This window comes from Acomys russatus, chromosome 6 (assembly GCF_903995435.1).
Source record: "Acomys russatus chromosome 6, mAcoRus1.1, whole genome shotgun sequence".
Lineage (NCBI taxonomy): Eukaryota > Metazoa > Chordata > Mammalia > Rodentia > Muridae > Acomys > Acomys russatus.
In genome coordinates, this window is record NC_067142.1 from 43,514,209 (window position 1) to 43,586,297 (window position 72,089).

A 72,089-nucleotide genomic window follows, 5' to 3' on the forward strand; every position below is an offset into this window, starting at 1 on the left:
GAGTCAATGGCAATATATAGTACATGTATCAACCTTGCATGGATTCATTTTCTGCATCATCTTCTCCATATCACTTGTGTTGATGAAGGGCTGATATTGAATGTAAATATTATCTTTTAATTTGGATGAAAATCTTGTTCTTTTTTAAAAAAAGATTTATTTATTTACTATGTATATAGTGTTCTGACTACACATTTGCCTGAACACCAGAATAGGGCCATAGATCACATTATAGATGGTTGTGAGCCACCATCTGGCTGCTGGGAATTGAATTCAGGACCTCTAGAAGATCAGCCAGTGTGTTAACACCTGAGCAATATCCTGGGCCCCCAAAAATTCCTTGTTCTTAAAGGTGAGTTTTTAGAACCTTGCAATAGTCGAGCCATCAGTAATACTGGCTATCAGCAGCAGTGCTTGAACAGGCTGGGTAACTTGTTGGTATTGAAATTTCTAACTCAGGCAGCAAATATTATTATGTATTTAGTGAAAGTTCATGTCATAGAAAGAGTTAGGCCTCTTAAATTCCTTTCTGGATGTTTGCATTATAAAATTAACATCAAAGGATCCAACATGCATAGTTACAGAAAAGAGTTCATTGTACATAGAAAATTTATTTTTTTTAAAACTATAGCTAAATATAGGAAACAGTCTATAGAATTGAATCCAAATAATTTGTCATGGATTAATAACCACAGCCTGGATGATAAATGAGCAAAGAACTTCTTGAAAGGACAAACATAAAGTGAGAATTTAAAAGTGTTATGGAAACAATGAGCCATTTTTAACATTCATCTGACCTACATTTAGAAATGGAATGAGAAAAAATACCTAAATATGTCAAGCACGTGCAGCAGTATCCATGACTTGTATTACTAGTATCCAGAACATTTTATATCCTCAGTAATAGAGGAGATCACAAAGGTCTGTGTAGGATACCATTTATAAAGAATATTAGTGGATACAGAACAAAATGCAGCTGTATGAGATATAAAATTCTTTATGTTCTGAATATAATCAGTATATAATCTAAAGCTGTAATCCTCATGCTAACCTGAAGCATGATGAAGCTGGCTCAGGGTCTCCAAATAGTACAATGGATCTTTTCCTAGTATGCTGGTCTCATAAACAACTATGTTTCATCATATTACTGTCAGGTATGACTTAAAACATACACATATACATGCATGTATACTTCCTAGTTTATTTTCCATCACCATTCTGAGTGTAATTTCTCTATATGTCTTCTTAATAAAGTTAAGACAGTGACCTAGGATAGAAAAAAATAATCATGTCTCAAATGGGTGGACTAGTTAGTAACCAAAGTTGAAACAGGCATATCTGAGTGAGACACATCAAGGTTATTAGGGACTTGCTTCTTCTGGTGAGAGATATGCACAGAAAGGACAAGAATGTTCTGCATAGCACAGACATACAAGATTTTCTAAGAATAGGTACTAGTCTGCACAAACAAACAAGATGTAAATAAAATCTATGTAAACAAGTAAGTAGGGTAAGCTTAACACACAGCTACAGGATATTAAATTTCTCAGAATCTACATAGAACTTGCTAGTAGATATTTTTCTACTTAAAAATGTAGACACAAGTCATACCTTAATATAAGACGGTTGAGAATGAGAGAAGGGAACTCAATACGACACACTGGGCTCTGGGGTCATAGGTGTCCATTGTTTCGCTTGTCACTTTATGTTATTCTGAAACAAGACAGAAGAAAATGAAGTCCCATCTTAGTATCAAAATGACCACATTCCTCACGCTGCTTAGCTGATATATATTAACTGAAGACATTAACTTTGTAATAATGCTAATAAACCAAAGAAGGGAACAAGTCAATGTATTGGAAATGAAGTCAGTGGCAAAGTGTAAATTAAAACCTTTAAAAAGTGATATGTCATGAAGTGAGTAGGAAAATGTGCAGAAGATGGCACAAAGTAACATGCAATTGTAAAATCATCAGCATGTGTTAACACCTTACTGGTGAGATGAAAACAATTTGTATCACTATATTTTAAATGAAACATATTAAAGAAAAAATGAACTGGGTTTGAACATCCTTCGGAAGCACTGGAGAATGATGTGGGAAATTAGTGCCCAGAACATAGTTTAATCTATAAAAATCCAATAATCAAAACAAAAATAATTAAAACACAAAGAAGAAGGAAGTAGTAATTCAAGCTGAATTTTCTCAGCTCTTCTGTGAGTACCAAAGAGACCAGAAGGTAATGGATTTGTCAGCTAATCCTTTGACAACACAAAATATGATGGCATAATGGACCAAAGAAAGGTGTTATTCAATTACCAAAATAGATCATATACTTTGACAAACCTAAAAAGGTTAAAGAAAACAGTGCACTGTTTTCTTTCTTTCTTTCTTTCTTTCTTTCTTTCTTTCTTTCTTTCTTTCTCTCTCTCTCTTTCTTTCTTTCCTTATTTATTTATTTATTTTTTAAACGCAAAACTTACAAAAGCAAAGCAACCACAGGTCAAATGTGACCACCTAGAAGAGAAGGCTGTGGGATAATTTTATGTGAGTTCAGACACAATAGTACCTAAACTTGAATTTTATAGTTTTAATTGAGTAAAGGAAAAATATTAAAGCATTCCAGAACATGTAGAAATTAAACAGCAGGTTGCCAAGAAGAGACTTGATACCCTATGAGAATATACAGGGGGAGGTAATCCCCCTCAGGAACAGTCATAGGGGAGGGGAATAATGGGAAAATGGGGGGGGGAGGAATGGGAGGATACAAGGGATGGGATAAACATTGAGATGTTACAAGAATAAATTAATAAAAAAAAAGTTTACAGAAAGGGAAAATAAAATTGAGTTAAAAAAAAGAAATTAAAACACCAGGAGATTGTTTTTACATACCTTAAAAAGTGGGGTATAATAATACAGTGGCTAAACAAAAAGGATTTTAAAATCTAAGAAATGTGACAAAATAACTTTTGACTAGAAAATAAAGAATTGCTGATGAATCAAAATATGTACTAGCAAGAAAAACAGAAACGTGGATACATGGCTACTTTTCAACTGTGGCTCAGTCAGTAATAGGAGATACTAGAAGCATTTAGTGTTTAAAATTATTCACTTACATGTTTATGTGAGAGACTATGACATGTTAGTGTGGGCATATAGATGCCATGCCATGCTGCACATGACAAACCATGTGTTGGTTCTTTCTTTCTACTTTTACATAAGTTCAGTGATTCAGCTCATGTAATCAGGGTCGAAAGATGAGTGTTTTTTACACTGATAAATCTTGGTGGAGCATAGTTTTAACCATTTTATTCATTTCAGAATATTTCTAAATTTTATGAAAATAAAATATAATTGTATAATTTTTATCTCTTCTTTTTATCCCCCAACTTCTCCCACATACTCCATGCTGATCTCTTTCAAATTAATGACCTAATTAAATTCAAAATATTTGTACATATATGCATGGATAAGTATTTGTGTCACCACTCATCAAATATACATTTCCTTGCAGCAGAAAAGAAACCATTATAGAAAACCACAACTGAACAAAACTGCAAAGAACAACTGACTGTGTCATGGCCAGCTCAATGGATCAATGTACAACTCAACTACTAGAGAGTTTAATTTCAATGATAATAGCAGAAGACATGGAAATATTATAAGTGCCAAAGGAAGAATAAGAGTAAGTTTACTAATTGTATATGCTCCCTTATAATTGGGCACTAGCCCAAAAGGCATGTCCCATGAAGGCCTTCACTTACCAGGATATTGGGACAGATGTGAGGACATCCGAGTGGGACTCTAGGTAAGACAACTATAGGAGATGGGGAAATAGAAGGATCCAGAGGGTCCTAGAAACCTACAAGAAGAACATCGTGATGGGTGGATCGGGACCCAGGAGGGTCTGCTCAACTATTGCACTAACCAAGGATAATACAAGTAATAAACACTGAACCCCTACTCTGATCTAGCCAGTGGACAAGACATTCTCCACAGTTATAAGGAGAGTGGGGACTGAATCTGACATGAACTCTGGTGCTCCATATTTGACCACCTCCTCTTCGTGGGGAGGGCTGATGGCACTCAAAGAAAGAATAAACAGGCTGCCAAGATGAGACTTGATAGCCTATGACCATATAGTGTGAGAGGAGGTCCCCCTTGGTCATAGACTTAGAGCAGAGGAATGGGGGGGAAGCAGGAGGATACAAGTGATAGAGTAACAATTGAGTTGTAATCTGACTAAATTAACAAAATAAAATAAAAAAAGAATAAATTTGCTTTGAGAACTTTTTTTTCTTGATATAATGGTAGAAAAGCAACACACATGAAGTGTCTTCAACATTGGTGCCAAACAAGACCTAAATAAGGATTACACCAATAGATATGCTTCCATGGAAGGTAAAATCTAATGCCACCACAAGCCTCCATAAAGAACTAAAGAATAAAAATGCTGAGAGTGAGAGAGATAAATTCCCTGGGAAGAACCTCAAATTATTTATATAATACCAAGTAGTCTCCTCTAAACACATATACATATAAGTAATGTTTTTATATACTTTGGTATACACACACACACACAGTGTGTGTGTGTGTGTGTGTGTGTGTGTGTGTGAAAACAATTAAAGAATAATTTTAAAAAGACTATATTAGGATGAATATACCTAGATCTTCAAATAATCTCTAAGAGCTTTATATGAAAAAATCCTTACATCTATTTTAATTGAACAACTACGGAATTTAAATGTGTACTTAGAAAATATAACCCAAATCATCTAAGAGTGAAATAAATGTGAATGAAGGAGTGAAGATCAGCAAGTAAATTTACATGAGGAAATTCCCTGAACTTTCAAAACAGAATACAAATCCAATCTTAATTTTATTGCAATAGTTTTATGTAATTAAGAAAGCTTATTAAAGTTTTTATTTCAAAAGATTAAAAACTACAGGGCATTGTACCCTTGAACATCCTGTTTAATATGCGTTGTGTAAATTTTGGAAGATCCTGTGGTACCAATCCTCTGAATACACAATTAGGAGATTCATGAATTTGAAGATAGACTGAGCTACTGACAGGTTGCACAAGGAGAAGCGGGAGAAGACAAGGAGCAGGGGGAGAAACCAAGAAGCAGTAGGTTGGCTTACGAATTTGTATCTCAAATCAAACACCATAAAGTATAATATTATTTTAATAGTATGTTTTACTTTTAATTATATGTGTATATATAAGCATATTAATGGTTATATGCTCATAAGTGCATGTGCACATGGAGTCCAGAAGACAGTATTGGATTTCCAAAAACTACCAAATTTAACCTTGTTCTGATTTCTTTAATTCCTGCCTCTTTAAATCAAAATAACTTTTATATTCTATAGTAGCAGTAACTTTTTCCATAGTTTTGAAATTTTATTAGCACTAAAAATCAAAAGCTATTGTATGAATTCTTTAATGAGAAGAAAATATTAAATAATGAACTAGATAAACATATATTGCTAAAGTTGTGACCAAATCTAATATTTAATAAAATCACAGGCATTTCTTCTATAAGTTTAATTTCACTTATCAGTCATCAAATTATAATTGCATAAGTAACATTTTTATCATGCTGATTTATGTGCACAAAAATCATAATGTCTGATTACAAAATTTAAAATTAGAAGAACAGAAAGTTGAGAGAGATAACTGTGCTCAGTTTAAGTTCATGGATAACAGAGAAGATTTGTAATAGTAAATAGCTTCACCTTATTCAAAATTTACAAGTTGGCCAAAGATATCCTTACCACAAATATTAAGGAATAATTAATACCTTCCTTCATGCACAAATGAAAAACTGTTCTGTGACTTCAGTAGAAAATTCGGCTAGAAAGAAAAAGGAAGAGACAAAATACATAGCCTTTTCATTAAAGATGAAGTTGTATAATGTTTTAAAAGTAAATGATTTTAAAATTAGTATTAATGAAACCATTTATGTTTAGGAAGAAGACAAATCAAATAAAAATGCAACAATTTCCAGTGAGCATAGTGACTTTCCTTGACATCTGGCATGTCAAATACTATCATTGTACAGTACTGCGTTATGTAAAAATTCTGTGACATTAATGGGTTCTTCATCTATGCCAGGTGAAATCAGTGTCATTCTTATCCTTCTAGAGGGATAACTGCTACCTCTTTTCTGATTTTGAACTGATAAAATGAAGCTGACACCTTCTTTTCTTCGTTTACTTGTCAGAGGAATGGACACAGTGAAAATATAGAAGAAAATGTAATGAATAGAAATGGATATCATCCTATAAGATCAGCGTATAACATTAGTTTTAAGTAAAATGCTTTTATAAGTATTTTGTAAGCTACTTTAATACAATCATACCAACAAAAAAATGGGATAGTCAGCAGTCTTAGTGGCTAAGACAGGTCATAGGGAACAAATGATTAAAAATAGAGTATATCTGAAACAGTTACATGGGAGATGATCACAAAAATGACTGGTGCTAATGTGAGGGAGAGGGAAAAGGAGTGGGCTCTAGTAATTGGTAAATGGCCACAGAACTATTATAGAACATCTAATTCATTGTCTTAGAAAGAGAAAGTGCTTTGATATACACTATAACAATTGTCTAATATCAAAGTATAAAGCATTTCATCTTTTATCATAAGTGTAAAATCTTAAAGAACATAAAATTGTGATCATTTCAATAAAGTAATGTTAGTGTAATTTCACATAAGATGCATATGCCATTATCACTAAATAGTATATGTCCCTATACATTCTGATATACTATTTGAAAGTAGTGTTTCCTAACATGTAAAAAAATAAGCTTGAAGTCCAGATTTAAACAGTTTGAAAATTCTACCTCTTCCAGATACTAAGTCTAGAGATGAACTGAATTTTAATAAGAACTATTTTCCATGCTCTTTTCTCATGCTCAATGTTAGGAATAACCTGTACATATCCACTGCTCATACTGGGAAACACTTGAAATACACAGATAAGTTTCCTATTATTACTTTATTCCACTTGTTTATTCCAGCTATAAAGGGAACTATGCCTTACTTTCTCTTTTTTTTTTTTTTTATTCATTCTGACATTTAAAATGTTTTCTTGGACTTTCTTTTTTCTGGTTTTTTGTTTGTTTTTGTTTATTTGTTTTCATCTCCAAGTACAATGATCAAAGGCATTGGAAGACAAATGCAGGCAATATTTGGATGGGTAGCTGACCAGGCATGAGCAGCAAGGAGACTGTCATTTTAAAACATACTGACTAGGTAAGCTGGATGTTAGATGTGAGGTGACCAAGGAAACTACAGATGTGTCTTGACAGTTGGCACTCTGATGGATAAGCACTCATACCTCAGGCCGTGTCAATGTATCTCTGGAGTGTACTGTAGCAACCTTGGCTTTGGTTTCCTAAATAAACTTCTGATTAGATTTTCTGTGACTCTGGTTGGGTTTTTTTCCTTTGGGAAGACAAGATGAAGACATGGTAATAGCACACCATGTCAAAACAGGGGTATCATAGCTGGGAAACAGGAAACTTGATGCTTTGTTTTGATATGAACATTATAAAATTTTTCCTACATCTGATTTGTTTTCATACTTTTGCTTCTTTAGGCAAATCTCACTTTATAGCCTAGACTGGACTGGAACTTGTAATCTTCCTGCCTCACAATATCTAGTTCTGGCAATAAGGATGCACACTACAATGATGGCTTTGCTTGTGCTAGTTGCTAGTGCAGTATGTATTTCTCAAAATTGGAAAGTATACTAGATTAATTCATATATTTTACACTTTTAAAAAATTATAAGGCAGTGCTTTTATACTATTACAGAGATAACTACAGAAAACATTTTATCTCACTGTGATTATACAGTGTACAGAGTAAAGACAGAAGCCGGGCCCTTCAAGTGCAGATCCTTTGTCATAAGACCTGCACTGTTGTTTCTACCTTATTTTCATACTGCCAATAAAATTTCAGAATTATATTATGTCATTCATGTAATTTTCTGCCTGCTTGTTTTGGGATTTCATATTTTTCATCACCTTTGATCTTTGATTTCATACATTATAAGCACCTCATGAGCTGCCATCAAATCTTCATACCACACATTTCCATTGATTTAGATGTTCCAAAGTGAATGCACTATTTGCAGGGTTTGCAAGAAAATATTTCTCTCTTCTGCTTTATTGACCTACTGTCCATGAAGATTATATATTAGCTAACTTTCTTTTCATGAATTCTCTCTTATAAAAATAACTTTTCTTCCCTTCTGTTCAAAACTATTGTAATTGTTTATTCATTTATATTTGCTACCACAGAAGCCCATCTGCAAAAACACTTATTTTCTAGGAGGCAAAGGATAAGTTAGTATTTTCATAACAGCAGAACTCGTAAGTCAGTCCCCTGGCTCCCTTGTGTTTAATGACTTAATGACCTATTCTTGAAGTATTGCCTTAAAACTTGTAATTGCATATATAGAAGTCATTTTGAATATCTGCTTTTTCTGACCATGAGACTTTTAACCTTCTATCTTTTCAGTTTTTTCTTTAGTTTCCTTTTATATAACTCTAACACAAAATTCAATTTATATAATAGATTAGCTATAGTTTTATTCATTTGCATGATGTCCACATTTTTCTCCCACTTTTATACATACAAGAGTTCATGGTTATATTTATTCCTTTAGAAAGCAAATCTTCTCACCTTTCCTTGACAGAAGTACAATCCGAATAACTCTGACTAATCTATAGCTAGACACAGATTTTTCTTTTGGCTTCCAAGAAACACAAGTGCTGTACTTGAAATCAATGGCTGTGAAATTTTAAAGTGCTCTCAATGCTCTCTGGAGACCCTAATCCTAGGTCCTTGGTGAAGAAGGTTCTCCGAAGTTTTACTCCGTTCTCATATATCAAATATTTCTCTGTTTTATATCATGACCATCTTTTCTCATGTAATTTAAAATATAAGATAAAATTGTAAAATGTTAGTAAATGTTTCAGGACTCAAGATCTATATATTCACAATTGAATTCTCATGGTACAGGGGAAACATGTTTTTCTTTATTATCTTTCATTTTTAACATATACACTTATATTATTACATATGAATAAAATAAACTACATACAGAAGGAAGAGCCACAAGACAATCAGGATTATATAAATTTTATATGAATAGTCATTTGGCTAGTTGTATTTGTCAAACTTGAATAAACATCTTTCGAACCTTGTTGGGTCTAAAACTCTGAATGAAAATCACTATTTATTATATCACATCTCTGTTAAGTTAAAACGTTTCTCTTGGTCTAAGTATGTCTTCACCCCTGCCCAACTTAGCTTAATTGTAAGACTAATCTATCTGGTCTTCAACCCCTTCAGAGACTTGAGAAAGAATAAACTTAATTTCTTGAGTGAACCGGAAGTGCAGGTTAGCAGCTTCCAAAATGAAAAGAAAAATATGACTGAAACAGTTTATTGTCTGAACTGTTACCCAACACTCTCTATAAAGTTGGAGCATCATTTTCAGCCTCTAGCCCAATATATCTGACAGACATATTTGTGAGTCATGAACTATTGAGGACCTTCTTACCCTGTCTTGGCAGAGTTTGGCCATCGACTCAGCCTACATTCTAAGCTTGCCAAATTTCAGGCAGAATTATGTCTATGGCAAAAATGAGAACATTTTCCCCAGGGGCTGCTTTGCTATATTGGAAGTCAACTCCTTAAGGGGGTTTGTTGATGCTCATCGCCTTCTTTGAGGCAGGCTGGGTGTTGCCAGGTATTAACCTGACTCATTCTCAAAGAATCTCTAATAAGAAAACATCTTTGAATGCCATATTCTGTAGGTCTCTGAAGCTTTTGAAGATCTTATTTAACTAGGTTGGACTCAGGAATGTCTCTTTTTTCTTTTATCTTTCCCTCATAGGTAAAGAGATAGGATCTGAAAAAAAGAAATGGTGATATAAAAATATAGAGGGAAGATAGAACAAAAAGTAGATTACTGAATTTACTCCTCATCTCAAGGCCTTAATTTTTTTGTATTTTTCTCTTCATCTTTTTTATTAATTTATTCATATTACATCTCAACGGTTATCCCATCCCTTGTATCCTCCCATTCCTCCCTCCCTCCCATTTCCCCTTACTCCCCTCCCCTATGACTGTGACTGAGAGACCTGGTGGCACTCAGAGGAAGGATAGCAGGCTACCAAGAAGAGACTTGATACCCTATGAGGCCTTAATTATTATTCACAAATAAGATTATTTTTAATTCATTGGTATATAATTTTGTATACTGATACAAAAGAAGTGAAATTCTGATAAGTTGGTATAGAATTCAAATCTAAACTATTCTTCACACACACACACATACCACTATACATATATATATATATATATATATAATCTCTAATATGAAATATTATACCCATCCATCTCAATTATAGTACAAGGTTTACTTCTAATATCTTGAAAGAGGTGTTGTATAGCCTATTTAGGCTAATTAAGTAATACAAGCTAATTGTTAGTTGAACAAATCATGGTCATGTCAAATACTAGTCTAATTTTATCACAAGAATATATATCCTATGTCTAACAGATAGATATGATTCTACACATATATAAGGATCCTGTTTTTTAAGGGTATAGCAGCTGCTAGGTTGACGACTTCCAGGAGCTGGTCATGTAGCTAAGAGAACATGAATAGCACAAATTGGACTTCATGGTTTTGATTGGTTTACAAAAAGGAGTTTGGAGAGGCAGAAAGTTGTGTGGATACAGAAGGAAAAGTAGAGGAGTTGAGGAATGGCAATGAATATAATCACACAAAGAACTCAGAGGAAGGACATCAGGTTGCCAAGAAGAGACTTGATACCCTATGAGCATATACAGGGGGAGGTAATCCCCCTCAGGAACAGTCATAGGGGAGGGGAATAATGGGACAAGGGGAGGGAGGGAAGAATGGGAGGATAGAAGGGATGGAATAACCATTGAGATGTAACAAGAATAAATGAATAAAAAAATGTAATTCATAAAAAAATAAAAAATAAAAATGTACATTTACTCCAGCCCAAAAAAAAAGTCATATAAAAAGGTAAGATTATTTTTCACACACATCAGATTTATTTTACAAGGATTACTTCCAATACATTGGAAATGTTATTGCTATTTAGGATAAATAAGTTATACAGGTAAATTATTAGTTGATTAACTTATGGTCATATCAAGTACTAGTCTATTTTCATCACAAGAATATACATCTTAGGTGCAACAGATATATATGATTGTATGGAAAGATAAGGTAAAATAATTAGACAAGGTCTTCAAAAACCCCAGAGACATACTGAATATGGTATTTAAAATGTTTTTATTAATTTAAAGATTCACTGATGATGAGACAGGTTTACATCTGGCAACACCTAGCCTACCTCAAAGAGGATGATGAACAACAAAGAATCTCCTTACAGAGATTGCTTCAAATGTAGCAAAGAAGGTACTGACAAAATGTTCACGTTTCTCCCACATACAGAATTCTTCCTAATAAAGAGCAAGTTTGGATTAAGGCAGAATCGATGGCCAAACTCTGCCCAGATAGGGTAAGAAAGTCCTCAATTGTTCCTGCCTCACAAATATGTCTGTCAGATATATTGGGCCAGAAAGCTGAAGATGATGCTCCAACAGAGAGCTTGGGGTGACTATTCCAGTAGCAAACTGTCTCTGTCATGTTCTCATATGGAAATCTACTCACCTGCACTCTGATATACTCAGGTAATCAGTTTTATTCCTTCTCAAGTCACCGAAGGGGTTGAAGACCAGATAGTTTGGTCTTCCAATTAAGCTTAGTTGTTTAGCGATTAACATGTTTTTAGGTCTAGATAGATGTTTTAAGTTGATAATGATGAAACATTATAGAAATTGATTTACATTCATAATGTTAGACACACCAAAATAGAAAAGATGTTTCCTTCAAGGTTGTCAAATACAAATAGCCAAAACACTAAGAATATAACGTTTATATAATTCCTAATTGTATCATGGTTATTCTTGCTATAGGTAGTTTATTGTATATATGAGTAAAAATGTACATACATATGTAAAACCAAAAAATGTTTAATAAAAAACCACAAACACAAAAATAAAATACGTGTTCATTTTAATAAAGAAAAAATGGTAAGTGGTGCCTCTAATTTATAGTACACGCACACACACACATCTCATAAAGTTTTAATGATCCTTATACCCTAGGTAGAAGCCAAGACATTAAAATAAAGATGAGTAAATGATCTTTGATTAGGCAATAGTTGATTTCTGAATGTTATCTCAAGTTCATGTAAACAAAAGGTAAAATAGATGATATTTTAGCCTTCATTGCATTTGAACGTAACAAGTCCCAGTAAGCTCATGTGTTTGAACATTTTATCTAATGACGGTGGCTAGGGACTCTGAAGGCATAGCCCTTCACTTAAGAAAGGCACTGATAGCAGGCTCTGGGTGTTTCACAGTCCAATACTAGTTTTGGTTCTTTCTTTACTTGTTGTGAGTGAAATGTAGCCATCTGCTTCTTGCACATGTCACAAGCCATTCATTACTAAACTTAGAAGCTATATACCGTAAACTGAAAGACAAAATAAATCTTTCCCTTTTCAGTTGTTTGTTTGTTTTGATACAGGGTTTCCTCTGTGTAGCCTTCACTGTCCTGGAACTCCCTCTGTAAGCTGGCATTGATTTGAGAGGTCTGCCTACAATTAAAGTTATGATAAGCCAATTCCCAACAAATTGTTCCTTTTAAAATTCACTTCTTACCAGGTATTTTGTTAAAGCACTGAAAAAGTAATTAAAACAAATTTTCTTATGATGATTTTTAATATATATACTTATATTATTACACATGAATAAAATAAACTACATACAGCAGGAAGAATCATGAGACAATCAGGAAATATATAAATGTTACATTCATAGTGATTTGGCTATTTGTACTTGGCAAACTTGAAGTAAACATCTTTCCTATCTTGTTGGGTCTAAATTTCTGAATGAAAAGCTATATCTATCATATCTGATCTCTATTAAGTTAAAACATTTATTTTGATCTAAAAACAACTTAACCACTAACTAACTAAGCTTAACTGTAAGACTACATTATCTGGTCTTCTACCCCATCAGAGACTTAAGAGGGAATAAAACTTTATTAGACACTCTGCTTCAAAAGACAACTAAGAAATAAAGCACAGCTTATAATAAAAGTAGAAAACAAATATTTTAACTCTTATCAAATAAGAACAACAATTTAGAAATGATAAATATATGTAATCTAAAGGAAAAGACAACTCATTTGAAAAAGAGATGAAATGTATAAATAATCTTTATTAAATAAGATAGCCAATGAGTGGGTGTTCACATCATTACTTACTAGAGAAGTGGCAATAAAATCTAAATAAGACTTGAGTTTATGTACGTTAAGGTAGACAACATAAAAGAAATAACAAGTGTTGGTTAGAATAATAGAAAATTAAAATTAAGACACTATGGATTTTCTCTAGATGTTGAATAAACAATTCAATATGATCCACAATTTTATATCTAACTGAGTGTGAGACACAATTCAAACACAAATTTCATATAAATGTTTATGTGTGTGCAGTTTTTGAAAGCTCAAACTGGCAAACAATTATTTATCAACAGATTAATGGAAAATTACACAAACTTCTCATAATGCAGTAAAGCGGATCATATGAGAGTCTGTGAATCTTTTTTTCATTTATGCTCTTCTCATTACTAATTTTGTTTGCAATCTTTTTTTATTAATTTATTCATATTACATCTCAATGGTTATCCCCTCCCTTGTATCCTCCCATTCACCTCTCCCTCCCTCTCATTTTCCCCTTACTCCCCTCCCCTATGATTATGACTAAGGAGGACTTCCTCCCCTTGTATATGCTCTTAGGGTATCAAGTCTCTTCTTGATAGCCTGCTATCCTTCCTCTGAGTGCCACCAGGTCTTCCCATCCAGGGGACGTGGTAAATATGGGGCACCAGAGTTCCTGTGAAAGTCAGACCCCACTCTCCACTCAACTGTGGAGAATGTTCTGTCCATTGGACAAACCTATCAGAATTACACCCAACTTCTTAGCAGAGACCATAAAAGTCAGAAGGGCCTGGACAGAGATTCTAAAAACCCTAAGAGACCACAGATGCCAGGCCAGACAACTTTACCCAGCAAAACTATCAATAACCTTGACAGAGAAAACAAAATATTCCATGACAAAAACAAATTCAAATAGTACCTGTCCACAAATCCAGCTTTACAGAAGGTACTAGAAGAAAAACTCCACCCAAAGGGGACAAGCTACAACCAAAGCTACACAAAAAATAGATAACTACACCATGGCAAAAACACAACCACACAAACACTCTTTGTTTGCAGTCTTAGTAACACTTGACACAATCTACTTCAATATGTATATGAGTTGGGATATCCAAACTTTCAGACTTCTGTAAATGTGTTATTTCCATTCCCTTTTCCAGAATATACAATTTATTGTTTTATTTTATCTTACACATATGAGTTAACAAAATTGTTTGCACACAGACTTTCATAAAAACACTAAGAGTTGATTTGGGGACTGTAGAAATGGTCCAGTGAGTAAACACATTGCTTCCTGGGCATGAGAATCCAAGTTCAAACCAAAAGAACACACATAAAGTCATAGGTCATAGCATGTGTCTGTCAGGCCAACACCACTCTAAAACAACATGGAAAAAAGAGACAGAAGAATCGCTGGAAGTGCTCTGGGAGTTTGGTGTCCACAGAAAAAATAATAGTTGGAAAGATGGACTGATACTTGAAGTTGTCCTCTATTCTTCATTTTTTTACCTGGTGGTTGTGTACTTGTCTTCTCCCAGGACATACACACACAAACACACACAGACACACACACACTCACACACACTGTAGAAAGCTGAAGTCTTTGAAATAATTGTTGCCTTCATTTATCATTTTACATATGGCCTGAGTTATGTGTCATGTATATGAACATCAACTAGATTTATTATAATTAGAAATCTAGGTAAGTTTCAAATATTATAGCTTGTGTGATAACTTATACATTAAAATATACTTTGCACCTACAAATATGAGAATAACAGAAGAAACATATTATATTCATAGTAAATGAAGAAAACCCTTATGCTAGTTTTCTGAAAAGCACAGTACATTTCTGTTTTCTTTATTATTCTTAAATCTATTGATATACAGCTATCACATATTAAAATACAACTTGATACAGAGTAATTTTATGCAGAATGAAAATACCTTTAAGAAAACATTATATCTCATAAATAGAATTCTTAAGGTAATTGAATGAGTGAAGTACTTAATAGAGCTCAATACATTATGTAAACAAAATGTAGGAAATTGTGATCAACAAATAATAAATGGTTATCAGCGTTTTAGATGTGTCAGGGCTTCTGGTGTTAAATGCTGTTAAAATTTTCTTAACACTTAATTAAGGATTATTAAGTGTTTTTACAATGGCATATCAAGTCAATTTGTAATATATGAGAACAAATTGTATAAAAGAATTATACTTGATAATATCTCTATGATGTTTATATTGAGCATGAAAGTTGATATTAATAATTATTATAGCATAGAAATGTGGATGTCATCCAGGACTAAAATTTCTCTGGACAGCAGACCTCATATGCACATAAGAGATATTTATATTCACACTTATAGCCTTTGGACATCTTCTAGAAATCATACAAGCTATTAAAGTACATAGATCATACCACTTTCTGTTTGTTACAATAAATTAATCTCTAAGAATTAATAAAAAGAAAATATAGTGATTTCATCACAACAAATTAAATAGGAAGTTATAGTTTGTAACATGGCATTTGAAGCTATTGTGTTTTTAGATTAATCAATTGGAAAAATCCACTATGATCTTAACCCAACATTTCATTCTTAGAGTAAACATGTGATAGTTTTTTGTCAACTTAAAATAAAATAGAGTCATCTGTGAAGTGGGAACCTTGATTATGAAAAAGCTTTCATAAAATGGACAAGTAGGCAAGTCTATGGGGGCATTTGCTTGTTTAACTATTGATGTAAGAAGGCTTAGCCCTCTGCAACAATGCCACCTCTGGGGAGGAGGATTGCATTTTATAAAAAAAAAAAAAAAAAAAAAATCAAGCTACTTGTTAGGCTTTTCATTGTTGTGACAGAAACCCAATCAAATAATGTAAAGGAAGAAATTTTTTATTTTATCCAAGATTGGATGGCTCCATGTTTCTGGACTGGTATTGAGATAGAACAATGATTATTGTTGGACATGATAAAAAAGGCTGCTCACCTCATCACAGGCAGAAGACTCTGGCAAAGTTTATGAGAACCAAGGGACAGGATACCATTATTCTGCTAAGGTATCTTATCCTGGGATAATCTTCCTCAAACCTAGCCACAACTTCAAATAATGCCACCATGTTACACATCTCTCAATGCATGAACCCACTTCGTCTATCTGTCTTTGGGATCAAGTTTCATTTCAATGACAGCATTTACCATCTACAGCCAACCCTCCAACATATGAACACATTTTGGATTCATTTTATATTCAAACTAAAAGAGAAATGTAAGTCTAAACTTGAAAACTCCTCCAGAAGTCGGAAACTACTTCAACTAGATAGACATCATTTCAGTAAATTGTACATCAAATCTCTGGGCTATATGAAATAAACACTATAAAGTGTACTTTTTTTAAAAAAATGAAAGAAAAGCAAGCTGAACAAGCCAAGAGGAGCAAGTGAGTAAGTGGCACTCCTCTGTGGTATATAAATCTGTTCCTGCTTTGCTTTCCTCTGTCCTTCCCTTGGTGATGGACTGTGAGATGTAAAATGAAACAAGGCATTCTCTCCTCAAGTTGTTTCCTAATCATAGTATTTGTCACAACATATAAAATGAATCCTGAATAATGTGATTAGAACAGCAAAGAGGAAAACCATATCGCTTAGGAAAGGAAAAGAAAAGAATATAGAAAAATGAAAACAAAACATAGTAATAAAAACAAAACTAACACCAGGAATAGAAAAATACAGAAACAAATACTCAAAGGGACTGGAAGTATTTGTAGAGTACCAAACACTATCTGTTTGCCAATATATTGGAGCATTTTTCTAAGTATTTACAAACATTCTTTCCATAAATCTCTCAATTCTGAAGTTTGTGAAGCAATAAAAATAAGCATTTTAACTCTATAAAAGTGAGTTATCACACAATGTGAGAGAAATTGACATAGCAACAGGCAAATAGGAAAGGATTGAAATTATATTGAGAGGACAGTGAATTGTTACCCATGGTGAGATTCCATAATTTGAAACTTATTGTAATTTTAAATTTAATTCATTTTTATTTAAGTTAGAGATTTTTAACAATATGATATGACTAGGAAATAAGGTAAAAGAAGTTTAATACATGAAATAAAGTTCTAAATTATTTTATAGAACATTATTTGAAGTCTAAAGCAGTCATGAGTGTTCAGAAAGTAGCTCCTGCTTTGAAATGGTTGAAATGATGGGGAGGGAAGAAAATGAGTACTCAAATTGAATTCTAAGACCTAACATGTGGAGTGCATTTATGAGAAATTGAAGATAGTTTTGAGAATAAAACAAACAAAACTGCCCAAAGTTCAGTGAACATATTGATGAGCGACAATAAAGGTAGGAAGAGAAGGCACCAGACATGATATTTGCAAGATTACTCTTCATAATTGCAAAACAAAGGAAGTGGGAAAGTGAAGATGGGCAATCATCTTGATATCACTGTTACCTCATTTTTTTTTTTTTTTTACATTTAATAGGAGTATTTGGGGGCTGGAGCAGGGGGAACTGGTTGTATAGTTACACTAATGAAATACCTTTAGCTTAAAGAGGGCTGTCTGTCCCTTCCTAAAGGGACAGAAATATCTTATGCAATACCATCCTCCTCCCTAGGCCATTATGGTGGAGTTAGTGGTGAACATATTGGTGGCATATGACACCTACGAAGAGGACTGTCTTCAACACTGGTAAACTAGGGATTGTTGCTCTCAATGACTGCTGCATCATCATCAAATACAGGGTGTACATGTTCTGTTATGATTCCAACCATATTACATAGCACAATCAAGGCTGACAAATGGAATCTTGTCATCAATTGGGAAACCAGCTCCATATTTAATGAGTGAAATACTGCCAACATGAGATTTGTTAATGTTGACAGTGTATAAGTTTTGGAGTCTACTGGAATATTCACTACAGTGGAGAAGACTGTGGCCCACTTGAAGGGTTGAGCCCATAATGTCATCATGTCTACCTCTTTTGTTGATTCCCTCTGTTTATTATGGAAATAAACCAAAAGAGGTTTGACAGCTCACAAAAGATTTTTATCAATTTCTCATGCACCAACAATTGCCTAGCTTACTGTTCCTGCTATCCATAGAAACATTGGCATTATAGCGAAACTAACGACCACAGCTCATTCCAACCTGGATCTGACTTGCTGCTTAGAGAAAGCTGCCAATCATGATGATATAAGAGAAATGGATAAGCAGGGATTTAAAAGCCATCCTTGATTGTACTGAAGATCAAATTTTCTCCTGTCACTTTATAAATGACACCATTAACTCTGGTGCCTCATATTTGACCATGTCCCCTGGAGGGGGAGACCTGGTGGCACTCAGAGGAAGGATAGCAGATTACCAAGAAGAGACTTGATACCCTATGAGCATATACACGGGGAGGAAATCCCCCTCAGGAACAGTCATAGCGGAGAGGAATAAGGGGAAAATGGGAAGGAGGGAAGAATGGGAGGATACAAGGGATGAGATAACCATTGAGATGTAACAAGAATAAATTAATAAAAATTAAAAATAAATAAATAAATAAATGACACCATTGATGCTAGGGCCAGAATTACTCCCAACATTTATTTTAAAAAAGATTTCTGAGTATGACACTAAATTTGTCTACAGCAACAAGGTGATGATCCTTGTGCTCCATGCGGTCTGCTAAGGGTCAGAAACCCTGGACCACTCACCACAGCAAAAACGTGAGGGGAAGAGAAAGACCTTCAGATGCTCAGGAGTCATTGTCATGATTCAGTCCCCATCATATTTGCACATTCCCTTACAGTTTCCATCCTGATGCCTAGAAGAAGGAGAAGGGCTCAGGGAGGTCTTCTCTCTCAAAAGGCATCAGTAAAGTTACTACACCCAGGCTCTCAAAACATTAAAAGATTTTAACATTGAATCACTGTTATGTATAAAATAGTATGTTATTTATGGGGTGCAAAATAATCCAGGAATAATTGCATTAAAACGAGTTAAGTCAGGTTTGCATAAACAAAGCAAAATGACAAAATTGTCTTTTGAAATAAACACAAAATATCTTTATCTAAAAGTATTGTTTCACTTTGTAAGAAAATCAAAATGAGCCTCCTAGGCATGCCACATGTGTGTATGTGTGAGGATGCTTACATGCTAGGATTTAAGTATTACATCTATGGGTGAGAAGAAAAGTAAAGCTATGGAGATGAGGAGATGGGTGGTAAGAAAGAATAGCAAAATAAAATTATTTTAACAGTATTAAAAGTGAATGATAAGACATCTGAACCAGAGAGTGTATATTCTCTTTTGTTTTCTTTCTTTATTTATTATAATTTATTCATCATATATCCAGATTCTCATTCTCTCACTTATTTCTTCCCATTCCCATCCTCCTTGCATCTTCTACCCTATTTCCCTCCACTAGACCTCTGGTGGGCGGGAGCCCTCCTCCCTCACCTGCTGACCACACCCTATCAGGTCTCATGTGGATAACCACCATCCCCTTCCTCTGTGTTCCTGCTAGGCCTCCCCTTCAAGGGGAAGTGATATAATCAGGGTCACCAGAGTTCATGGCAGAGGCAGTTCCTGCTTCCCCCACAACCTTAGAAAAGAACCTGTCCATTGGCTATATCTGAACAGAGAGTCTAAGTTCTCTGCATGCATTGGCCTTGGTTGGTAGAGCAGTTACTTCAGACCCCACTGGGTCCAGATCAGCTGGCCTTGATGGTCTACCTGTGGGACTCCAGAACTCTCTAGGTGCTTCCTTCCCTTCACTCTTCCTTACCACTCTCAGTGCTCTGTCCATAGTGCGGTTGGGAGTCTCAGCATTTGTTCTGATCCCATCCTGGATGTAGTCTCTCAGAGGACATTTGTGTTGGGCTATACATCACTTATATATGAGTATATGCCATGTGTGCTCTTACGGGTCTGGGTTACCTCACTCAGGATGATCTTTTCTAGTTCCATCCATTTACAAGCAAATTTCAAGATTTTCTTGTTTTTAACAGCTAAGTGGTATTCCATTATGTAAATGTGTCTTTATTATAATTTCTTTTATCTTTGAAACAAGGTCTCATTAGCTAGCCCAGAATGGCTGATCTGATACTTGTTACATAGACTAGGCTGGGCCTGAACTCACAGAGATAAACATATGTTACATTTTCAGTGTTGAGGTTACAGCTGTGCATCACCAAACAAAGCTGATTTAATATTTGTGTGTGTGTTTATACTTTATGCCCTTAAACAACATACGTATATTTAATAAGAAAGATTGAGGAAAGATTTGTAATACAAATGGTGAAAAATCTGCTGTTAACAATGTGTCTATGGAGAAATATAGATTAATGTAGTAAAGGATGTGGGGTACATTCTTAGCCAGATCCTAACCTATTTGGAAGGTTGTGTGTAAGTAGGATCAAGTGAAGACTACATTGTATTGAACATGTGTAAGTATTATTGTGATGATAATAATAATAGATTATGTTGGTTTTATAAATTTGAATGTTGGCAGACATATTAATAAAGGAAGGTGAGATGTGTTAGGATATCATGTAGTATGAGAAATATGTGTTATTAGATATATAAGAGGGAAGGTTCAGGAAACCTTGGAGATGTCAGCTTCCAGGGACATAGCCAATACAGACTCAGAGTGATTAGGATATTTTGACTTTTATGTCACATCAGACATATGTGAAATGAGGTATTCTCTTATGTTCTTTATAAACTCTTAGGAACTGACAACTGTTTGTCTCAGAAGGTGAAATAATCAATTTAGTTGTTTAACACCACTCTGACACTGATATTTTTATAGATCAGAGAATGAAAGAGCACACCATTGAGACCAGGTCTGAAGCAATAATACTTGCTTCTAACTTGAGGTGACAAAGGCCACTATCGTCAGTCTTTTATGTTAGATGATAAACTGAAATAACTTACCTTTTTAAACTGTGAATGGTTTTTAAGTTCTTTAAAATGTACTTTTCAAAATAGAGCAGGGATTGACATTTTGATCTGTGTATTTCTCAAGTTTTCTAAGCAAGCACTTCATGAATTTTCATGATATATTTGACAACCACAACTGTCTTTGTAACTTCATAAATAATGTTCAAATGTGCTAAAATAAAACCCACTTACACATGTCTGAAGTTTGTCATCCCTATTCAGTTTTAATTTTATGAAGGAAAATAAATGTAGCTAAATTTTTTTTTAAAAAGAAAGAAAGCAGAAATGAATTGAACCAGTTAGTCTTATAATTTCAATCCATGTTTCATCACACAGTGTGCATGTGTACTTTGCCTTGACCAAGCATAGACACTCTTGAATTATTTCAGGGAAACTGAACTATCTATTTCCTGTCTGTTTGTGATCAACATTTTACTTTCACTTTTTACTTTAATATACATTATGTATGATTCATATGTAGATTATGGATGGCTTTTTAGCACAATCTATGTTTGAAATATGCACGTTAATTTTTTAAATTCATTATGTCTTGAATATGTCTGGAGTCAAATGCTCTAATAATGGAAGCTGTCAGTAAAAATTTTCTATTCACAGATTTTAATCAGCATGGATTTAAAAATCTCAAAATAGTTCTTTCAAGTATTAAGCAAAAGAGTGAATATATGTTAGAAAATAACATTTATTTTCATATAAAATGTAAGTTGAACTATAGTGCTGTGTGTGTGTGTGTGTGTGTGTGTGTGTGAGAGAGAGAGAGAGAGAGAGAGAGAGAGAGAGAGAGAGAGAGAGAGAGAGAGAGAGGAGATGTATTTACAAGGAATTTTTTAAAGTTCCATAATCAGAATTACAAAAGGGATGAGCGAACATCTGGTTTTGAATTCATGTCTATGCTCATTCACATTTTTACATGCATATTAAAGGGAAGTATTTTAAAAAGCATTTCACTCTCTAAAATAGCAATTGTTAATAGTGATTGTGAGTGACAGGGAAAGTGCAGCAAGTAAATCGCCATGTTTTAGAAAGTGAATTTTATTGCTTCTGCAAAGATTTGAAGGATGACTTTTGTGATTTAATACAGATTATGAAAGAACAGGAAGCTTATATTTGTGCTTTTTCAATTCTATGTTTTAACCTTCAATAGAACAGTTGTCTACCTCTCCAGCCAGTGTGGAACTTAACATCTTTCAGAGCGCCCTTGTATAATTCTTTCCCTACTTCGCTTTCATATGTATAGGAAACCTGAGGAAGAGTCAATGTTCTTGCTTTGGAATAAGACTAAATAAGTTTAGAAATGTTTCAGTTTTCCTTCCTTCAGTAATATGTCAACACACTGAATAAAACAATGCCGTTTCTACCTCTTCAGACTCAGTGGAAAATGGACTAGAACAGAATTCTGTCTTCTGCTGCATTCAAGACAACTTCACGGCTGCAGTTTTGTGTAGGAAAATTTTCATGATCATGATTGGGACCAAGATGAATGTGTGTGTGTGTGTGTGTGTGTGTGTGTGTGTGTGTGTGTGTGTGTGTGTGTGTTCAAATATTCATTCTTATTTGAATAGTCACACTCTATGAATGCTAGACCATATTTAAATAAAACACAAGTCAGAGGATTTATGTCAGATATTGCTTTCTCTACTTCTTTAGAAAATGCCTTTAAAAATTATTAATGAAACAAATTAAGATTGCACATTTAATGCATGTAACCTGATTAGGAATATTTAGTCCATGTTGTGTCTCATTTACACTTTGGTGCTCAACATTTGAAAGTTTTTTGTTCATTGTCATGAGCTTAAATGAATACAATATTAACAAACATATTAATCTATTTTAATATATATATATGTATATACTTTTAGCTACTAAATTTTAACTACTAAAATTAATACTCTTGAGTTGAAATTGAAAACAAAAAGAGCTGATATCTAATTATTCCTCGGCAATGAAAATATAGACACATCATTAGTTATTTCTACTCCTTCTTTCATACACTGGAGGTAGGCCACATTTCTGAAGCATAAGGATTTAATTTTGAGGCTTTTATCACTGTTTGATTGTCCTATTCATTAGAAAAACAAAGACAAAAGTATTATACATTATTTAGATTTTTCTTCTAGTTACTATACAATTCTGTACATATTCTTTTCTCTTAATATTAATTAAATAGAGATATTTAAATCTATTTTGAGAATGAGAAAATGAACTTTCAAAACTTAACTGACTTGTTCAGTAACAAATGGCTAAGTAGAATCATCTTATTTTTATTCTGTGATTCACATATTGAAACATTTTTTCAGTAACTTTTGTATGAACACTGGTACCTGAGTACTTTTAACTTTAACATTAGATATATAACATAAGATCTACTTCATATTATATAATACAAATAAAGGAAAAGATGCTTCTGTAAAATAAACGTGCAATTATATTTGATCTCCTTAATTATATCATATGAATCAAAGTCTTTGCAATTTAATATTTTCAATAATTTTATTAACAACATAATATCTCATCATTATAAACTGTCATTCTCTTCTTTCCCATGATATAAAGTTATTCCTTTAACTTTTAGAAAGTTTAGGCTTCGATAGCAAGCATTACTTACTGTTAAATTCAGAGTTGATGTAGGCTCACAACATAGGGTTGAAGTTTACAGATAACAATGAAGAAGGACAGCGAAGAAGAGACATGCAATGTAAATTGTTATTTGTCCTTTACTACTTAGTTGTTGCCAAGAGATTTACTGTGCTTAGTACCCTTAAAGGCATGACCTGACATTGAAAAAAATACCTATAAAACTAGTACAGTCCATCAAATAGTAAAAGCTCAAAAATTCTACTTCTGAAATATTATTTGAAGACAGAAATAGAAAAACAAAATTAAAATAAACCATCCTTATGTGTTGAGGAGGTCTGGTTACTATGGAACAATTTCATTATTGGAATTCTGATTAAAATTTAAAACAAAGCAAGTGCTAAATTATCATCTAGTATTGACTAAACAAAGCATAATGCTGCAAGAAAGTAATATTTGTTCTAGATCTGTTTTTTGAAAATGTCACACTTAAAAAATACTGTAATTAAAAAGTCTAAAGGGGGATAAATAACACTAAAAGCTTTTTTTTTGAAGCAGCCATATAAAAACCTGCTACTTTAGAAAACTTCTAAATATATGCACATTAAAAAGTAGCTAAAATGGAACTATCCTATAGTATAGAATGAATATTCCAAGAAGACATCATGTTCTACTAAATAAAAATCTCAGTACCAACAATGTGTTTCTCTTTTGTTTTGTGTTGTGTTATTGTTTTATTTTTGTTTCTGTTTGTTTTCTTTTGTTTGTTTGTTTTTGGCCATTGAGTTCCCATGGACACTCAAACATTACAGTCAATTGCTTATGTTCTCAGACTTTATGGTAAGACTTTAATTGTTGAAGAAAACTTTAGCTGGTACTACACTTGGAACTTTGTTCTTATTAACAGTCACTCGTAGTGCTGCAAGATAGTATACAGGCTCATGGAGGAGAAAATAATCACCAATTACACCTGTGTATAACCTTCAATTTTCAAGAATAGCCTGCCTTACAAGATATGTCCATTTGTGCAATTGTAGCAAGGATATTACCGAACATTACAACCACCTTTCTTTATTGAATTTAAAGACTGGTCCATGATATATCTTGTACTGCCATTTAGCACAAAAACTTAAGGGGAGAAATCTAATACTTTCCACAATGAAAGGCCCAGAAGACATGCTATTTGTTAATCCTATAAGATACAAAGTGGTGAGAGGGTTTCTAGAACTTTTGGATGGTTTTGTTGTTGTTCTTTCCTTTGTTCTAAACCTTAGGGTCAGACATGCTGCTACTAAGTCAATGAATTAAATTAATAGGTTTAATTGAGCTCCTACGTAGCAGGGACCAGGTGGTAGCACTAAATCACCAGAGGTAAAGTGATCATAGTTATCACAATGGATAACATAGGCAAACAATATAACGGGCAAAAGGCAAAGTAATCTTATGATATCATGATTGTATGTAACTTTGGTTAATCAGTCAATAGTGTTTCTAGGCATGAAATCAACTAGAAGCATTATTTCCCTAGTTCCATAATGTATAAATGAAATAAATGTACTTAGATATTGGAGGAATTCCTTTATTGTTAACCTGATTTTGCAGTGAGTCCTGTTGTTGAAAAGGCAAAATGAAAGAAAGCAATTGGAATTTTCTCTACTAGAAAAATAGTGACTCAAAGACAATACTGCATCCCCAGTAGGAACTGCAGAAAACAGTTCCAAGATAAAGAGTATCAAAAATGTCAAAGAGATACTTTGTACCACATCAACCTTTAATTCTCTTATCTGGCAGTGCCAAAGACAGATGGATCATAAAGAATGACATTTGACTATCCAATTCTTAATTAAATAGTGTCTTTAATTGTGGTGGATGTGCCAAATGTGATATCCTTAGTTGAATAGATTAATATATCTATTATTATGTGGTATTAAGCTTTTGATCTACAAATGACCCTGCCTAGAAAATGATTTTTTGTTCTTTGTACCTCTCCATAAGGACCACCAGAGGCAATTTGCTTTCAGTTGACAAGACCAGAAGGATACTTTCACAGTTTTACCTCAAGGATCTTTTGAAGTTGTAAGATCTATCATAAATCTGGGTTAAGCCTTCTGGTGGCAGCCTATATAGTGGACATGGAAGAAGAAAGCATTCACTTCTTGTTTGCTTCCCCGTGCTTTCATTGGCAGGTCCATCACTTAATTTTTGTTCGCGCCTACTGTTTTGGGATTCCAGAATATACTGAATACCAGTAAGATATACAGCATAATGGCTTAAAAATTACTGGATCTTTGACTCTCCTTTAGTAAACAATTGTTGGACTAGTAAAAAGACTCTAAATATTAGCCTTCATATATATGTATTTATGTATATATATGTGTGTATGTATTGTATGTATGTATGTATGTGTGTATGTATGTATGTATGTATGTACACACACACATACATGTTTGTGTGGGTTGAAACTTTTGAAATCTCAAAGTGCACCCTGTGTCTCATTTTCTCCAACAGTGCTACACATCGTAATCTTTTCCAAACAGTTCTACTCAGTGGGGGACCAAGTATTCACACTTATAAGAATATGGGACCGTTCTCATTCAAACCACTTTTTATATACATCTTAGTAACCAAAACAAACTAAACTGCATTTTTCTTTTTCTAGAGAATTAGAACATGAAGTGACTTCATCCACTAGAAAGAAGTCAAGCACAGTGTGCCAGGATAACAAAAAACAAAACAAAACAAAACAAAACGTTGTTTTGGGGACAACTTTGAACTTAGACCGACCACAAATATTGATGGCTACAAGGTGTAAAGATGGTAATTCGCCTTCAAGATTCATTTTTGAGAAGAAGGGTCTTGGAATTCTTGGTGGCACAGTGCTGCTTAAAGAAACAGCCTGCCACATCCAGCCATCCTAATATTCACATGGTACTGCAGCAGTGTCTGGGTGAGACATAGGGCAGATGAACTCTCAAACCCTTCCTTTATTGCTGCTGAGTAGTCTGACCAACTGCAATTCTTGAACTTCTATTTCTTTTTTCCTCTTCTGCATCTTGAAACCCTCAATTAAGATGAGAACTATCATTTTATCAATCCAAGGAAATCCATAGAAACTTTTTTTTTTTCATTTTGTTTGAAATACACACTAGCCTGTCAGGGTCAACTCCTTTATATCCATGAGCTGCAATTCCAAATAGAATCAGTCTAGTCAAGAGTCTATAAGCAAAAGAGTAATAATTATTGAACCCCCCCATGCCAGTTGTCTTGCAACTGTAAGTAGGTCTTAGGTGTAGTTCTTCCTTTGTGATTATGTAAAGAAGGAATTCTAAAATGTATAAGATGATTAATAGGTCATATTAGCTTTGCAATTATTTTGATAGAACATACTGAAATTTGATAAGAAGATATATGGTAGTAAAATAATTTAAGGGGTTTATCTATTTTATTTATAAGCACAGATACCTCATTATTCATATTGTATGATGATAGATGACAAACTGACATATCAATGGCTCAATTGACCAGTTGATTTATTAGGCATAGATGGCAATAGGCTACATTGTAAGCGATGAAACCATTTTATCTATAAATACAATTTATATGAAGTAAGCATTTTATTGTGATAATACTGTTGCATAAGAACATACTTTTCAGATTTTTTCTATCCCAAGTATATTGAGGGGGCTGCTAAAATACCTCCACAATATAAGCAACTATTGCCAAACAACTTTTCTTACTGAATGTGAAGTAAATAAGAAGCATGTATTCATTAAGTATTATCATTGGTTTTGAGACTATCAAGTATAGCCCCTTCTATAAGAACCCTCACAATGGATTTGCATATGATATTCAGCTTTAATATTTCATATCTGGATATGACAGTCCAGTGACAACAGATGAAGGTTTTATGTTCCTAAACTGAAATACTTATAGGAATAACAAATCACTCCACAGAAACCCTCATCACTAAGAGTCATTGTTAAGGAAATAAAAGAACATTCTATCAAATGCAGGACAGATCAGGGAAATACAAAATTTAGAAGACCCTATAGGAATTTGCAATATATTCAGGAACCAATGGCAATGAATTATTCTAAAACTTCTACATTAACTATGCTATTTGTTTTACTCATCAATATATTTTCTGTTAACATTCTGTTGCAAAAAACCTCATACCGATTATTTGCTTTTAGAGAAAAATATTGAACTGGAAGCATTTTCACAATCCATTCCTCTTCTAAATTACTGTTGACATTTATGTGTGTGGCACACGTAATTGCTCTAATCTTTTTCTAGGCTACTAAATGTCCTGCTGTGCTAACCTGAGTTTAAAACACAATAGTTTCAAAGCTTGCTGCTATTCTTAACAAATTTACATTGACATGGTTAGTGACTAGTATCATAATTCCAGCAGGCTGTTTAATGAAACATACCTGGCAATTTTGTTTATTTGATACCATAGAAATAAATTTTAAAAATGTATTCCCCATATAATTATTAAAAATTGATATATTTATACATTTGTGGATTAATTTTCTCTTTTACCAGTAACCCTCATATTGCCATTTTATGATTTTTACTTAAATATTTATTTTTAAAGTTCATGAGTTTTATATTTACACAGTTTTCACCCCTCTTTTCTTCTCCCCAATTATCCCAATGTGCCTACAACTGCCTTTCAAGTTAATGACCTCTTATTGTTTATAATAATTATTATTATCTGCACACACATATAACAGTATAGTGACATATATATATATATATATGTGTGTGTGTATGTCCATATATATATATACATACACATGTATATATGTATGTGTGTATATATACATCTTACAGAAACCCATTAGGTTTGCTTGTGTTTAGTTAAGACTGACCACTTATGCTTAAGTAATTAATTTATCAGGGAATTTGTACCTCTATGGAGAGGATTCATTCTCTTCTCTCTCAGCAAACACTGACTACCTGTAGTTCTTTACTTGTGGGTGGGGCCTTGTGGGATGTCTACTATTCTACAAGGAACGAAGTGGTTGTTGTCATTACATAGGTCTTATTTGGCAGCCATATCATTGAGATTTTGTAGGTTTAGCTTCTCAGTCTGTCTAGAAGACTCTACGACTCTATCTAGGAGCAACCCTTCAAATGTTCTGCTTTGTCTTCTGGAGTTATAAATCTTTGTTGATGACTATATACATATATGTGTGTGTGTGTGTGTGTGTGTGTGTGTGTGTGTGTGTGTGTGTGTGTGCGCGCGCTCACACATGCATGTGAAGGAAGAAATAGACAAATAGAAGTTAACGGAAACTATGGATACTGAAGAAAGGATGATAAAGAAGAGGGAGAATGAGAGAAAAAAATAAGACTAAGAATGTTTGAAAATGAAACTTTTTAAATTTAAAACATTCATGCACACACGCACACATGGAAACACACACATACACACAAACATTCACACATTAAATAGAATTATACTACATAGGGTGATAATGCTTCCCAAAGAAGCATAGACTGGTTCCTCTTTGTGCTCATCTCCAACAGGTGACTCAGATCTCCTAAAATTTCCTCACCATCAATCCCTTTGCCTCAGTCACCAAATCCTATAGACATTCCCTTTTAGCATTCCAGCCACAACAGCCAGGAAAACAAATATGCAATCTTCAGTCTCCTGCTCACGTTCCAAACCAAATGGCCCAGTCTCACCCCAGCTCCATAGTAGGCTACTGGCTTGTCATCTCTCCTTCCCTATCTCCATTTCCAAGGAACTGAGCAGATTTTGGTGGTATGCTGGTGCTGTCCTCCCTCCTACGGATCCCCTCAACTGCTCCTCCCCCTCTACTCATACTCCACTGGTAAGTATTATCTATCAATACAAAAATATATTCTAACAGAAAGAATAGAAAAATATTTGTTAGGAACACGGAAGAATTACGTACCAGGCAAGCCACAACCACAACACTGGCCTAAGAATGAGAAAAGGCAACGGAAAACAAAAATAGAATACCCAAGCAACACAGAGAAGATTAGATATTAGCACCTAGAATTTCAAGCATCCAATCCCAGATGCCTATATACCACCATAAAAACAGACTCAATAAAAATGAGGACAATATATATCCACTAAATACCAACAATCTTAGTACAGCAGACCCAGAGAAATTCAGAATACTTGAAGCTCAAACCAAGGGCTTCAAAATAGCCTTTATGACTATGTTAGAAGTCTGGAAGACGAAATGACCTAATATCCTAAGGAAGTCTATGAAAGCACAAACAAACAGTGGAATGAAATGAAGAAAACATTTCAAGACTTGAAATTGGAAGTAGAGTCAATAAGGAAAACTCAAACTGAGGGAAATCTGAAATTGAAAGATATATAACACTGAACAAGAACCAGAACAAGCACAACCAACAATATATAAGAGATGAAAGAGAAAGTTTCAGGCATAGAAGACATGGTAAAAGAAATGGATACCTTGTTACAAGAAATTGTAAAAGCTACAAACAAACGAACAATGAAAGACAAGCAAACAACAACAAAAGCACCTCCCTCTCAAAATGACACAAAACCTCCAGGGAATCGAGGACACCATGAAAAGACCAAGTCTATAAATAATTGGGACTGAGGAAGGACAAGGAACCGAGGCCAAACTCACAGAAAAATTTGCAACTTAATCATAAAATATTCCCCGAACCAAAATAAGGAGATTCCTATGGAGGTACAAGAATCATACAAAGAATTCTGGCCAGGGAAACACTTTGGCTAAATGCAAATATTCACTCCTCTCCTCCAGTTTCAATGCCCCAGATTTATTCCTAACCATATAGCAGATAAGTTGCTAAGGCCTTCCTATCCTTCACACCACAATCTCCAGTGAATCACACAGGTAACTTCCTAACTTCTCTCACTCCCTAACCCTTCTGTTCCTGACTCATTGCTACATAAAAGTACTAACCTCCAGCAGGCACACACCCTGGAACCCCTTGAGCCACTCTGGCCATGAACACAGATAGACTATCTGTAAATATTTACCTCTCCCTCAGCTACCACAAAATCAATTCACCATCATATGCTCAGTTCTATGAAAGACCATGTGCTAGAGCTTCCTTCCATTCCTCACGCTTTCTACAGTAAACCAAATGAATGTTCCACTTGAAATTTCCATCTCTTCACTCATTGCTTTATTCCAGCCCCCACCCCCAGCTCCAACAGGCATTCCCTGAGAACCCTCAGTCTACTCTGACCAGAAAAGCAAATCTTTTTCTTCAGATCTTTACTTGTCCCTCACTTCCTCATGCCAAATCTCCTTTGGTCTCATTACTGGCACTGGAACATAACACCAACCGAGACTTCTCCTCACTTTTTGACACCATTCCCAGGAAATTTGGCAGATTATGATGAAACAATCTGCTCTTCCTTCTCCTGTGGACAATCTCAGCTTCCCCGCCTTCCTACCAATCTAAACAGTTCCCAATACCTAGACATGCATTTTAGCTCAAACCCCCAGTTGCCATATCTATCAGGATCCCAGAAGATTTCCCAATTAGGCAACATACAACAGCCATACTTTCTTGAGATATTCTGCCTACTAAAATTAAATCAAAATTAGATAAGCTCTCTAAACAGTCAAATAGCAGCTGTCAGTAAAAGCCTCCCAACCAAAAGAGCTGCAAGACTAGATGATTTAATGCAGCATTCTATCACCATTCCAAAGAAGAGTTAGTGTGAATATTTCTCAAATTATTCCATAAAATAGAAACTAAGGAAAATTTGTCCAATTCATTTTATAATGACATAGTAATGCTGATACTTAAACCACATAAATAACTAACAATTAAGGAGAATACAGACATAGATCCTTTATCAATATAAATGCAAACATTATTAATAAAATATTTACCTACCAAATCCAATAACACATCAGAAAGATCATCCATCATGATCAAATAAGCTTTAACCCAGGAATGCAAGGATTATTCAACATAAGGAAATCAATAAATGTAATGCATCATATAAACGAACTAAAAGACAAAATCTCAAGCAAGCCCATAACCAACATGAACCTAAATAGAAGAAGAAATCAACACATCACCACTGAAATCTGGAACTAGTAAAGGTTTTAAATTCCCTCCATATCTATTCAAAATAGTAATAGAAATATTAGCTAGCAGAATAAGAATATCAAGGGATACAAGTGAGAAAGAAAAAGTTTAACATATAATTTGCAGATGATAAGATAGTATACATAGCAAAGTAGTAAGTAACACAATTAACTTGTAGCATTCCTATATACAAAAGACTAATGGACTGCAAAAGGAATCAGGAAAGCATCTTTCACAATAAACTAAAAAATATGAAATATCTTGGAGTAACTCTTACCAAGCAAGTGAAAAACTTGTATGATTAAAACTTTAGTATTTTGAAGAAAGAAATTAAAGAGGATATCAGAAGATTGAGATATTTCCCATGCTTATGGATTGGTAGTATTAAATTTTTTAAAACAATGTTCTCCTACCAAATTAATATAGAGATTCAATGTAGTTCTAATCAAAATTCCATCACAATTTTTCCCAGAACTTGAAAGGACAATTTTCAACTTTATATTGAAATGAATACACACACACACACACACACAGAAGGAGGGGAGAGAGAGAGAGAGAGAGAGAGAGAGAGAGAGAGAGAGAGAGAGAGAGAGAGAGAGACAGAGAGAGACAGAGAGAGACAGAGACAGAGAAGGAGAGAGACAGAGAGAGAGAGAGAGAGAGAAAGAGAGAGAGAGACAGGGAGAGAGGGGGGGAGGGAGGGAGGGAGAGTGAGTGGCGAGGGGAGACCATAGCTAAACCACTCCTGGATGATAAAAGAACTGATGAAGGCATCACCATCCTCAATCTACCATTGTACTACTGAGCTGTAGAAATATAAAAGGGATAGTGTAGTCACCAAAGCAGACAGGTTGACCAATGGTATCAATCTGAGGACGCAGGCATGAATTCGTAAACCTACTATTGATAAAGAAGCCCAAATACATACTTTAAAGAAGACAGCATCTGTGCTCCCTCTCCTACCTTGCTCTCTTTCTTCAAGCACTTCCATTGTCTATTCAGTTTCCCATTCTGAGTGGGAGGATATTAAACATCCTACCTTGGGTCCTCCTTGTTACTTTTCCTTCAGTGTGTGATTAGTATGTTTATCCTGTACTATTTGGCTAAAATATGTTTATGACTGAGTACATACCATGTGTGTCTTTCTGGGTCTGCATTACCTCATTCAGGATGGTCCTTTCTAACTCCATCAATTTTCCTGGACATTTCATGGTTTCCTTGTTTTAATAGCTGAGTAGTATTCCATTGTGTAAATGTACCACAGGTTCTTTATCCATTCTTCAGTGTAGAAACATCTAGTTTGTTTCCAGAATATGGTTATTACAAGTAAAGCTTCTATGAAGATAGTTGAACAATGTCCTTGTGGTATGGTAGAGCATCTTTTGGTTATATGCCAAGAAGTGAAATAGCTGGGTCATTAGGTAGCACCATTTCCAGTGTTCTGAGAAAGTGCCAGACTAATTTCCAAAGTGGCTGTACGTATTTTCACTACCACCAGGAACAGAGGAGTGTTATCCTTTCTCCACATCCTTTTTAGCATATGCTGTCACCTGAGTTTTTGATCTTAGCTATTCTGGCTTGTATAAAATGAAATCTCAGAACCAGTTGGTGGCTGCACACACCTTTAATCCCAGCACTTGGGAGGCAGAGACGGTGGATCGATGTGAATTGAAGGCCAGACTGATTTACAGAGTGAGTTCCTTAACAGTCAGAGCTGTTACACAGAGAAATCTTATCTCGAAAAAACAAAAGAAAAAGAAATGGTGAAATCTCAGAGTAGTTTTGATTTGCATTTCCTTAATGATTACGGACATTGAACGTTTATGGATATCAGAGCCAGGGACCTTCAGAGAAAAGAAAGACTATGAGTGGAGGCATCTCTTTGACAAGCTCTGTGACAACCTAAAACAAGGTAGGTTTCTTGAAGGATATGGGGGTGACTCTAGCTGAGCCTCCTAGTAGCAGGAGTCATGGAGACTGAAAAAGATACCTTCTAACTGGACAGGACTGGAGGGAAACACCAACCCACCCACAAGAACTTTGACCCCAAATTTTCCTTCCCTATAAGATATGCAAGATAAAGATGGGGCAGAGTTTGAGGGAATGTGCAACAATATGTGGCCCAACCTGAGACCAAAGCCTAGACTGGGATAGCATCATTTTTTAATGATACTCTGCTATGCTTGAAGATGGGAGCCTAGCATTGCTGTCCCCTGAAAGGCTCCTTTCAGCTGTAGATCAAAACAGAAGCAGACACTCACAGACAAAAACTGGGCAAAGTGTTGAAAGTCTTATGGAAAAGAGGGTGGAAGGATAAAGGGTCCTGTAGGTGACAGAGAGTCCACCAGAATTGCCGACAGAGACAACACACTAGGCCCTGACTAAGTGGTTTGCTGATACTGAAGCACCAATCGAGGAACGTGCATAGACTGAACCTAGGCTCCCTACACAGATGTAGCCTATGGCATCTCAGGCTTCATGTGGCTCAGCTACTAAGAGAATTGGGGAATGTCCTAGGGGAAGAAATCTTTCTCAGTCTTGATGTGATTTTATGAGCTAGGATGCATTGGTGGTGGTGACCTCCCTTTCTTTGAAGAACAATGGACGAGAGATATGAAAGAAGGAGGAAGGTTGGTACTGGAAGGAAGGCAGAGACGGTGCTATGATCAGTATATAAAGTGAATAATTAATTATTTTTTTTAAAACAAGGCACAAGTGATGCTGATCAAATTGGATATCTGCTTGTAGAAGATTACTTATAGTCTCATACTTATCACCTTGCACAAAACTCAACTCCAAATGGCTCAAATGGATACCCTGAATATGATATAGACAAGGTATTAATAATCTTGAAGCTATTGTGTCATTGGCTTTCTGAATGGAATAGTAAGCACAGGCACTAAGAGCAGAATTTAATAAATGAGACCTTATCAAACTGAAAGGTCTCTTTTTTAAAATATATTTTACTGATTTATTCATATTACATCTCAGTTGCTATCCCATCCCTTGTATCCTCCAATTCCTCCCTCCTCCCATTTTCCTCTTACTCCCTTCCCCTATCACTATGACTGAGAGGGACCTCTTCCCCCTATATATGCTCACAGGGTATCAAGTCTCTTCTTGGTAGCCTACTATCCTTCCTCTGGCCTGGAAGGTCTCTTTACTTCAAATGACACCATGATTTGGGTAAATCAAGAGCCTACATAACGGGAAAAGATATTTAACAATTCCATTTCCAATAGAGGGCTATTATCCAAAACATAGAAAGAAATAAAAGAAAATTTCAAACAGCAAGAGAAAAAATAACTCAATTAGAAAGTTGATCTAAACAGACATTTCTCAAAAAAGGATACTGAATTGGTTGCAAAGCATCTAAATACATGCTCATCTTGTTTATTCTTCAAGAAAATGTAAAATAAAACAGTACTTTAAGATTTCATCTTACACAAATCAGTATGGCCAAGATCACTAAAACAAAATTTTTGCAAGGATATCGAGTGAGGGGAACATCAATTCATTTTTAGAATGCTTACAAACTTGAAAACAGTATGTAAGTCAGTGTGACTGTTCCTCAGTAACAGGGGGATTGATATAATTCAAGATCTAGCTATATCACTTGTGGGCATACACCCAAATGATACTCCATCCACTACAGAAACACTTTCTCAACTACATTAATTTCTTCTCATTTTATAATCTCCAGAAATTGGGAGCAATATAGAGATGTACTTCAACAGATGAATGGACAAAGAAAATGTTGCCTATTTATATTGTGGAATATTAATCAGACATTAAATATGAAATCATGAAATTCACAGGTAAATGTAATGACCAGAAAAAAATATCATCCTGAGTGAGGTAAATCAGAACCAGGAAGACAAACATGATTTTACTTATAGGTGGATATGAGATGCTAAGTCATTGATAACCAAGCTACAGTCACTATAACCACTGTAACAAGAGGTTAGGTAGAGGGTAAGAGATTAGTGGGCATAGATGTTTCTTTATGGGAAGGGGGGATGAAACACATACTTATGGATGGATTTGAGGTAGGGAGACTGGACTAGTTGAATCAAAAATGGTGAGAATGGAAGAGGTGGTTGAGGAAGTAAAGACAAAGGATATAGCTAAAACTAGGAGTCATTGTCATATGGAAACTTAATACAATAGAAGCATTCTAAAATATAAACACATATGAATGTTATCTAAATGAAATTGACAAATATCAGGGGAGACATAGCCACAATAGCACTCACCTAAAAGAACTACCATACCAGAAATGGTCTATAAGAGTGACATGTGTCCAAAACAAGCTTATACAATAGTGGCACATAGCATGTGGGAATAAGCAACCAGTATCTGACTTATGTTAAGGCCATTCCACAGGATTAAACTCATATCCAATGCTGCTTGGGTGGCCAAGAACATGAAACTAGCTAGGCCAGGGACCTAGGCAAAAACCAAATACTACTGTTCTGCTATAGCAATGTATAAATAAGTGACTCACAATAACATTCTTCTATTCTCATGTATCCATATCCTGATCAACATGATCAGAGAAGCTGATTCCTGCAGCAGATGACAATAAGTACAGAAATTCACAGCCAAACAACAGGCAGAGAATGAGAGACTTTGGGACACTTAACACTAAAAAGGTAGTCTCCTTCCGACCCATCTTCTCAACCCCAGGGAACTGTGCAAAAAAAAAAAAAAAAAAAAAAAGAAGTCAGAAAGAGTTTTAGAGACGGAATTTGTGGAGTACACCAAAGATTAAAGTCCTTCAAGACCCAACCAGTTGGACACATATATAACTTAAGACTGTGACAGAATGCAGCAGGCCTGTATGGGTCTGCACCAGATGGAGTGCTAGAGCTCAAAGGAGATGGGGACACGTGCTCCGGTCTTAACACAGATTGTTGTTCCAATTTATCTCCACCTGTGAATGAGAAATTATTTTCTCAAATGGAATCTCAACGGGGAAACCAACCACTCTTCAGGGTATTTGTCAGATCCAGATAATTGGACCAACTCAAAATAAACAAGGCATCTTTGGGGGTTTCTTTTTATGTCTCATAATGTTCAGTTGGGATATTTTTTCTCTACCTTATAGGTCCCTTGCATATATATTCTGGCTTTTTGTTTTGGGATTTTATGGGAGTGCGTGGCAGGTGTATATCTACATTTATATGCACTTCTTGGGCTTTTACTTTGCTTCTTTTTGTTGCCTGATTGTTTTGTCATATTCTGATTCGTTTTTTTTCTTAATTTATTTCATTTTATTTTATTATTATTCCCTAGACAAGTTCTTGTTTTCTAAGGAGAGACAGAAAAAGTGGATACAGATGGAAGGGAAAGTAGCCAATTACTGGGAGTGGTAGGGAGAGGGGACACCATAATGAGAATGTATTGTATGAAAAAGATCTATTTTTAATTAAAAATAAAAAGCTATATAATAACAAAAATGCCGTATAATTGGGTCCAAAAACTCCCAAAACAATATAGATTATTGCTATTGTACTTGTAGGCTCCCTAGAACTTGAAGGTAAAACCTTTTCTGAAGACAGCACACGTTTTACAAACAGGGCTTGGAAGAATGGACTTGTAACTGGTCATTAAGCCTTCTCCCTGGGGACCTACTCTCAAGTATATGGAGGTGTTAGAATGTTACCAAAGGTAGCCACTAATCCCATCCAGAGGTAAAACCGGTAAATTCTGACCTTGATGAGCCCACTAAGATATCTCCCAAACATTCAGTGGTGGAATTTTTATCCTGGGGCAAACCAACAGCTGTCTTCTTGGATTCCTAGCCTCCTCAAAAGGAGGAAATTCTTACCTGGTACTGTAAAACTAGTCAACTCCTGGTAGCTGGTGATGTCACAGTCCCTAAGGGAAAGCCTACCTCTGACATTTCCTAGCGTCTAAATGATTTCTACCTGTATTCTAAATACTTACCTTTAGAGCCACCAGTCGTGATTCAGACCTGGTGTAAGTGGCTGAAGTGCCAATTTAACATATCAAAGTGAACCTGGTCTCCAGGTTCTCCCAACGTCCCTCAATCTCTCTACCTGGATTTCCCAGCCCAGGGGCTGGGACTTCTCTGCCCCAGAAGCTCTTCACTATATAAACCAGACATTTTGTCTCTCATTCTCTCTCCTTTCTCTCTGCATGTGAGCTTTCCCTCTCTGTCTCCCTATCTGCATGGCTACCTCCCTGACCTCTTCATTGTGATCAGTAGATCCTGAGTGAATGTGCCAATAAACCTATCTTCATATATTTTAATTTGTGTTGAATTGGCTCATTTGGTCAGTGGAGAAAAACCTATCACAATCAAGATGTACAGATCTCACCCTCATCGAAGAAACATGTTTTTTAACATATGGAAACTATTACAAAAATCTAACTGATGTATCTATAGGACATTGGAACCTTAGCCTCAGGAATTTTTTTCAGATGACAGGACTGGAAGATGATTTTCTGTAGTTTGTTTGAGTGATAGAGGATGAATCCAAATTAAATTACTACTTAATATTTTATTGTATATTTAATTTCCTTTGTTTTTACTACTCAGTAGTATTTGTGGTTTTAGGCCCGACATTTTGTTTCCTACTAAACTTATTAAGAGCAACTTTATTTTTTATTGAAGTCATTATTTCCAATACTTTAATATCATACAATTTGAAATGCTACAAGTGAATCTGTAGATCATCTTGTATAGTAATGATATTTTTCCAATAATAATGTTTAGTTGTAATTTAGAAAGAAAGGGTGTCTTTACATCTTCATATCATCTTCAATTGCTTTCTTCAGTATTTTATCACTAAGCTAAAATTAAATAAATATATTTCATCTTGTTGATTAAACATGTTCTTTAATTTTCTGTAGCTATTTCTAAATGGATTGTAGTTATTTTGAATGTAACTGGAATTTCATTGTTATTTTTCAAATAAGTTGTTATTGGCCAATGGCAATAGTACTGGTTTTGGCATTCCATCCTATGATTTTTCTAGATTTTTCATTACTCTACTAGTATAAATTTAAAGTTTTTGAAATTCTTATTTATAAAGATGATCACATACTCTGTATATAATTACACTTTGATTTTCTCATTTCCAATTGTGCAAAGGTATACCTTTTTGGAGTATGTCATGTATTACATGTATGTCTTATGAAATCCACTGTTATTACACAGGAGCTGTGGAAAAGTCAGTGAAGTCTACTATCTTCCAAAGAAAACATGGATTTCTTTAAGTGAGTTTATATGCTGTTGATGGATTTCCAATGCTAGGGAAAGTCCTCCATGTGCCCAAGTGGAAAGTAGAAGAACATTCCATACTATGTTTTTGTTCTATTTGTTGAAAAAAAAAACCTTTAAAAATAGTTTGTTAAATACATTTTAGAAATAGTTTGTTAATACCATAGGTTTTTAAATTTGCAATGTTTTTTTTTCCATCTTGATTCTTACTGGTTTTTTTTTTTTCTGTGTTAGGTGATAGAAAAGGTTGGATGGAGTTCAGTAGGAAGAATGTCCTTTCCCCCAACTGAAATCAGGCTCTTCAACATCTCCTGCGGTCATGGAAGTCTTTGCTGTGCAGACGTAGTTCATTATTTGAGTGATGATTCTTTTCTTGCAGAAATGTGAAACCTGTAATGTGAATCCTGGTAAACAAAAAAATAAAAACTAAATTGATGATTTAAAGAGTGTAGAAAATAGTTCTCCATTCAAATTCGGTAGCTATCAGTTGTTTCTTAAGCTCATGGTAACACACATAGAATCTATCCAACTTTGTGCAATTTGTCTTTAAAATATCTCTTAAGGGTAAATTTCACCAATGATATCTCATCTAATGATTATCTGTGTTGTTGTTCTCTCAGTAATCTAGTGTCCATTTTCTCTCCGTCTTCTGTTTGGACTTATGAAGTCACTACATTTTAGTTTTTCCATAATTTCAGATGTCCCATTTAGAGTTGATCATGATTCCAATATGATTCCCTAAATTAACCAACACCCTCTGTACAAAGGAAGTTTTCATCTCCTGGATGAGGATGTAGCTTGTCTGTGAGTATAAAAATAACTATTCAGAAAAAAAATTTTGATAACATGCTCATAAGAATAACAAGTATTATATATTTTCTTTTTAGCTTATGACCTCCCTAGTGACAAGCATTTGTAATAATGGGTACATATTCCCTTTGGAGCATATCTCGAGGAATAATTAAAGTGGTCATTGATTAACAATGTGTCTGTGCCACTATTCCATCAGTGGGCACATTTTCCTGACAGGTCAGTATGGTTGTGAGATATTTAGCTAAGAAAGTTTAAGTGTTTTCTCACCTTGCGTATAGATGGTGTATAACATGCACTGTGAACACTAATTAGTAGGGCAAAACTTTCCAGCTGTGTTAGAAGTGATTTTTTCTATTTCTTGTAACAAATTTGTGTAGTCTTCAGGAATAGTGTCTTAATAGTAAGTTTTAGTGGGAAATCATATGAAATATCAAAATCCAGGCTTCTTTAGGGGCTTGGGGAAACTCACTGCCTACAAACTCATATGGAAGAATTCCAAATCTGGCACTGAAAATTTTATTTATAGGCCTATGACTTCTAGAAGTAACAATATCAACCCATGAAGCCCATACAGGATATTTCTATCACAACTTCCTTTTGTTAGTAGTAGTAGTAGAGACACCTAAAAATTTTGGGTTTATTTTGAAAAATAGTTAAATGATATATTACTTTTTCATGCAACCTTATGTATGTCATTCTTTCTTCATTAAATTTACCACATTAGCTCACTCAAACCCTACTTAGGCAATTTCATGCTTAAATAGTCCAAGCTTCTTACTATCCACTCTGTATTCCTTCCTGATTTGGCCCAATGTGACCACTTCAATGTTATTTAACCATTTCTCCAACTGTAGATACTTTTCACATTCAAATTTGTCACTTTAATATTTGCTCATTCGTTCTATTAACATTTGTAAAACATCTTTTTAATGGCTACAATATAGTTACCACAATAGTGTTTGGAGTGGAAAGTAATTTGGGGACAATGCCCCTAGGAACTACAATTTTCCTGTCCCTCACAATAATTATAATTACATAACTACAAGCAAAGAACATTTATTGATGCAGAAATAAAAATCAAGAAAACAAACAAAAGAGTTCAAGTCAGGAGATCACAGGAAACTTGTATCCAGAAGTAAATGATTCAGTCAGTAGTCCTTAGCAAGGACTCTAATTTTCAGTATTGTTGTCCTTGACCCAGACAGCATGTAGCTAAAAATGTATGAAAAGCTTTTCTCTAATGCAGAGCAGGGCAGAATAATGCTTCTAAAGTAATTTCAAAGTGAAAAGAAGAAAGCAATAATCACAGTGGTTGGTAGATTGGAGACTGTGGGAATATATGCTCAAAGGAAAGCCTTCCCTAAATGAAGAGAAATGATGGAATCCACTGTAGACAGACTCGCCCTTGTGTACTCAGATCTGTTTTGACTCAGCTTATTTTCCCCATCACTGAGAAGGGGCAGCTGGGCCATCAATCATAGTCAGATCATTTTTTTCTGTGTTAAATAGACAACTTGTCAGGTAGGTAACTAAATATGTGTTATGCTCCAACAATACCACTTAGGGACAGAATCAACACTGTGAGCATGACTTTTACAACACAACATTTCATTACTAAGACAGCGGCACTTCCAATAAAGCTCTGAGGGCAATTTCCCAACAGCCAGTTCAAGGAAGTCAAAGTCAGTTGAACTTTAGCAGAATGGAAAATGTTACTTCTGTAAAAAGTCAACCTGCTTGAAACAGTTTCCCTTACTAGCTCATTTATATAAGAAAATTTAAGACTGAGAACTTTGTATTGTTTCCGAAGCTAGAATTAGGTCTGTACTTAAAACCTCTAATACCACACAAGAGATTGATATTGTACACAAATAGATGATAAGATTATGAAGTGAATCATCATACCTCTTCATGGCCCAAAACACGTATCTTGAAATCATTATGCAACAAGGTTGCACTAAAAACTGGTATCTTTTAAAGATAATCAGATCTTGAGGGCTAATCCCTCTTGAATGGGATTGTTGAATTTATATGAACCATAAACAAAATCCACCATTTCTTCTTGTGAAAAAAACGTAAGGAAAATACTACAGGTGAGGCTTTGAGTCCACTGAAACTCAGATTAGCCACTTATATTATGATACATTATTTAATTCAGAAACTTGGCCAGAAGAAGGTCTTCATATAGAAATATTTGACAAGAAGTGAAAAGTTTAGACTTTGCCATCAATGACTTCCAATAAATGAGAATGGTATTTGAATCTTAGATATGCATGTGGTAGCTATTTATTTAATGGTAATTAAAGACAGAGTACAAATTTTCCTAGTGGCATGACAGTCAGAGTTGAAACACATATGTAACAAAAATTCTATATGATTATATTAAGATAGTAGATTCCTTAGTTGATTTGAGTACATTCATGACATTTACAATGTTAAAAATATTATCCAATTAAATATTTTTGTAACATATCCCCATCTATAAGGGACATGTGACTCTATACTGAGGTTATTCTGGTAAAACTTACACTTAAAGTAAACAGGATATAAGACTGTTTTATAGGTATTCTTTTCAAGTTCATAATTCAGCTATGGGCAATAAAGAAAATATATAAAAATATGAGAAGTAATCAAGATTGAACATGTTATTATATTTATAGTCTTTTAATTACCATCTACACTTTAATTTTTCCTTGCATGTTTGTCTATGTATCTTTTTCTTAAACTTTAATTCATCAAGAATTTTTTACATTTTTGATTATATTAACATCTTCTCCTATTATCCCATCACTTAACTGTCCCACCCTCTGTCCTCTTTTACTTTAAGCCATTCACATAATGGTTTCATCTATCAGTACACTCTTTGATATGACCTTCAGGGAAGCATAGACAATATCTGAGAGGCCACAAGTTAAATTCACTCTTTCTCTTCATCCAAGCAGCTATCAATTTCCAGTATCTCCTTAATTACCTAGGAACTAGATTCCCCAAATATCTATGACAATATCATATATATATATATATATATATATATATATATATATATATATATATATATATATATATATTACTTCATTTGTAACACTTCCCAAAATCTTAACAAATTTGATGCAGGTCAATATCTCAAAGGTCAAAGCCATTTCTGAGTATCAGGATTGTCTCATAAACTCTTGCAGATGACAAATAACTTCAGAAAAGTGGCTGGCTACAATATTAATTTAAAAATAAAAGTAGCCCTATTGTATACAAATGAAAAACAGGCTGAGAAAGAAATGACAGAATTTACACCCTTAACAATAGCCACAAATGATATAAAAAGTCTTGGTGTGAATCTAACAAAGCAAGTCAATGACCTGTATGACAAGACTTCAAGTCTCTGAGGGAAGAAATTGAAGAAGATTTGAAAAGATGGAACAATCTCCCATGGTCATAGATCAGTAGGATTAACATAGTAAAAATGGTCTTTTACCAAAAGCCATCTACAGATTCAATGCAATCCCTATCAAAACACCAATACAATTCTTCACAGACCTTGAAAGAGCAATTTTAATCTTCATATGGAAAAACAAACAAACAAAAAACAGACTAGCTAAAACAACCCTATATAACAAAAGAACTTCTGGAGGTATTGCCATCCCTGACTTCAAACTATACTACAGAGAAATTGTAGTAAAAACTGCATGGTACTGGCATGGAAATTAACTGGTTTATGAATGGTATCTAATTGAAGACCCAGAAGTAAACCCACTCACCAATGGACACTTGATTTCTGGCAAAGGATCCAAAACCATACAATGGAAAAAAGAAAGCATCTTCAAAAAAAAAAAAAAAAAAAAAGGTGCTGGTCTCACTGGACATCTATTTTTTGAAAATTCAAGTAGATTCACATCTATCACTCTGCACAAAATTCAAGTCTAAGTAAATCAAAGACCTCAACATAAAACCAGACACACTAAGTTTATTAGAATAGGAAGTGGGGTAGAGCCTTGAACTCGTTGGCACTAGAGACAATGCAATGAATGGAACACCTACTGCTCATGCTCTAAGACCAACAGTTCATAATGGGACCTTTTGAAACTGAAAATCTTCTGTAAGGCGAAGTACACCGTATATAGGATAAAGTGATAGCATGCAGATTGGGAAAAGATCTTCACCAACACTACATCCAAAAATGGGCTAGTATCCAAAATGCATAGAGAACTCAAGAAACTGAACACAACCAAACCAAATAATCCAATTTAAAAATGGTGTATGGAGCTAAACTCAACAGAGGAATATAAGATGGCCAAGAAATGTCCAATTCCTTAGGCATCAGGAAGTGCAGATCACATAATATGGGATAACCATATTACAATTTACAGAACCGAAGAAGATAAGAAGGAGGACCTAAGGTAGAATGCTTAAATCTCACTCCAAAGTGGGAATAGTATAGACAGTAGAAATAGTAAAAGAGAGAGAACATAGTAAGAAATGTATGGAGAGAAACAAGAGTAGATATTACACCTTGAGTAAGTGAGGATGAGCGGACAGAGAACTTTCAGAGAGGCCTCCTATGGCAGGGTAGGCTCCAGGGAGGATATGAAGCTGACTCTAGTTGAGACTCCTAGCAGCAAGGGTCATGAAGACTGAAGAGGAAACCCTCTAATTACAAAGGACTCCTACCTAAAGTAGGGAAACACCAACCTACCGATGGATACTTCAACCCAGGACTTGACATGCCTACAAGATGGGCAGAGATGGGGATGGGGCAGAGATTGAGGAATGCCTGATCAAACCTGAGATCCATCCATGGGCGATCGCCAACCTCTGGCACTAATAACGATACTCTGCTGTGCTTACTGATGAACGTCTAGCATGGCTACCCTCTGAGGAGCTCTCCCTAGCAGCAGTTGATGGAATCACATGCCAAAACCCAGGGCCCAACTTTGTGTGGAGCACAGGAAGTCTTAGGGAAGAATGGGGAAGGAAGGGTGGAGGATTCAGAAGGGACAGGATCTCCATGGAAATCCTGATGGTGCCAACAGTGACCACTAAACAGGGCCCAGGGCTGCCTGTCGAAACAGGGGCTCCACCAAGGGACCATACATGGACTAAACCTGGCCCCCTGCACAGATATAACTATAAGACAGCTCAGTCATCATGTGCGCGTCCTACCCAGGGAAAAGGAGGCTGGCTCTAACACAGGCTCTGCTGCCCATTTTTTTTTCTTTCCACCAGCTGGGCTGCATTACTGGGAAGAGGATACCCTCGGTCCTAATATGACTTGCTATGCTGGTATGGGGGTCGAGAGTCTCCTTCTCTGGGGAGCAGAAAAGGAAACAGGGAGGGAGGGTGGGGCCAAAGGGAGAGGGGGGATGCAGCTATGATTAGGATAAAGAGTGAATAATTAATTTTAAAAAAGAAAAGCAAAGGAACGAAAGAATGTATAATAACTGATCGGGCCCATAAATGTTAAAATAAGAGTAAATTGAACACTTTCAAAGTGCTATGCACATTGTAAGTATTCACATTCTAAAAGGGTGTAACAATATTGTATCATTATATATATATATTACCATGGAGATACTTTGTGTACAAATATGGCTTCCTATTTAGTATATTTGTGGAATTCCTGAGTGTGCAGAAATGTGGAGCTCTGCATATATATATCTCTTTCTTGGGCTTTTGTTTTTCTCTTTCTTTGTTTGCTTGATACTATTCCAACATGTTAGGGTTGTTTGCTATATTATTTTGTTTTATTATTATCCCTTAGAAGCCTGTTTTTCATGAGAAACATAAATGTGATGGACCTTGAGTGGATATGAGGTAAAGGGAAACTGGGAGGGGTAGAGAATAATAACTAGTGATAGTTGGGGCATGATTTTCAAGGAAAATAGAGAAAGTTTCATGATAGGATTTAGAGGGAGGAAAATAAAAATGTCATATTTGTATTATATGCCATAAGTGATCCTATGGAAGAGAGGCTAGAAAGATTCTAAGCGCCACAGGATCAGTGGAACTTCCCCCTTTTCCATAGTCTTCTCGAGTGGACACATGTTATCTTTGTATCATCAAAATCTATATTCATAAATCTCACCAACTTTGTTGTCCAAGTGTGAGTTCAACAAGGGCACGGCAAACTGGATAGAGAAAAGCCCACGAGACCTTAATCCTATACAAAGAACTGCAAGTAACAGAGGAAATCTGGGAATGAAACAAATGATCATCCCCAGGGAAGTTCACACTATTTGGTGGTTCAGTACCAAATGGTCAGCTCTGAAAGATACATGAAACATTATATGGAATGAACAGATTGTACGTAGAAATGTGTATGTACACACAAACCTATACACATAAAATAACAACTAGTGATAATGAAGCCCATGTACTTGATGGAAAGGTGGGAAGGTTGTATGGTTGGGTTAAGAGGTAAGAAAGGAAATATGGTGTCTTTAGATTATAATTTCAATTTTTAAAATCTAAGCCTCAAGAGAGGAAGAGAGAAAAAGAGACAGGCAGACAGGCAGATAGAGAGAGAGAGACAGAGAGAGGCAGGGAGAGAGAGAGAGAGACAGAGACAGAGACAGACAGAGACAGAGACAGAGAGACAGAGACAGAGAGACAAACAGAGACAAAGAGACAAACAGAGACAGAGAGACAAACAAAGACAGAGAACCAGACAGAGACAGAGAGAGAGAGAGAGAATATAAATCAGACCAAAGCAAGAAAAGTCCTAGAAAGGAATGTGAGATCTAAGAGACAGAGAGACAAACAGAGACAAAGAGACAAACAGAGACAGAGAGACAAACAGAGACAGAGGACCAGACAGAGACAGAGAGAGAGAGAAAGAGAGAGAGAGAGAGAGAGACAGAGAGGAGAGAGCGCAGAGAGAGAGAGAGAGAGAAGAGAGAGGAGGATGAGAGAGAGCGAGAGGAGAGAGGAGAGAGCGAGAGAGAGAGGAGAGAGAGAGAGAGAGAGAGAGAGAGAGAGAGAGAGAGAGAATATTAAATCAGACCAAAGCAAGAAAAGTCCTAGAAAGTAATGTGAGATCTAAGAAACACAGTGACATTAGCCAACCTTGACCAGAGTGACATGGCATCACCCATATTGCCTTTGATAAATATGTCCTCTTACTGACAAATACCATTTCATACATACAACTTTCCTCAGCAAGCATCTCTCAATGTCAGTATCTTAACTCTCCTTGGCTACACCATCTCTCCCCTGCTCCAAATTTAGGGTCCATCTTCAAAGCATCATGCACAGTACAGTCAGGCTCTCAGTGAGGAGAATAGAGACCTGTTTCCCCTCCCAACAGCTTTAAGGACACAGTGGAAATCTCCATGATTTTGTTTAGCTGGCCAGAAAAGCAGCACCATATGGAAGCCCAGGTTCTGCTGACAGCTTGAGAGGTACCTTTGCACCTTTTGACCATAACTATAGTACTCTTTATAGTCCTTCAAGTCTGAATTTGAAAAAACACATTTCTGTGGGTGACTGTGCTGGAGCAACATACTCTAGAGATACCCATCACAACACTCTATGTTCAAATGAAAATTTTTGTTTTTGTTTGCGCTTGCATTTTTAAACTCTGTTGTTCTTGACGGGTGGCTCTTGCACTTAAGAAACTTATTTTGTTATTCCAGCCCCAAACATGAAACTATCAACTAAACACACCTTAACCGTGTCTTCCAAGAGGTCTCTGTCTTAGAGTAAAACTCATCAAGCAAAGTACACAAAAATAATATCACAGCCTAAATGCTATACTGTTCTAAAATATCCTCTGCCAAACTAATTCACTTGTTATTTATCATTCAGCCTCATTCCAATTAATAAGATGTGGGCAGATAGCAGCATTAAGTTTTTACTTTATTTTATTTTTTCCAGAGGGTAGCGCAAATGCATTCTTCTCTAATTCCAAGAGTCTTTACTCTGCTGTGAAACCACCCACGCACGTATTGTTTCCCTTTCTACCATCACTCTGGTCTTCTGGATTTCCATTAGAATTGTTCATTAAGCTCTGATTATGGCATTCTACGGATTTTCTAAGCCACAAATACAAATTATCTGACATTTATTCTGAAAAACAGTTCCAAAGGTCTACACATAATAATTTAGGTAAATCAAAACAGTGTCTTCACGCAAAGTATCATTTTGTATATCAGATACTACTCAAATTACCAAAATATATTCTATTTGAAGGAAGAAATGTTATTTCATCTCAACGTACAGTGGCTTACAGTCAGTTGTGAAAGAAAGATACAGATGAAGGAATATTTAGTCCATGATGCCAACTGAGAAACCCAGAAATGTGGTACTCCTCTAGATTTCTTCCCTCCTCCCCCCATTTTTTATTAAGTGCTGGACCTATCTTTGTGAGATAGCTACACCATGTGGAGATGCTCTTACCAACATAGGTAAATACGTGTCTAAATGATATACCCATTGGTGTGTCTTCTAGGTGAATTCAAATCCAGTTGACTTGACAGTGAAGAATACCACAATACTGTAGACCTGTTTACACATGTAAATATCTGTAGTTATATTTTGAATGTATTTTCATTGCCTATTTTCCTGCTTACAGGGTTGAAATAAAGCACTTAAGAATAGCATGATTTAACACATTTCCTGAAGTGCCTGCAAATCTGTCCCTGTCTCTCTGTATCTCTGTCACTCTCTGTCTCTCTGTCTTTAGTTTTCAAGAAAGGGTTACTCTGTGAAGCCCTGACTGACTTGAAACTAGCACAATAGAGCAGGCTGGCCTCAAATATAGAGAGCTACCAATGTACTCAAAGTCCAAATATTTAAACATATATCTTCTTTTCTATATACTAACCTATTTGCAAGCATACATATTATCAATTCTCTTAGTCAAATCTAGGGACTCTTTTATATTTGTGCTTTTTACTGTGTTACACTATCCCTGTGTTATAGCATCATGGCATCATTTTGTGTCTCCTATTATGGGGCTTTCTTGCTAGCAGTGGCGATGTCTAGTTTGTCACTGCTCTTTTACTACCAATACACTCTCATATTGTGAAATTTTAATAAATATTAATATTTAATGAATCATTGAAAAAGCCATTATATTTTAATATAATAATTTAAAGAGAAGATTAAAGAGATTTCTATAGCTCAATAATATACTCAAGAATGAGATACCACACAAGGTAGTTATTAATGCAGAAATGGCTAAATTGCCCATTTTTAAAGAGTCATGCAGCAGTGTTATCGCAAGTTTGCTATCATTATACTATTCCTAACATTCAATATGATTTAGGACAAGAGAGAACCTGTTTTTAACAAGGGCTCTTATTTTATGCAAGGCCAGAATACTGATGTAGAAAATTCTTATATCAAATTATTTCTTTGTCTTGAGAAACATAATTATTGTAATGGACCAGAAAACTAAGCAGTATGATTAGCATATTCCTTCCAAGCCTGAAACTACAAGAAGTCAAATAATATGGAAAAGGTTGTTCTATGTGTGTGAGTTCATTACAATATTTGAATGCTGAATCTTTTAGTTTGTTCATGCTATGCTCATCTCCTCAATGTGATAGAATATGTCAGAGATCAGTGGATACCCAGTCATTGGCCTCTCTGGTTATCCCACGTTAGGAAGATACTGCATACACATTGTTCCCTATAATTTACATCTGATGGCCTTTCTGTTGTGTGTTGTTATTTGCTTATGAAAATCAATCAACCTAATTATGAAGGATTGGCTTGGTAGGCTTGTAACATTAACTGAGCATTTGTATCACTCTACCTCTTGAAAGATAGGCAAGCCCAAAAGTTTAAAACAAGTTTTGGTTATATGTCATACATGTTGCCAAACACAATTTCTATACTAGATGAATAAGAAAAAAAACTTAGAGTAGAATTCAAGGAAAAATCAGGTAGCAATTGATGTGAAGTATCAACATGTACATAGTTAAGTAGCAATAATCTTTCTAGTGTGTTGTAGTCTCACAACTGTTGAATCTCATAGAAGAGTGATTCAGAATAGAAACATCACAAATAATTTCAAATATAAATGGTTTTCTGACATTAAAATGATTCTAAAAAAACAGGAATGGGAAAAAATATTCTATTAAATCAACAGCATAGAACCATTGGATATGAATATGCAAACAAAAATAAAAGTGATCAACTCAAACCTAGTAGATATCATATTCAAAACCAACTCAAAGCAAATTAATGAAATACATGTATCGACTAGATGCCTTTTTAGAGTAGTTTCTAGCTATTTGGCTCTTGTAATGGTGTTTTAAATTCATCATATTAAAACCACAGGCAATAAATTAAAAATAATCAATGTGGAATAAATGAAACTAATGCTCTGTAAAGAAAAGAAGACTCAATAGCAGCCAAAATGTAACCTATAGATCAGGAGAAACTTTTATAAAATACATTTTATTAATTTATTCATATTACATCTAAATTGTTATCCCATCCCTTGTATCCTCCCATTCCTCCCTCCCTCCCATTTTCCCCTTACTCCCTTCACCTATTACTGTGACTGAGGGGGATCTCTTCCCCCTGTTTATGCTCATAGGGTATAAAGTCTCTTCTTGGTTGCCTGCTATCCTTTCTCTGAGTGCCACCAGGTCTCCCCATCCAGGGGACATGATCAAATATGGGGCACGAGGGTTTGTGGGAAAGTCAGACCCCACTCTTCACTCAACTGTGGAGAATATCCTGTCCATTGGGTAGATCTGGGTAGGGGTTCCAAGTTTACTGCATGTATTGTCCTTGGCTGAAAAACTACTTCTAAGTCATGTAATTGGTAAGGTGTTAATTTGAAACCATATAAAGAAACTTCAATAACTCAATAGCAATAACATGACCTGGTCTCAAACTGTACTATAAAGCAATAGTTATTAAAAGAGCATGGTACTAGCACAGCAATAGGCTGGTTGATCAGTGGAATCGAATCGAAGACCCAGATATGAATCCACACACATATGGTCACTTGATTTTTGACAAAGAAACCAAATCCATTCAATGGAAAAAGGATAGCATCTTCAACAAATGGTGCTGGTCTAACTGGAGGTCTATGTGTAAAAAAATGCAACTGGACCCATATTTGTCACCTTGCACAAAACTCAAATCCAAGTGGATTAAAGACCTCAACATAAAACCAGAAACACTAAGTCACTTAGAAGAAAAAGTGGGAAAGAGCCTGGAACATATTGGCACAGGAGGCAACTTCCTGAACAGAACACCAACAGCCTAGGCCTTAATGTGAACAATCAATAAATGGGACCTCATGAGGCTGAGAAGCTTCGGTAAGGCAGGAGACACTGTCAACAGAACAAAGCAACAGCCTACAGACTGGGAAAAGATCTTCACCAACCCTACATCTGACAAAGGTCTAATATCCAAAATATATAAAGAACTCAATAAATGAAACACCACCAAGCCAAATAACCCAATTGAGAAATAGAGCCCTGAACTAAATGGAGAATTCTCAACAGAGGAATATCAAATGGCTGAGAAACACTTAAAGAAATGCTCAACCTCCTTCGTGATTAGGGAAATGCAAATCAAAACAACTCTGAGATTCCATCTTACACCCATCAGAATGGCTAAGATCAAAACTTCAAGCGACAACACATGCTGGCGAGGATGTGGAGAGAAAGGAACACTCCTTCATTGCTGGTGGGGATGCAGACTAGTACAGTCACTTTGGAAATCTATCTGATGCTTTCTCAGAAAACTGGGAATAGGGCTTCCTCAAGACCCAGCTATTCCACTCCTTGGAATATACCCAGAAGATGCTCCAGCACACAACAAGAAAATTTGCTCAACCATGTTCATAGCAGCCTTATTCATAATAGCCAGAACATGGAAACAGCCTACGTGTCCCTCAGTAGAAGAATGGATAAAGAAAACTGTTAACCCAGAAGCAGAAAGACTCAAATGGTATATACTCACGTATATCTGCATACTAGCCCAAGGGGCATGTCTCATGAAAGTCTTCATTTACCAGGAAACTGGAAAAGAGGGGAGGACATCCTATTGGGACTCTAGATGAGAGAGAAGCATGGAAGAATAGCAAAGTAGTAGGACCCAGAGGGTCTTAGAAACCTACAGGAAGAAATTATGAGAGGCAGATTTGGGCCCAGGAGTCCCGCTCAAACTATGGCACCAGCCAAGGACAATAACAGGCGGTAAACTTCAAACCCCTATCCAGATCTAGCCAATGGACAGTATGTTCTCCACAGTTGAGTGGAGAGTGTGATATGACTTTCTCACATACTCTGGTGCCTCATATGTGACCACGTCCCCTGGAGGAGGAGACCTTGTGGCACTCAGAGGAAGGATAGCAGCCTACCAAGAAGTGACTTGATACTCTTTGAGCAGATAAAGGGGGAGGTAATCCCCCTCAGTCACAGTCATAGGGGAGGGGATAAGGGGAAAATGAGAGGGAGGGGAAAATGGGAGGACACAAGAGCTGGGATAACCATTGAGATGTAACAAGAATAAATTAATAAAACCTCAAGAAACAAACAAACAAACAAACAAACAAACAAAAGAAATAACATGACCTAGTTTGAACAACTATTTCCTAAAAAATAAGGAAAATTCCTAATGGCATACAAAATGATCACCATCATTAATTACCAGTGATATGCAAATTTAAACTATAGTCTAATAATATCTTAGATCAATGAGGATGAATTTTGTTTAAACGGCAAGATTATGTGTGTGTATGCATATATGCATGCATGTATGTGAATATAAGAAAATTATAATACCAAGATTTTTTGTTGGGAAGTTATAATGATATAGCCACTATCATACTACAAAGGGTCCCTCTAAATTCAACCACTAATGTCGCTGAAATAATTCTTCTTTTCATATGTTTAAAAATTGATATCAATATGTTGAGAATATATTTGGATCTTTATTTACTTGGCAAGAATACACTCAACAGTCAATATAGTGGAGCAACATTCATTCAGAGAAAGATAAATGAATATAGAAAACTTGGCACAAGTGTTCTATGAAAATGTATAATAGAATGCTACTCAAAATTTAAAAGAAATAGATTGTGCCATTTTTGACAACACAGGTGAACCACAGAGAGCTTCTCTTAAAATTTTCCTTATATAAATAAAAATACTGATTCCCTTTTATTTGATCTATGAAACAATCACATTTATAAATCAATAAGTAAAATAGCGATATCCAAGTGCTGGAGATGAGGGAATGTGTGAGATGTTTAGTTTCAGATTCAAGTCTCAGTTACAAACTTTACATATCAAAATTGTTAGAGAAGTTTTGATATTATGTAAAATAACTTTCACTAGCCACAGAACACATATACATTTTTATAAAGAAAAAAGTAAATCATAATAAATATTTAAGGGGTATCAGAGTTCTTTGTTTTCTTTACTGCAGCTTCATAAGAAATTGCATATATTCAAAATTTTCATAATCCATTGAATATATCCAGTCCTTTGCACCAATATGTCAGTTTATGTCTCTGTAGAAACAGTAAGAGCAGCTAGTTACTCCAAAACCTTTCTAAAACTGATGTGCTTTAATGACTCATGTAGTTCATGGTATCACTAAACTTGATCCACCTACCATAGCCTAACGAGAACCTACATTATAAATATGCACCAACAGACTGATCTTTATATGATTATTTAATGACATATGAATAGACATATTTTGATTTCTGTAACTTAGTCATGTAATATGAAAGTCCAAATTTTCTTCCACTCTGACATATATTACAGGATTCTATGTTTTGTTTACACTACATATCTTTGGTCCATTCACCACTCAATAATATCTAGGTGATTTCTATATCTTGGCTATAGTGATAACCACTACAATATCATAGCAGCAAATGTGAACATTTTTCATTTTGCTTTTGATTTCATTGACGATTGGTGACATTGAGTATTTGTCACAAATATTTGATATTTATTTACACACTTTCTTTGGATACATTTTTGAGTTTCTACACATTCTCTGTTTTTAGCTGAGGTTATAAGCTTTTTGCTTATATATATTTATATACATATATATTTAAAGTAATTCAAAATGTGTGTCTATGTTATCATTGCAAGCATGTAGAACATTTAAAGAGAATAAAGACTACGGAAATAAATCTACCCATATGTAGTCAACTGGTCTTTGGCAAGCATGGCCATACTCAGGAAGACATGGACAGACCTGAGGACAAATGATGCTGTAGAAACTGCAAATCTAGATGCTAAGGCATGAAAGTCCAGTTTTTGTCAACCCATACCAAATTATTAACATAATGTAGATTTTTTAATTTTAATCCCAGGCCTGAAAATAAAACTTCAGGTAGAACAAAGAAGAGACACATGGACTAAATGCTTCAATGATATCCTGCACATGTCCATGTTATAGTGTCAAGACAAAGAGAAGAAAAACTAACTAGACAGGTGAACTTACATGAAATTGAAAGTAGCTGCACTAAAAAAGAATCACTGAAGGGAAAGGTGATCTATGGGATGATCCATATATGTGTATATCCATGAATTAAAATGCTCCTTATTAGATACAGAGGTTCAGATAAACAAAAATTCATTGCACCACAAGAGATGGCAGAAAAGAATGTTGTACAGTAAAATTTCCAGCCTCAGTGCAATTAAACACATACTGTTTCACACACCAACACAGTTTCAACATTCAATACAACCATCACTAACAATATCTCAAAAGTTATGTCCAAGTAAGTCCTAAGAAATACTTTGAAAATTGTAAAAGTTATTGCAATGCTGACTTCTCTAAACTTAATGCTGCTGTGGACAGAAAGTTCTAGGCTTCCTTTTTTTGTGGTTTGTTTTCATAAACTTTAATCTCATAGTCAAATAACCATTAAGTCATGTTCTTTAACTGTCCAAAGTTGGGATGAAGAAAGGTGTTAAGTTCTAAAATATTTTAATTTATAATGTTAAACAGATTAGGTATATCGTTTCACAGATAATTCCAAATTATACAGGGATTGCATAGGAATTAATGAGCATTTCACAAAAATACAATGACAGTTTGTTTAGAGATTTTGGTATTCATGATGTGATGTTGCATGAATTGCAGCTATATAAAAATAGCTATATAAAAGGAACACTGTATTAATATTGGAGCATTGATAGATTTTATATTTTAAATTTTTTATTATTTTGTCAATAAAAACCTCTTTTTTGTGTTAAAACTATGTAAACTAGTTACCACTCTGCATGTAATTATCTTCAATGTTGTTTTGAAAAGAGCATTGTTCTTTATCCTTTTTATTTGCTTTTAGTCATAAGTGAAACAGTCTGGGCAGAGATCCAAGCATTGGACAATCCTAAATAGAAGTATGCTTCTTTGAGGACTAGTATCATAGGAGAGAGTCTGGGGTGTTTTCTCCTCATATTTCATATATCCTTGTATAATATTGATAAATTGGCCTCTACCTAACATATTTGGTATAAAGAGATTTTATTGTAAAATGGAGGAGGGGCAAAAAAGAGGTGAAGATTGCCCCAGGGGAACAAAGAGAAGGAAGGAGCTAAGCAAGTGATAGAGAGTGGCAGGTGTGTTAGATCTCACCTACATGGCTCAGGTGATGACACAGGACATCCTCATGACCCTAAAGACCCCTGATGGCAGGCCAGTTAAATTGCCTGCATATTAACATAACATTCCTCCATTTGTGTCTAATTAAAAGTGAGGAACTAGAAAGGAGTAGCAAGGTGGGAATGAGGATATTGTGTTCAAAGGGGAATATGGCTGCTTCCTACATATGTGGGGGTGAAGATATCTTTTGGAAACCCCAAGAGAGTGGAAGTGGGAACAGACTAGAAAAGTCATGAGAAAGCCAGTTGTTTTGCTTTGCTAAGATCCAGGATATGGGAGAACATCTAGAAAGTACAGGCCTAGCTGACTCAGTCTGCAAGGATACACTGGATCACCTGTGGGTAGCTGCTTTGTTGCTGAATTGTATGTAGGAGACACATGAACCTGTCATGATACTGCTGTGTGTGTGTGTGTGTGTGTGTGTGTGTGTGTGTGTGTGTGTGTGTTTGTGTGTGTATACAGGCAAAGACAAAGTTAAGTAGGTTATGGAGAAAAAATTGGGTATACATTTTAATCTTTAGTTCCTACTTTTGACTTTCGGTACAGGGGACTCCAAAAACTGCAAAAGAGGGAAGAATCTCACCCTCTTAAACAGGCAATGGGCGGGAAACTTGGGCTGTTGTTTGGCAGTAGTTATTTGTGTTCCATTTGCCATGAGAGGTGGATTCATGTGGATTTCCTGTAGCTTACAAGAATCCTACTTTAAGTTTACTAAGGAGATTAACTGTAAAGTATTAGCATGGCCATTGTTTGTAATCTTAAGTCAAATACACATTATAGAAAAGGCAATAGACACACATCACTTTTAAAAGCATAAAGACTCTTAGGTGAGCTCAGGGAAGGCAGAAGTCTTCTATGAAGTAGAAGAAGCAAAAAATCATTTGATCTTAATTTTCAACGTGACTACTCGTCATGGAAGAGAGATTCTTCCTTCTATCCAGAAGACTGGATGCATATAAGTCTAGCACAATGAGAAAAATCTTTAAGTCTACACTTAAAAGACAAACCAAAGGAAAGTTATAGTCTTGAGCTTGGAATTGTAATAGTGGAACTTATAGTGGAATGTTTTTGTTTTGTTTGTTTATCAGAGTTAGATAAACCTTAAGCTTCTCTCTACTTAGGCCTTTTTTCATATTTACCATGAGACACAGGTGAGGCTTCTGAGAACAGTCATTGTCCTTTAGCTAAAGTAATGGGAAAAGGTTACGTATGACTTTTAAGTCTGATAACAATGTAAACTGTTTCTAGACCTGATAGTAGCAGCTTAAGAGCTGGTCCCCTCAACATGAAGAGGACTGAGAAGGCATCTGAAGCCTCCCCTTACAGAAGTTGGCAATATGACCATGGAATCCAAGTATTAGGGTTAAACAGACCTTCAGTGTTACCCTTGGCTCAGTGAGGGTTGGTGAATTGGGGAGGCTTCAGTCCTCTGTCAGGCCAAAGAACTCAAAGGCTGGAAGTGTCTGTGGTAGCTGTGCTGATTAGGCTTCCCTGTCTGTGCACAGAGAACTAGTCACTGTGAGAGCATTTCTCCTTCCAGAGTCCAGTCTGCCAGTAGGCAGGGCATGGCTTGTTGAGGCAGCTCCCAGACCAAGGTTTTAACTGGCTGCATTTGAAACAGGTCCCTGATGTAGTTGACTTAGGCTGTACCCAGGTGGAAAGGCACATCACAGACTTCTGTTTCCAGGTTCAGAGGGGGTAGAGAAGTGTTGAGGCAATCTGGTGAAACAAGTTGTCCCAGTTTGCCAGGACCAGGGCAGACATGAATTGCCTGCACAGCAATGTAACAAAATTTCCTTATTAAGTTAAAGATTATTACCATGTTTTAAAAGTCTATGCATAATTCCAATGATATGTATGTAGACTACACATATGGCATTTTATGAACAGGTGAAGTTTACATTGATTCCTATAAATTAAATGCGCTTTTCTTTGCAAATCATTAATGGTTATTATATACTAGCTTCTGACATATAGTACTGGCATAATTTCTTCAGAAGATGTTGATCAATCAAGTGCCATAGATACCACAGCCCAAACATTACAGGCTGTTGCTAGTGCTGTTGCTTAACATCCAGAATTTGACAATAAGACCATATTGTTGAATACGCCACACACTTGAGTATAAATCATTTCAAAATGAAGCTAGCATAGATCTGGAAGCATTTGTCCTACTAGCTAGCTTTTGTAATTCTGGGAGAGTCTATGCAAGCTACCAGAGAAGGAAAACTAACCAACAATCATGAACTATTTGAACAACTATGAACTATTTGAGAAACAATAATGTCTGTCCTGGAAAAACATACACACTCCTACAATGTTGTCCTGAATCTCATGGGATAACCAATCACTTTCTGATTGAATATAAGTCTCACACAACAGGACTAAATCTGTACAAGTCACCATCATTGTACTAAGAACCTATGACTAGACAGTGTATAGGCCCTAAGGAATATTCCATTTCTATAATGCTGCTTAATGGACATAGTTTTACACTGATCCCTGATGGTTTCATTATAAGAATAGATCAGGGCATCTCTCATACCTCACCTTAGAAGATTTTAATTGAAATAGATTGTGATTAACACAGTGGCACAAAATTTCCAAGGTATATCGAACAAGACGCAGCACACCTCTTAGAATGAGAGCGAACATATTTCTCAACATGAAAGGGAACATATATACCACAAGCTCTTCCTAAGCCTCAGAGATAATCATGGAAGAGAAGACAAAAACAGTGTAAGAGCCTAATGTGGTAGTTGAATATAAAAATACATTGTCTTCTGGATTATAGCCGGGCACTGGCACACATGAATTCACAGAGTTTGATACAGTGAAGTGGGTGTAAATATTTCTTTGTTTTCATCCCAGTGTGTGTGTGTGTGTGTGTGTGTGTGTGTGTGTGTGTGTGTGTGTGTGTGTGTGTGCGCGTATGAACCAAAAGAAGAGGTTGAGCCTTTCTTATTGCTTGGCTGTTCATCTCTCCACTTCGAGATGCACCTAGAGAGAACTGTTCCAAAAATATGCTTCAAGGTTTTGGATCCCAGTTTTGCTCCATGTTCCAGCTACTGGGGTGCAGTCACCTTTGCTTGTTTTCTATTTAATGGGTCTGCAGGAATCCTGCCAAATACCCAGTGTGGAATTGCTCCCAGGTACTGAGTCTAAGAATGTCCACCTCTCCTGTTTGTACTGATCTTTTTTCTCTCCTATCTAGGACAGACGGGTTGGAAGGGAGGTGTGAGCATTAAAGAAACCTAAATAAAGCAGGTTTGGAAAAGGCCAAAGCCTATGTGCCAGCATTCCAGGAATGTGAGCAAGCTACAGCCACATACAAATCCAGCTAGAAGAGAGTAGTTAGGCATGCAGTCCCACCCCAAGACATAGGCATGTTGGCAATATTTAGCTACTGGAGAAGGGAGAAAGGAGAAACAGTTTTCTCTAAGAATGTAACCCGTAAGGTCCCACTCAAACTAAGGCACCAGCCAAGGGCAATACAGGCCGTAAACTTCAAACCCCTACTCAGATCTAGCCAATGGACAGTATATTCTCCACAGTTGAGTGGAGAGTGGGGTATGACTTTCACACATACTCTGATGCCTCACATTTGACCATGTCCCCTGGAGGGGGAGACCTGGTGGCACTCAGAGGAAGGAGAGCAGGCTACCAAGAAGAGACTTGATACTCTATAAGCATATACAGGGGGAGGAGGTCCCCCTCAGTCACAGTCATAGGGGAGGGGAATAAGGGGAAAATGGGAGGGACAGAGGAATGGGAGGATACAAGAGATGACATAACCATTGAGACGTAACAAGAATAAATTAATTTTAAAAAGTATATATATAGAAAAAAATGTAGCCCCTACTATGTCAGTCAGACTCCAGTAGAAAACAACATATCCAAGAGTACTTGGGAAGTACAAATTTGGTGTTGAAGGTTTTAGAAAAAAATGATAAACTTCAATGGATAGAAAAGGGCAAATTAATTGAAGAAGATATATGGCAAGGGGTGAATATAATCTAAACAGACTATATAAAATTCTCAATGAAATAATTTTATAGATATAAATATACCTAACATTAACGCATAAAATAATTATTTTTAAAAAAAATCTTTAAAGCAAAAATCCTGTGTATCTTCTTGGGTACTCTTTCTATTGCTTAGAACACAATGTAACTAGAATTGTTTTTATGAAAAGCATTAGAGGAACTCAACTATCTGTGGAAAAAATAAGACAATGACAAATATTTATCTATCATTTAAACACTTAAAATTTAGAAAGAACCACATAGAACATGACCTTCAGTGCAGGGCCTGTGACTTGCCTTGTTTTAATTCTAAAAAACAAAACAAAGCAAAACCAAGCAACCAAAACCAAACAAACCATAAAGACATCCTTAAATAATTTCAATAGCCTTATATGTAAAATACAACAATTGGAGAGATTGAATTTACAGTTAGTTAAGGAAGACATGTTATAAACAGATATAATTAATACATAAGACAGTTCTGAGTTATTGATCAAAATACAGAGAGAGTGACATGACTAGTGCTATAAATTTCAGCCACTTTCCTTTCATTCTTCTATTTATTTCTATGGGACTCTATTTCTTCTTTGTTATTACTCTTTACAAATTGATTTCCTCTTCTTCTCAACTCAATCTAATTTAAAAGATTTTACAAATACAATGAAAAGTGTAGAAAAAATATTCACTCTAATTTTTTCTTTTTTTTTAGTTTTTTAATTTAATTTTATTAATTTATTCATATTACATCTCAATGGTTATCCCCTCCCTTGTATCCTCCCATTTTCCCCTTACTCCCCTTCTCTATGACTGTGACTGAGGGGGACATCCTCCCCCTGTATATGCTCATAGGGTATCAAGTCTCTTCTTGGTAGCCTGCTATCCTTCGTTTGAGTGTCACCAGGTCTCCCCCTCCAGGGGACACGGTCAAATATGAGGCACCAGAGTATGTGTGAAAGTCAGACCCCACTCTCCACTCAACTGTGGAGAATGTCTTGTCCATTGGCTAGATCTGGATAGGGGTTTGAAGTTTATGGCCTGTTTTGTCCTTGGTTGGTGCCATAGTTTGAGCGGGACCCCCGGGCCCAAATCTGCCTATTATAATGTTTTTCTTGTAGGTTTCTAGGATCCTCTGGATCATTCAACTCTGCAATTTTTCCATGCTTCTCTCATCTAGAGTCCCAATAGGATGTCCTCCCCTCTGTTCCAGTTTCCTGGTTAGTGAAGACTTTCATGGGACATGCCCCTTGGGCTAGTATGCAGATATAAGTGAGTATATACCATTTGAGTCTTTCTGCTTCTGGGTTAACTCACTCATAATTTTTTCTTATGTATTGAATTTTGAGGTCTATTTCCCTATTATCATAATTATGCTCCAAAGGCTATAAGTTGTATTGATGACATGTCTAAATTTCTGTGTGTTCTAGGGGGGTGAAATTAAATTAATATGCACAAATGATTTCCCCTTGTTTGTGGACATTGAGGATAGTTTTAGGATGTATGTGATATAAATAAAGCAACTCATTAACAATAATGTATTATTCTTTCTATAGAGAAATATTCTCATCTCATATGGGACAGTGACATGGTCCTTTATATTTAAGTACAAGACATGAGATATTAAGATAAACATATATTCAGCTCAAACAGAAAAACTGTGGTAAGTAGCTACAGTTTTAGTAATGTAATAAAACACTGCCCAGTTATTTCCACATTCATTAAAGTTTCAAATAAAATCAGAAAAGTATCTGAAGAATTAAAAAGCATTTATGTGTGTTTGAAAAATAGGCTAGTTACCTTTGCTATTCTTTAAACTATAATTTATAAAATGTGAAGATTTATATAGTGCACTTAGAAAATTTGCTTGGTCTTTAAAGCAGGTAATTTCTCTAATGCAAATAACATGTTTTATAGGCATGTAAATTGAGAGTTTAAGGCAGTAAGGAATGGAACTCATATTGAGAGAAAAAAATCAAACTTCTATTATTTAGTTTGGGAAAAAATAGCAATTTATGTGTTTAAGTGAATTTACACAATTTTGTGCAAAGAATATATTTAGCAAAGTGCAATGTATTTTATGAGGAAATACATTTTTAATAATACTTATAAATACTGAACATCTATAAATAATTCCTAAGACTTGTATAAGATCAGTCCATATAAAATCTTTGCTTGTATGAGGGGGATAATCCTGAAAAAAACATATTTTATGATCTACTTGTTGTACATAGATGCGAGGGACAGGAAATATCAATTTTCTTTAGGGATGTAGGCCTTGAGAGGTTACTCTGCTGCTCTAATAGATGTTCCCAAACCCACAAACAAACAGGCATATGAAACTGACTCAGTGTGTTAATGCCAGAGAAAGAGAGACAGAGAGACAGAGACAGAGAAAGACAGAGAGAGAGAGACAGAGAGAGGGTAAGGGCATAATTAAAAAGAATACACACTATGGTAAGGGTGGATTGGATGAATATATCAACATTATATGAAATATTTACTTCTTAAAAAGGGATATCTCACCCCATAAATTGTGTCATCTTCTTTTGACTTTGATGTACATGTCTTAAGTAGTTCACCTATGTGTAATTCCCCTTTATGTCTTGTGACTTCTAATGGTTCCATACACAGATATATTATTTGCATTTTATATTAAGAAAGAATAAAAGGTGTTCTCAGATGACGCTCTGAACCATATAAATAGAATATGAAATCCATGAACGTGATGACCTATGATTTACTAAACTTAAAGTTTCTATTTTTTCTCACAGCATCAAATTTTAGAATGTTATTTAACAAAGTGACTTTGGTCTGCCACTGTCCTTTCAACATGCTCTGGCAATGTGGCTTAGCAGCAGGGATTCTGCCACTGGCTCTTACTACAGCAAAGAACTCTCAAAAGGGCAATTGTTCCGTTTGAGCCCTTGGTGGGAAATAGAAATGAACAATGTGTTGAAATTTAAATTTCCTTCAGATTTCTTACAAATCCTGCTCTACAGGTAATTCATGTTTCAAAGGAATATTCTATATTTACTGCTTCACTTGTTAAATTGTAACTCCCTGGGCCAAGATTTGTCAAATGACCAGAGAGCTGTCACCACAGGGCTAACTCTGGCTTGTCCCTACTCTTGTTGCATGATTCCCATTTCAACCTAAAAAGAGTGTATCTCAAAAAAAAAAAAGAGTGTGAAAATGACTGTAAAAATGCAACTTGTAAAGTGTTCCACAAATCTTTTTTTTTATCTTAAAAATACAATAAGCAAAGGCTTTCTTGAGATAGATAACAGTCATCCTGTTTCACTGGTCCCAGCACTCATAGAAGCAGATGCAAGCAGATCTAGGAAGGCAGACTGCTGTGAGTTCAAGGCCAACCATGTTCTATAAAGTCCAGGACAGAGAAAGCTACACAGAAAAGTCCTGTCTCATAACAAACAAACAAAACCAAACAACAACAAAAAAACCAGAACAGTCAAAGATGCATTCTTTGCTTAGTGCTGCCACTGCAGAACAATCAAACGTATTTATGAAGATGCTAGAATAAACCCAAGAAAGCTGAACTAGGAGGGCCACGTGTAACGAATCTGCTTAAGTTGCAAAATTCAATCAAGGCTAGACTCATCAACTTAATAAAACCATCTTCAAAGAATTATAAATGTAAAGAGAAATGGTGGTGGAAAACAACTCAGTTCTGTTTAACAGGCAGCTCAATGAGAGTTTATAGATGACACAATTAGACTTGTTTTTATTTTTATTGGTTTTTTTGTTTGTTTGTTTGTTTGTTTTTTTTTGGTGTGGGAGGTCAGAAGTATGGATAGACATAGAAGAACTGTGAAAAGGGTGTGATTGGGGTGCATGCTGTGAAATTCCAAGATAATCAATGCAAATATTATGTTTTGAATGTTTTTTTTAAAAAACTGGGATTAGTACTACATATTCTAGCATAAGTAAAAGTCTTGGTTTTTTTTAAGTACGTAAGTATAAATGAGACTAAATATTGAGACCATTTTAATTCAAAAGTAATTTAAAATCTGCTTTCTATGTAACTTCTCATTTACTTTGTTGGCATATATGTAAAAACATAGATTGGTTTTGGGATTTGTATGAGTTCCAAATATATTGCACTTTTAGAATTAGATGCCTTAGATAAGTTTATTACATGCTAGATTTATTCATCAATTATTATGTAGTTTTGCTACAGTTTAAGTAAGTAGATTTTTAAAAAGTTTTCTACAAAAAAAAAGTTTTCTACAAACCATGATGGACCCATTGTATTGCATGATACATTCTCGTTAATAGGAAAAGGAGTTGATGTTTTCAGTACAAGTTCCCCTCACATTGTAACTAGGTCTTCTTTGATCTCATTAACTTTTAAAACTTTACAGAAGAAATAGAATTGTGAGGGCATTCCACCAAACACATAAATTGGTTATACAAACTTTTCATTGATGTTCCAACAGCAATGTGTGAAAATTCTAGTCATATTCATATTGCATTATAGACCTAGGAAGCTCTCAATTATATAAATATAAAAATATGCATATATACATATATATATATATAACTGTGAATCATGCTATAAAATAGTTTATTTATAACTTTTTTATAGAGTTATAGAAATTGGAGAAAATGTATAGATTTTTATTGTTATCTATGATAGCACAAGTTTATAATATGTTGACTTTTAATGTTTTCTATTGCAAAAATAAGGAGAATGAAACAGACCAAATGTGATATATGAGCTAAAGACAAGATTTTTGCCACTCTTCTATAAATAGACTATTAGATGTCAATTGCATATGTATGAGAAAACCATAATCAAACTATCTTAGCAGCATGAAAAGAAATGACAGAGGCTTATAAGTCAGGGAATACTTGGAATGATGAACTAATACATATGAATATATTTTAATGAAATTTAGCAAGATTTCTTACAGATTAAATATAGCAAAAAGCTACACTGAATCTCTGATAGGTTAAATAATATGGTCAGTGTATTGCACACTGAATAAATGGGATCTATGAGCACAGTGGTTACAGGGTGAATGTCTCGGTGGATAATGTTGTTTTAACTGAAATTGTGGAAACGTAGAAATAATATATTCCCTCTGTCTTTCTCTACCCCTTGCTCCTTCTCTCTCTCTCTCTCTCTCTCTCTCTCTCTCTCTCTCTCTCTCTCTCTCTCTCTCTCTCTCTCTCTCTCTCTCTCTCCATTTCTCTCTCATGTACACACACACACACACACACACACACACAAACACACACACAGATACACACACATTAAAATTTCAATTTTTTTCTTTCTCTTTCATTTCTCTTCCTTTCACAGTGTTGGATACTGAACCTAGGATCTGGTGCAACTTAGATACTCTATCACTGAGCCAAATGTCCATTTTAAATAGAGGGCACTGTGCATAACTAACTATTACTGATCTTAGTTGTTGAATTTAACAAGTTATAGCTATAGTTATTCTACTTTGTATGTATGTGTGTTTGCTTGTGTGAGTGTGTGTGTGTGTGTTAGTGAGCATGTGTGTGCTGTATGTATACATGTTCATGTGTGTACACACTTTCAGGAAAGCAGAGTAGAGGTCACAAGACTGTGTTTGGTTTATTCTTCAACATCTCTCCATCTTAATTTTTTAAGACAGTGTCCAAGAGAACAAAGCGATAGCCTACAGACTGGGAAAAGATCTTCACCAACCCTACATCTGACAAAGGTCTAATATCCAAAATATATAAAGAACTCAATAAATGAAACACCACCAAACCAAATAACCCAATTGAGAAAGACAGCCCAGAACTAAACAGAGAATTCTCAACAGAGGAATATCAAATGGCTGAGAAACACTTAAAGAAATGCTCAACCTCCTTAGTCATCAGGGAAATGCAAATCAAAACAACTCTGAGATTCCATCTTACACCCATCAGAATGGCTAAGATCAAAAATTCAAGCAACAACACATGCTGGTGAGGATGTGGGGAGAGAGGAACACTCCTTCATTGCTGGTGGGAATGCAAACTAGTACAGCCACTTTGAAAATCTATCTGGTGCTATCTCAGAAAACTGGGAATAGGGTTTCCTCAAGACCCAGCTATTCCACTCCTTGGAATATACCCAGAAGATGCTCCAGCACACAACAAGAAAATTTGCTCAACCATGTTCATAGCAGCCTTATTCATAATAGCCAGAACATGGAAACAGCCTAAGTATCCCTCAGTAGAAGACTGGATAAAGAAACTGTGGTACATATATACTATGGAATACTACTCAGCTATTAAAAACAAGGAATTCCTGAAATTTGTGGATAAATGGATTGAGCTAGAAATGATCATAATGAGTGAGTTAACCCAGAAGCAGAAAGACTCAAATGGTATATACTCACTTATATCTGCATACTAGCCCAAGGGGCATGCCCCACAAAAGTCTTCACTTACCAGGAAACCAGGACAGAGGGGAGGACATCCTACTGGGACTCTAGATGAGAGAAGCATGGGAGAATAGCAAAGTAGAGGGATCCAGAGGGTCCTAGAAACCTACAAGGAGAAAATTATGAAAGGCAGATTTGGGTCCAGGGGTGCTGTTCAAATTATGGCACCAGCCAAGGACAATATGTGCAGTAAACCTTGAACCCCTATCCAGATCTAGCCAGTAGACCGGACATTCTCCACAGTTGAGTGATGAGTTGGGTCTGACTTTCACACATACTATGGTGGCCCATATTTGACAATGTCCACTGGATAAGGAGGCCTGGTGGCACTTACAGGAAGAATAGCAGGCTACCAAGAAGAGACTTGATACCCTATGAGCATATACAGGGGAGGAGGTCTCCCTCAGTCACAGTCATAGGGGAGAGAAGTAAGTAGAAAATGGGAGGGAGGGAGGAATGGGAGAATACAAGGGATGGGATAACTATTGAGATGTAATATAAATAAATTAATAATAAATATTTTAAAAGCTAAAAAATATATGGATTCTACCCTCTACATTTGCATGAAATTGGGAAAATTTTGAAGATGACATGACACTAATGATTTATCATTTCTATTTCTTAAATATGATGGGGCACAAAGAAAAGAGCATAAAAATTAGATCTGTAATCATGAGCCCTTTACACCTTACTGAGAAAGTAACGTGTAAAGCTGTTGCTGAAAATAAAGAAAAACAAATAGAAGTTATCTCCCTACCAAACATTTTATTAATATAAATATAAAGAAAATGTCTGTTTGAGACTATAGATTAGAGTCTTATAGTGGCCTTGTACAGAAGAGCATGATTATCAAGGAAGACTGAACCTGAATTAGGAAATAATTTTTTAAAAAGGATTGATAGAACATAATCACAGCTTGCCTTATGAAACTGTGTGACATGGATGTAAATAAGAATCTCCTGGAAACAGCATATGAGACAGAAAGGTCAAGTATTTTAGACAGCCACTCTACCATATTTGGAATGAAACTAAGTCATGTGAGGTATTATAAGGGAAACTAGTCTCTGATGAACTGTTCTATAAGAGGTATTCATATACTAGTTTATTAGCAGCTGAAATCTCATGGATATTATAACGTAGAAGATGATACAAGAAACACATTTATTACTGAGGGAACTTGTAATGTGAGAGGTGTTGGAATCTCAGTTTTCTTGGACTTATAAGACTCTTCACATGAGACATAAAAAAGAAATCAATAAACACTGACCCTAAGACAATAATGAGGTTTTCATGCCCAATGGTGGAAACTTGCACACCTGAATTACTTTGATTAACATGAAAATTATGTTAATAAATTACTAACTCAATAATAGTAGGATTAAATTAATAACACAGCATTTTCAAATGTTTTGTCAGAATTATTCATGGTCAAAATGAATTTGAGTCAAGATAGAGTCTAGGGTTTTTTTTTCAGTGCCTAACTGTGAATTAAAATCTGAATAACTGTTCACAAAAAGATGAAAGGAATGGAAAAGAAAGGTATTACAAGTAAAAAAGGTGAAGTTTTCCCATGTGGTAGACAATTTTCTTTTTGTCATGAGTTAACTGCGAATATTTCTACATTACAAGAAAGTGTGCTGTAACTACAGATAATTTGTCTTGCACAGGATGATTTTTAGCAGTTTTATTAGGCTTATCGAGAAAAGGAAGCTGTGGTACCAGTACAGAGGCTGTGAGAATAAGTGTGACTATTCCAGAGGCTGGTGGGGTTGGCTAAAATTTTTCTCTTTTCTCTGATGATCTGTGCAACGAAGTGGATGTGTACAGAAATTCTGCTGTAGTACCTAAGGAGGAGGAAATGAAATATTTCTGGGAGTATGACAAGAATGAAAAGTGCTAAATGTCTTAATAGCTCCCATTCATGTAGCTGTATGCGACATAACTCTTTAATAAAATAATAGACATAAATGAAAATTTTCATTCTATTTGACCTCCCTAAAGTTTTAGTTGCTGATTGTAAAGATCAGCTACTCATTCCTGAAAGGGACAGCTGGTAGACCTTCATAAGATTAAACAATGATTCTGAATGGCTTACAAATTTACAAAGTCATCTGTAAAGATGGAACTTATAACAGTTACTGAACTTAAAAGGAAGTATCCGGCATATCTGAGAAATAAAGAACTCTTATATCATAAGGTTGTTGAGTAAAATTCCAATGTTTTTTATAGTCATCATCATAGAGGAAAATCTATTCAGCAATAGAGTGTAGTTACTGCAGAGATTCATAACTATTTAATCTGCTAAAAAATAAATGGATTGTTGCTATGACATAGTGGCTCAGTATTCACTTATACATCAAACAACATTTTCAGACATATAAAATCCTCTCCAAGGCTCAGAGAATATTGTAAAACATGAAGAAGAAAAAATGTAAACTACAAAGAAAAGAATAGAGAATTTTGTAGTTATTTCCACCAAATTGAAACATTTCTTTTTAAGTAGACAAGCAGATTATAAGACTTGGGAAACTAAATAAAATTTTCAACATGGGAGACTTTTGATTCTTGTTTGAATCTTCATAAAAATAGCTTTTGTTTGGAAGCCTCATAAAAGTAAAGGTATTAGTAAGAAAGTGTGAAGGGTGTCTTTAAGGAAGGAGTGCTAGAATTCAGTGGTATAAAAGGTTTAAGGGGAATAATAAAACTGAGTAAATTAAATGGTGATGGTTGAAGAGAATGAAATGCGGAGGATGGAATATGGAAAGATAAAACATAATGAAAAGTTTGAAATATTATATAGAAAACAGCTACTGTAGAATCATCCTACGTTTCTACATATGCAGACACACATGCACGCATCCACACACATACCCCTACACACAAAGAAACAAGTATCAACAGAATTAGAGAGGAGAAGAAAGAGGTGGACAGAGAAAAAGACATAGAGATGCAGAGACATACACAGAGTTAAAATACAGGTACTCCATAGTGAGTTAACAAAGCCTTTACTAAACCCTACAGGGTAAGTAATAAAAAGTCTTCTTCCAGGAATAGGTTACTGCTCTTAGAATTGTAAGTTCACATTAGCCAGAATATTACAAGATATATCCAATTATATTTTTTTATTTTTATTTTTTGGTTTTTTCGAGACAGGGTTTCTCTGTGTAGCCTTGGCTGTCCTGGACTCGCTTTGTAGACCAGGCTGGCCTCGAACTCACAGCAATCCGCCTGCCTCTGCCTCCCAAGTGCTGGGATTAAAGGCATGCACCACCACGCCCGGCTTCCAATTATATTTTTTACCCAACAAATTTTCCAGTTAGAAATTTCAGAATGGGCCACATGCTTAGAACATAATATCAGAAAAATATAAACTCATGTTTACCTGAAAGCTTCATTTCTACTGGCTAGTTTCCATAGTGCTGGAAGGTAATATTGATGCTCCCAGAAGAAAAAGTAGTCATAACTCTTCCCCAGATGTGAACACCAAGAACTACAATTACTGGCCTGGAAAGATATGCTCACTTGTATAATAGTGGGAAAATGTCATAGAAATAATTCAGTATTTCTGGTTAGCTATAAAGCCCAGTGCACAAGTTGAAACCAGCATGTAGCAACCTTTTGATGGTAAGACAGCACATATAAGTCTAATGCGAATTTAAACCCAACAAAAACATTCCAAATCAAGTGGATAAGTGTGGATAGGTAGGCATGGAGTTCCACTTACTGCTGAGGAGTATTGTTGATTGATCTCTGCTCAGATAAGGATTTTAATTTTTCTTTAAATATGTGAGCATGGTCAGTTGAGGATGCACCAGCAGCATGTCCCACAAACAAGAGTTTATGAACAACATAAATTGGATTTAGTAGAAAAAAAGAAAGATCACAATTTTAGGTGGTTAGAGAAAAGCTTTTAGATCTGGAAAGAGATGAGAAGAGGGGTGATTTTGACCAGTGTACATTGTAAGGAAATCTTAAAGAACTAATTAAAAAGTGAGGAGAGGGGAAATGTTCAGTCAAAAGATTTAGTCTGAGAAGAAACTTTTTACAAAGCTGAGCAAAGCAAGCACTTCCAAGAGGAATTGATTCTAACTTATCTAATATGTGGAGTGAAGAAGATCTTTTCCCAGTCTTCAGGCTGTGATATGGATTATACATGTTTATTTTTAATATTTATTAGGCATATTGTATATTCACTAATTTCAGGTGTATATTTTTGGGGGTACTGAGCAGCCAAATAGTAGGTAATATATTATTTTGAAATATCTATAAAAGTATTTCTTTATATGTTAATATATGAATGAATAAATAGGATTTCCTTTCAACTCAACAACATGATTATTAATTGTACAATCTATTAAGGGAATGGTTTTTAACAATTCAGAAAAAGTTAATTTTTTTTCCGGGAGTGTGTGTAAGAAGTCTATTTTGTCTTGTCATTGGAGCGAACGTCCTTGTACGGTGTAGCATCTTTTAAGTATATGCCAAAGAATGGTATAGCTGGGTCTTGAGGGAAAGCTATTCCTGATTTTCTGAGAAAGTGCCACATTGATTTCCAAAGTTGTTGTAGAAGTTTTCACTCCCACCAGCAATGGAGGACTGTTCCCCTTTCTCCACATCCTTATTAGCATGTGCTGTCACTTGAGATTTTGATCTTAGCCATACTGATTTTTATAAGGTGAAATCTCAGGTTTGTTTTGATTTGCATTTCTTTAGGTGTTTCTCAGCCAGTTAATATTCCTTTGCAGAGAATTCTCTGTTTAGTTTTGTATCCCAGTTTTCAGTTGGATTATTTGGTTTGGTGGTGTTTAATTTCCTAAGTTCTTCATATATTTTTGATATTAGCCCCCTGTCAGATGGAGAGTTGGTGAAGATCTTTCCCCAGTCTTTAGGCTGTCATATTTTCTGTTGACAGTGTCCTCTGCCTTACAGAAGCTTTTCTGTTTCATGAGGTCCCATCTATTAATTGTAGATCCTAGAGCCTGAGCTGTTGGAGTTCTGTTTAGGAAGTTTTCTCATGTGCCAATATGCTCAAGGCTCTTCCCTTCTTTTTCTTTTAATAGATTTAATGTGTCTGGTTTTATGTTGAGGTCTTTAATCACTTGGACTTAATGTTGTTCAGGGTGATAGATAAGGGTACACTTGCATTTTCTACAAGTAGACATCCAGGTAGACCAGAACCATTTGTTGACACGGCCTGCAGACTGGGAAAATATCTTCACCACTCCAAATTAGATGAGTTAGATTCTTTGATGTGTTTGCTTTGCTCAGTTTTGGATTCACTATCAAAAATCAAGTGTCCGTGTGTGTGTGTGTGTGTGTGTGTGTGTGTGTGTGTGTGTGTGTGTTTATTTCTAGTTCTTTGATTTTATTCCATCCAGTCTGTTTCTATGCCAGTACCATGCTGTTTTTATTACAAGATAGCCACTAATTGTCAACACTAGAATTCCAATTAGGAGTTGCATCCTTTCCTCTCCCAATTATTGGTTCTTCTTGTTTTTAATGTAAGCAGGCCATGTATATGCCTCACTCTATGTTGATTCTGTTCTTCCATTTGAAGATGGTGACAGAATTTAGTAAGACTGGCTTCATATCTGTGGCTAAACCGCTAACAGACTGTAGAAGTTACCAAGAAATCTAGTACAGAGAAAGGGAAAATATGATGGAATCATTATACCTACAGCTCAGAACAAGTGATAATACCTACATAGAACTTCATTTGTTAGGAGAATCATAGAGCACTACACTGGTTTCAACCTTATAAATAAAGCAATTTAAAAACAGACACATGGAAGACTTGAGTCCCTTTAGATTTGTAGGAGGAAATGGTAGAAAAAGTGGTGAACGAAGGGAAAATAGAGCCATGGAGAGGGAAAGAGAGGGAGACTTGAAGGCATTATAACATCAAAGTTTCCTATGTCCACAGATTCCGTGAGGAGAGACACATATAAGATGTGGATAAACAGCTATGTTTTCTAAATGGAAAAATCTCATAAGT